This window comes from Myotis nattereri, assembly GCF_964212035.1.
Source record: "Myotis nattereri genome assembly, chromosome: 3".
NCBI classification, from domain to species: Eukaryota; Metazoa; Chordata; class Mammalia; order Chiroptera; family Vespertilionidae; genus Myotis; species Myotis nattereri.
Genome location: NC_138077.1, coordinates 51932076 through 51998284, shown reverse-complemented (window position 1 = coordinate 51998284; position 66209 = coordinate 51932076). Strand labels below are relative to the sequence as shown.

The 66209-nt window shown below is 49.3% G+C and overlaps 1 protein-coding gene across 4 annotated transcripts; it reads left to right on the top strand.

The window, feature by feature from the left end:
- The first annotated feature begins 5764 nt into the window (after positions 1–5764).
- On the top strand, positions 5765–36376 carry TMEM44 (transmembrane protein 44). Of its 4 annotated transcripts, XM_081086660.1 has the most exons (10): positions 5765–7035; positions 9353–9479; positions 11446–11539; positions 13189–13355; positions 13531–13617; positions 15728–15898; positions 17404–17595; positions 19153–19257; positions 24776–24934; positions 36010–36376. In XM_081086660.1, exons 1-10 carry the CDS (start codon positions 6857–6859, stop codon positions 36031–36033), a joined length of 1305 nt encoding a protein of 434 aa, XP_080942786.1. In that variant the 5' UTR covers positions 5765–6856; the 3' UTR covers positions 36034–36376. The 4 variants fall into 4 exon arrangements, with proteins under 4 accessions (XP_080942786.1, XP_080942787.1, XP_080942785.1 ...); XM_081086661.1 differs by lacking the exon at positions 24776–24934; XM_081086659.1 differs by lacking the exon at positions 36010–36376 and having other exon boundaries at positions 24776–25616.
- Positions 36377–66209: the final 29833 nt, after the last annotated feature.

The window sequence follows — 66209 nt, the reverse complement described above, 5'->3', positions numbered from 1 at the left end:
AGTAAAATTGCTGGGTCATTGGAATTGCTGTATATTTAACCTTTTGAGCAGCTGCCAGGCTGTTTTCCAAAGTGGCTGCACCACTTTACATTTCCACTAATGTATAAGGGTTCTAATTTCTTCACATCCTTATCAACACTCATTACTGCCTTTTGTTTTAGCCATCCTAGTTGATAGGAAGTGGTACCTCATTATGACTTTGATTTGCATTCCCTTCATGATGAATGATGCTGAGCATCTTTTTGTGTGCTTATTGGCCATTTGTACATTTATCTTCTTTGGAGACATGTCTACTCAGATCCTTTGCCCACTTTTTCAATTGGGTTATTTGTCTTTTTATTATTAAGTTACAAAATTTATTTACCAATATACATTCTATCAGATATATAATTTACAAATATTTCCTGCTAGTCAATGGGTTGTCTTTTATTTTCTTGATAATGCCCTTTGAAGCACATTTTGAATGTTGATGAAATCCAAATTTATCTGTTTTTAATTTGCTTGTTTGTGCTTTTGTTGTTATATTTTAAAAACTATTGCCACATCCAAGATTATGAAGATCTACTCTACATTTTCTTCTAAGGGTTTTATAGTTTTAGGTATTACATTTAGGTTTTTGGTCCGTTTTGAGTTAATTTTTTTTTATGGTGTAAGCTAGGGAATGGACCAGCTTCAATCTTTTACTGTGAATATCCAGTAGTACAATACTTTGTTGAAAAGAGTACTCTTTTCCGCCAGAGTGGTTCAATTGGTTGAGCATCCTCTAATATTCCGAAGGGTGGTTGGTTCAGTTCAGTTCCCCATACAGAGCACAAACCTGGTTTTCAGTTTCAGTGACTGGTTGGAGCAGCTGATCCAGTTTCTCATGTTGATATCTCTCTCTCTCTCTCTCTCTCTCTCTCTCTCTCTCTCTCTCTCTCTCTCCCCCTCCCTCCCTCCCTCTCTCTCTCTCTCTCTCCCCCTCTCTCTCTCTCTCCCCTTCCTGTATCCCTCCCTTCCTCTTTCTAAGCATGTCCTTGGGTGGAGGATTAAAAAAACAAAAGAAGGTTAGTCTTTCCCCATTGAATTGTTTTTGGCGTCCTTGTTGACAATTGACTGTAAATGTAAGGGCTTATTTCTGCACGCCTACCTTTGATATTTAACATCCATGAATGTGGAACAGTTGTGAAGAGTATCTTCCTAACAACTATTATTGGTAAGAGATGTCTGTGTAGATGTCCCACCCAACGACATATCCCTTAGCCTACTTCCAGTTCGCCTGCAACCCTGTGGACAGTTCCTGTGCAAACTGACAGCTTTCCAACACAAGCCCTGTTTCTGCTTTCCTGCACCACAGAAACTTGCTCAGCCTATGCATAGGACTGTCTACGAGGGCTGGGGATTTTATGCCCCCAGAGCAACCCCCAAATGGTGAGGAATGGGGGGCTGGTTAGTAAGTACCCTAGCTTCCCCGTCACTCAGTGCATACGTTCTAGATATTCCTTGCTAGATCCTAAGTGGAATTGAGCCCCACTTGCCCTCAGTTAAAATCACTTCATTAACCCATCCTTCGTTGCTTTTCTCCCTTCCCTGTCTCACTTTCTTCACTCCCTCACTTCTGCTTCATGGAATTGTCACCCAAATAAACTGAACCAAAGTCCTTTGCTTAGAGTCTGAGTAACCCAGACTAGGACACCCTGAGAGGAAAATTTCTATTTTCACCTTTGCTTCTGCCCAGATTATGTCTTTTAAGTATCTCTTGCAATGTTTTTTAAGTATTCCCACCCTTGCTGTAGAGCTTAGTACTTTTAGACTAGCAAAATGCAATCATTATCACTTTATTGTTTTGGCATTTTTCACCAGCATTTTATTACAAGGAAAGTACCTACCACCCATTTCGAGGGTATGTCTGCTATACATACATCTGTCATCTGTTTACATTTCAGGAAATTAGAAGGAAGTTGAGGTTTTTGTCAAGCCAATAGCAACATGTTTTTTGGTGGGGAAAGTGGAAAATTTGGCAGCAAGCCACAAACCTACTTCGTGCCACCTTGTTTTCATAGCCCTTCCCCTCTTCATCTTTGTGGAGAAGTAAGGAAATTATTCAAAACTTCCACCATTAATCAGAAAAAAATTCCACCCTTAATAATTTCCACCATTGCCCAGCCACTGTGGCTCAGTGGTTGAGCATCAACCTATGAACCAGGAGGTCACAGTTCAATTCCTGGTCAGGGCACATGCCCAGGTTGCGGGCTTGATCTCCAATCATGCAGGAGGCAGCTGATCAATGATTCTCTTTCTTTTTTTTCTTTTTTTTATATATTTTATTGATTTTTTTACAGAGAGGAAGGGAGAGGGATAGAGAGCTAGAAACATCAATGAGAGAGAAACATCGATCAGCCGCCTCCTGCACACTCCCCACTTGGGATGTGCCCGCAACCAAGGTACATGCCCTTGACCTGAATCAAACCTGGGACCCTTGAGTCCGCAGGCCGACACTCTATCCACTGAGCCAAACCGGTTAGGGCCAATGATTCTCTTTCATCATTGATGTTTCTGTCTTTCTCTCTCTCTGAAATCAACAAAAATATATTTAAAAAATAATTTCAAGAAGAAAAAAATAATTATTTCCACCATTTGTTGTCAGTTGTGCTCAATTGGTTAATTCCGATTTCACCTTTCCTATGGTTTTGAAATTTTTCAAAATAAAAAATTTGGGAGTGTGAAGTCTTAAGAGAAAAGAGAGAAATACCACAAGGGCTCAGTGCCATTCAGAACAGAGTTGTACCGGAATCAAATGGTGACCACATGAGCAGACACGTGGCTTCGCTTCACTCTGCCCTGGCTGGCTGGGAAGTGGGGCTGTCCAGCTCCCATGCTGGCACGTGGGAATTTGGTGGGATGTTGGTTTCTTTCTAAATTGGAAACTGCAGTGAGAACTTACATTTCTTTCAATAATTATTTTACTGTAAATATTCAATATTCTATTTAGTTAACTCCTTAAAAGGTGAGTTGCCTTGCATTCATTCAGATTTACCTCTTTTAAAATGTAGTGCTTTTGCCTGGCCAGCATGGCTCAGTGGTTGAGCATTGACCTATGAATCAGGAGGTCACAGTTTGATTCCGGGGGACATGCCTAGGTTGCAGGCTCAATCCCCAGTGTGGGGTGTGCAGGAGGCAGCTGATCAATGATTCTCTTCATTGATGTTTCTATCTCTCTCTCCCTCTCCCTCTCTAAAATCAATAAAAATATATTTTAAAAAATAAAAAGGGTTAAAATGTAGGGCTTTTCTTGATGTAATATCTATTAGTTCCGTTAGCCCTTACCTGTCTCTGAGCATCGTGAAGTAAGTGACTTTCAGCAACCAGATGTTATTAATGAGGACCTTGGGGGGAGAGAAAAAGCCTTCACAAGGTCATGCTGTGTGTTGATGACAGAGTTTTAACTAGAACCCGGGACCTGCTTTAATCACGACACTGGCATATCCACAATGGGATTGATTAAGATTTGGAAATGCCGTTATTTCAAAATGTTTTCTCTTATAATTGATTTCTCTACATGTATAGCAGGTAAATCAAACTGACAGGAGGTTTTTGTTTGTTTTTTTAAACATTTTACTGATTTTTCTACAGAGAGGAAGGGAGAGGGATAGAGAGTTAGAAACATCGATCAGCTGCCTCCTACACACCCCCCACTGGGGACGCACCCGAAAACCAAGGCACATGCCCCTGACCGGAATCGAACCTGGGACTCCTCAGTCCGCAGGCCGATGCTTTGGCCACTAAGCCAAACGGGTTAGGGCTGACAGGAGGTTTTTAATGTCATTGTTTGAGGAGTAGCCTGCTGGGAGCCGGTCCATGCTTGCTGTTTCAAGGGACCTGGCATATATGGCATACTGTTCTTAGTATGTTTTCTCACTTTCTTGGCACTATGTGTTTTAACCAAGGCCTCTGAGAAAGGTTGTTTCCCCAGGTAGGGATTTTCCCCTGAAGTTAGGGAGGGAATAAAACCTCTTAACTAAGTGCCAGGCGGGTAACTAATCACTTTAACTACGAACAATCATGCTTAAGCTACATAATCTTTACACCCTGGAATGGAGATAAGAAACGCCCTAACCTTTGGAATAGAGATTGATAGGATTGGAATCAACTGGTATAAATACAGATGTAACAACACAACTTAGAACACAGAACTAAGAAGACAGAACCAGGAGGCACAGAACCTACACAGAACGTTCTCTAGAGACAGAAGAACTTCGCTGGAGAAAACATGGCAAAAGATCCTGGACAGAAACTGGCCTCAGAACCTAGAGACAGAACCTAGCGAGAGAACATGGCAAAAGATCCTGGACTGAACCTGACTACAGAAATTGGCAAGAGAACCTGACTAGAACCTCGTGACTGAACCTGGCTTGAGAACCTGGACAGAACCTGGCTGGAGAACCTGGAGAACCTAGCAAGAGAACATGGACACAGAACCTGGCTGGAGATCCTAAGCAGAACCTCTCTGGAGATCCAGACCAGAACTTGGCTGGAGATCCTGGCTAGGCTGCTGATCAACTGAACGCTGTCTCCGTGTCATTCCTTCTTCGCCGACTCCATCTACGCCTTTGGGGACCCCTGGACCTGCTGGGGTTGGATCCCGGCAGTAGCCATGAGCCCTTCCTCTAAATCAGCGGTTCTCAATCTGTGGGTTGAGACCCCTTTGGCGATCGAACGACCCTTTCACAGGGGTCGCCTAAGACCATCCTGCATATCAGATATTTACATTACAATTCATAACAGTAGCAACATTACAGTTATGAAGTAGCAACGAAAATAATTTTATGGTTGGGTCACAACATGAGAAACTGTATTTAAAGGGCCAGAAGGTTGAGAACCACTGCTCTAAATAATGCATTATCCAAGAACATTGGCAGGAGGCAACGTATCCTCAGAGGAGAAAGATGTTGAGCTCTGGCCTCTGTCCCCCCAGGTGGCTGGGATTCATGGCCACGACTGGCTGTGAGCTCCTTGCAGGACGGCCCGGGCTGTGCAGCCCGCCTTTCTTCAGGACAATGCCTGTGGGTGTAGCGCCTCCGCCAACAGGAAATGCCTCTTTGGAGGGAGGACATGTGTTATAATCTGCTTATTAGTTTTTCTTTTCGGGGAAACTCAGGGCCTTGGCCAAAAAAACATTGACGTCTGGGCTGGGCGGGGCAGCTGCCTGGTAAAGGAACTGATTCACTTCCTGAGGCCCAGCCCAGTGAAGAGCCCTCTGGACGGTGCTGGGAGAATTTGAGAGGGTCCGAAGGGCAGGGAGGGAGTCGGTTAGACTATCCCACCCTAAGTGTTCCCTGCAGGGTGAAGTCCCGGTGTCCTTGTGCCGGTCTCAGCCTGCCTCTCTCTCATCTCCTGCCCTTGCTGCAGTACCTCCGCAGTTTGCTGGTGTGCAGAGGCCATGCTCTTCCCGCCTCCAGGAGGGCCTCTGCAGGACTGGTGCCATGGCCTCACTGCCAAAAGCAAACATTCTCCAAGCCCCGGCTCATGTATTTCTCGAAAGCCTTCCCCCCACACACAATGCTAGGCGTCACCAAAGCTGCGTAAACATGCTCCTCATAGAGTTCATAACAGAAGTGTATGGACTGTTTACAAATCAACTTAGTAAATAGCATCTTATTATGTGCCAGGCACTGAGCTAGGAGCTGGGGTACAGGTGTGAACTAAACAACTGGCTGCAAGAGCTCACAGCCTGGTAGAAAGACAGCGCTCATCAGGCTGGAGAGGTGCCCTCAGAGAGGAGTGTGGGCACAGGGCCTCGTGCCCACAGGGCCAGGACACCCAGTCAGCCTGCGGAGGGAAGGCTGCAGGTGGAGTAGCTTTGGGACAGAAAAATCACAAGTTTGGTTTTTTGAACAAGATGTGTTCAGTCAGACGTGCAAGAGGAAATGCCGAGTAGGCAGCTGCGCATGTGAGTCTAAAGTCTGGGGGCTCTGACCTGGAGATACTCATTTAGGAGGCAGAGGGACAGGGGTAGTATTTAAAGCCAGGAGACCAGATGCTGATAGAGTGAACCAAGAACTGGACTTTGTGTCTCCCACCATTAGCTGACCTTAATCTTCACAATTCTTTGACCCATTTTTTTTTTTTTTTAGTGGCTCTAAGGCTCTTCCTGGGGAAGACAATAACAATGATGATTTCCCCTGCTGATGTGCCAGGTGCTCTGTGTGAGGGTTTTTAATCACAGTAACTGAGGTCGGGACTCTCATCCTCCCCTTACAGGCATGAATGCCCCGTGAGAGAAAATAATGGGGATTTGCCGGGGAGGCGCTTGTCTCCTCTTTCCTGGCTCTCATCACACCTTTGTATTGTACCCTTTAACCATCAGGACCAGGCCCACTCACCTCGGCATCCCCGGCACCCAAAACCTTCGCCAGCGCGAGGGAATGTATTGTTTGGTCCAGAAGATGTGGTGGATTGACGGACAAAGTGCATTCCGCTCAGGCCGCGCGTTTGCGGGGTGGGTGACAGCGAAGGGGTCGGCACCACTGCGGCTGTCAGGGGGCGGCGGCCGCAGCCTTTGTGCGGAGGCTGCTCCCGGCTCCCGCCGCTGGGGGGCGGCCTCCCGCCCGTGGACCCCCGACAATAGCGCGAGGGGTGGGGAGCCGCGCGGTCCGGAAACTTTAACCTGGAGTCCGGGCCGCCGCTGCCGCCGCCGCCGCCGCCAGCGCCCGGGAGCGCAGAGCTGAGCGCGCCCATCTCGCCCGCGGTCGGGGCGCTCGGAGGGCTGCCGCGGGGGAACCTCACCCGGAGAAGGGGCGAGGGGCGGCCGGGGAGGCTGCGCACGGGTCCCGGCCACGCGGAAGACTCCGGCCCTGGCCGGCGGGCCGAGCCTGCCATGGGGGAGGTGCCCAGCCCCACGCCCGAACCAGCGCCCGAACCAGCGCCCGAACCCACGCCCGCGCCGGCCCTTTGGGACTGGGGCTACTTGGACCGCTGCTTCGCCCGCCACCGCGTCTGCATCTCCTTCAGCCTGTGGCTCTGCGCCTCCTCCTGCTGGATCGCCGCCCACACACTGTAATGGGGCAGGGCCGGCGGCGCCAGGGTGGGGGCGGTCGGGCTGCGGGAGGGAATAGGGTGCTACCTCCCCACCCCGCTGCTAACTCCCTCTCGCAAACCTAGAGGGAAGGGGGCAGACAGGGAGAAGGCAGGAGGCAGCCCCGTTCCAGGATCGAAACTAACATTTCTATGTAGACTGAAGTCGGATAGTCTTTTCCGGCTTCCACGCACTGGGAGGCTGGGTGGTGCAGTGGGCAGGGCCCTGGACTGGAAGCCGCCAGTCCTGGGTTCTGTTGTCAGCCTTTCCCCTTTGACTAGCGGTGTGAGCTGGGCAAGCTCTAAAACCTCTGGGCACTTTCCTTAGGTAAAGGGGATGATAACTCCTGAGACTGAAGGGAGGATTAAATGAGTTAGCACCGGCAAAGTGCTTAGTGAGTGCTCATGAAACATTGCTATTGCTCCAGTTCTGCCACCAACCCTTGGCAGAGGGCAAGGACCTTGGGCAAGTCTGATATGTCTGGCCTCAATTTCCCTCTCAGCTGGGAAATGGGGAAGGGATGGTCTGACTCTGGCCACAGAGTTTGCCCTGGTCTGCCCAGTACCCGGAGTGGCCGGGCCAGGGGGTCACTGTAACCTGGGTGAAGTCTGGGTAAAGATAGCCTCTAGGTCTTCAGCCACCCTCTCCCAAGCTCGGACGGCTGGTGTCATCCACACAGTCCCTGGCGGAGGAGAAAGGGCTGGCGCCCCCAGAAGGCTGGCACCGGCTCACCTTAGGCACTATGGATGTCCCCCTCGGGCGTTTGGTAGTGCTACAGATTCTCAGCCTCGCTACCCAGTCACTGGAGTAGGAATAAAAAGACACTAGAACATTCACTGTGGGCCTAGCGTTGCATTCATTAACCCGTTTAATCCCGCCTCCTTCCCAGGAGGTAGGCACTGTAATTACCCACTCAGATCAGGAAGCCTGAGGTTCTGAGAGGTTAACCAACTTGCCCAGCCAGACCAGAGGATGAAACTAGGAGGTGCCGGCGTGCACTCTCTTCCTTGTTCCTCACAGCCACCCTCGGAGGTCCGCGTGGTGGGCATTTTACCGACGTGGGCACCAAGGTTTGGAGAGAAGCCCAGCCAGGCAGCCTCTGCGTTCTCACCCTGCTTAGGTCTGGACACACTGTTTTTAGGGCTTCACCGTCCCTTCACCTTCTTTTGTCTTTAGAGATGGTTTCTCTTCCGAGCTGTTTGTCAGCCCGGCATCCCCAGCCCCTGGGAGCTGGGAAAGGGCTGGGCAGCAGCGGGTTCAGAGCGAAGCCTCCCGAGGCTGGGGGCCCACCGCTGACTCCCCTTTGACCATAAGCCTCCGTTGTCTCCTCTTTCAAATGGGAGGGTTGACATAAACTACTTCTAATCTTGGTCTAACTCAGACTTTCTAATTGAGAGCCTTCGTTCCTAAAACTCGAATCAGTTTCAGGAGCCCAGGGCCCAAGTTAAAGGCTGCTCTTCCTTCTCTGAGCTTCAGGCCTCCCCGAATAGCCTTCCACCCTCGTCCATTCTCCCAGGGGCTGATGCTCAGAACCAAATGGTCCCAAGGAAGTACCACCCTGTGAGTCCCAAGGATGAGGAAACGAAACGACTGTGGAGCTTCAGTTTCTCCAACAGAAAAGTAGCTGGGAAACATTAGCACCCACTGCTTCTGAGGTTTAGTCAGTGATGCTGACAGAGAGACCTCTGGCACCTTCCAGCATGTTCTGAGCTTGTATAGGGGGTAGCAGGTAGAGGCGGTAAGGGAGATAACCCAGCAAGTCGTGGAGGGCCTCAGGGAGAGGTCAGCCCTAAGTTCCATGGCATCTTCGGGAGTGCTGCTCTCCCTCTGTGTGAGGAACGTGTGCCCGAAACACAGTCAGCTCGGACATGGGCCGGCAGAAGGCTGGCCACTCCATTACATGGATAGATTAGAGGGATTTCTCTTTCATTTCAAAGAAAAAAGCTGCCTTTTTAAAATGTAGGCAATGAATTCTGCTCTGCAGTAAAACATAAAACCCCCCAGCTAGTTTGTCAGCACTGCAGGAAAGGTGGTCATGACCCTGAGTTGGCCAGATCTGTAGGCGGGAAGAAATTCCTCTTCATTCGAGAGGCAGGTCTGGCTCCCACCCCACGCTGGGAGCCTTTTGAGCCTTTCTTCTCTGATCTGTAAACTAAGTTCAGAAGCACCCGCTGAATACCTGGGGGAGAAAGTGTTTATATGGACACACAAGTCACAACTATCTTTTCCAGACACCTGCTGTGGGAGCCCAAACTTCCGGCGTCCATGGTCTGTCCACACCCCTGTCTGTCTCCGCAGGCTTCTCTATCTGAGATGTGCGAAGAAATGCAGACAGGACCAGTCAGCACTGTGTGCTGCGTGCTGCCTCCTGGCCAGCCTGTGTGACACGGTCGGGGCGATTCTGGCCAGACAGCTCACGATCCAGGTGCGTCAGGCCCATGGGTGACTTTGGCTTCTGTCTTGTTCCCTCACCTTGCAAGGCACAGTTTGCCTCAGGGCCTGTGTTCTTGCTGGTCTTTCTGCTCCCCTCCAATGCTTTGTCCAGACAGCCACATGGCTCACTGCTCACCCCCTTTAAGTCTTTGCTCAGAAGCTATCTTCTCAACAAGGCCTCCTCTGACCACCCATGTTCCTCTACCACAGACCCCTCATCCTACTCTATTTTTTTTCATGGCTTACCCCCAATACACCATCTACTTTACTTAGTATGCTTATTGCTTATTTTATTTAATTCCTACTAGAATGTTAGCTCCACAGGGGCAAGAATTTGTATTCACTACTGTAATCCCATCACTTAAAACAGCAGCTGGCACATAGTAGATGCTCAATAAATAGTGATTGTTGGTGCTATTGTTTTTTATTTTATTTTTTTAAACATATATATTTTATTGATTTCAGAGAGGAAGGGAGAGAGAGAAACATCCATGATGAGAGAGAATCATTGATCAGCTGCCTCCTGCACACCCCCTAACTGGGGATCGAGCATGCAACCTGGGCATGTGCCCTTAACTGGAATCGAACCCGGGACCCTTCAGTCCACAGGCGGATGCTCTATCCACTGAACCAAACTGGCTAGGGTGGTACTATTGTTTCTAGAGCCCAGGACCCAGCCCTAGCTCATGCGGGGTGGGGGGGTGGGGTCTGAATCCCTTCCCGGGTGGTTATGAGGGCTTTGGAGAAAGTGAGAAGCAGTTATAAGTTTTTGCAATTCTAGGCCCTCAAACAAACCTGTATAGGAAGAGCCTGTTCCAAAACATGTATCACAAGGAAACGCTGCGGGCCCCCCTGCAGGGCCACCTCATAGGGCTGATCCCGGCCTTGTGCCCACCGCGCTGGGCGTGAAGGAGGACGGCCTAGGGACAGGTTGGGAGACACGGAGGGGGAGAGTTCTGGAGCCTGCTTTGAGCAGGACTGTCAGAAACAGATCACTTTTTATTCTGGGTGCCCCTTCTCATTAGGTGGTGGGAAATAATGAGGTCTGGCCCAAGTCCAATAATCTCAGTTGACAATTATTAAACACTTAACACTGTACTCAGCACTTAGGGCTTTTCATGTATTAAGTCATTTCATTCCCAAATCATCCTCTGACATGAGTGCTCTTGTCTTGTTTTACACACGTGGAATCTGAGGCATAGCGAGGTTCATAACTTCTCTAAGGTAAGCCTCTAGTAAGTAGCAGTGCCAGGATTCAAACCCAGAAATGCATGCTCTTAGCGCTAACCATCCTGTCCTGGTAGCTAGTGCATTTACAGGTGAGTGCGTTTTACTTTCCTCTAGGCCAGTGGTTCTCAACCTTCTGGCCCTTTAAATACAGTTCCTCGTGTTGTGACCCAACCATAAAATTATTTTCGTTGCTACTTCATCACTGTAATGTTGCTACTGTTATGAATCGTAATGTAAGTATCTGATATGCAGGATGGTCTTAGGCGACCCCTTTGAAAGGGTCGTTCGACCGCCAAAAGGGTCACGACCCACAGGTTGAGAACCGCTGCTCTAGGCGCTGGCCTAAGCGCTGTCCGTGTACGGACTCGTGTAATCTGCTAAATAGTGAGGAAGGCACTGTCATTACCTCTGTCTTAGAGCTGAGGAAGCTGAGGCCCAGAGGCCAGGGGCTGGGCCAGAGCTACACAGCAGAGGTCACCCCGTGCGATCTCACCGTGGAGAGCGTGTGGAAGAGGAAGCGGAGGGCTGGGTTTGGGCTCCTGGCCCATCATTTAAGCACCCACCCCACCTCCTCATCAAGCAAAGGGAGGTGATCGCGACCTTTCTTGGGTTGGGAGGCGTCCCTGGAAGCACTCCTCAGTGGAGCACGTGGACGTGGAGGGAGACCCAGGGTGAGAAGCGCTGTTTGAATGTGTTTGAACATCCAGACTGTTTCCATCCCCTCCCAGGTTTTCACTGGTGCCTACCTAGCAGCTGTTGACCTGATGAACTTTGTGTTCATTCTCTTCCCAGTCTGCGGCTCCAAGTTCAAGTCTAACTCGGGTGAGTGTGTGGCCATCTGTTCCTGCCTTCATTCATGCTCTCATTCATCATCACCCTGGACCCCTGCCAGGCACAGACGAATGAACGAGCCAGAGGAGGGGGACAGGGCCCTAAGCATCCTTCGAGCTGCTAGTGGGGAGGTGCCTGCACACCTGGGGCACCAGAGGGGGAGGAGGGGCTGCAGGTGTGAGAGCAGGAGTGACGCTGGAACTGGGACTGCAGGGAAGGGCATTGCCGGTGAAGAGAACAGTGGGCAAAGGCCAGGAAGAGGATGGTGCATGGCTTTGGGGGTGAGCAGTGATCTCAGTGTGCGAGTCCGGGATGGCCAGAGAAGCCCCACGGCTTCCAGAAATGGATGCCAGGAACAGGCATGCGCCACCTCCGGCAGAGCAGGGGCTGTAAGTGACTGAGATGGGATGGGTAGTCGAGTGTGGAGGACTGGGCATTCCCGAGAAGAGAATGCTTGCATCAGTGGGGTCATAGAAGATGCCCTCAGCCCAGTCAGCATGGCTCAGTGGTTGAGTATTGAACTATGAACCCGGAGGTCACAGTTCGATTCCCGGTCAGGGCACATGCCTGAGTTGTGGACTCAATCCCCAGTGTGGGGCGTGCAGGAGGCGGCCAATCAATGATTCTCTCTCATCATTGATGTTTCTATCTCTCTCTGTCCCTCTCCGTTCTTCTCTGAAACCAATAAAAATATATTTTTTGAAAAGATGCCCTCAGCCGCACTGTGCTGCCCAGAGATCTGTTCTTGCTAGGATGGTTCAGAGGAGCATCTGTCTTATATGAAAAGGGGATTTTCAGAGACGATGCTCCTTGTCCCACTCAGTTTCAGAGTCCTGGCACCATGCGTTCACTTGATGCATTCACCAGGCTTGTGCCAGTTCTGCTCTGTGCCAGGCTCTGTGGAGATTGTGGAAACTGCCAGGGCACGGTGCCTGCCCTCAGGGGGTTCCAGTCTAGGAGTGGCGACCCTGTGCACTCAAATACATATATATAATACCGGAAATGTCACCCTGCCTTGAACATAAAAGTTACAGGAGGGCTGAGGAAGGAGAGAGTACCAGCCGTGTGTGTGTGTGTGTGTGTGGTGTGTGTGTGGTATGTGTGTGTCTGTGGTGTGTGTGGTGTGTGTGGTGTGTGTGTGTGTATGTGTGTGTGGTGTGTGTGTGTGTATGTGTATGTGTGTGTCTGTTGTGTGTGTATGTGTGTGTAGTGTGTGTGTGTGTGTGGTGTGTGTCTGTGTGTGTGTGGTGTGTGTGTGTGTCTGTTGTGTGTGTATGTGTATGTGTGTGTCTGTTGTGTGTGTATGTGTATGTGTGTGTTTGTGTGTGTGTATGTGTGTGTGTGTGTGGTGTGTGTATGTGTATGTGTGTATGTGTGTGTGTGGTGTGTGTGTGTGGTGTGTGTGTGTGTGTGTGTGTGGTGTGTGTGTGTGGTGTGTGTGTGTGGTGTGTGTGTGGTGTGTGTGTGTGTGTAGGGGGATGGGTGGTGGGGGCACCACCATAGGGCCTTGATGGGTTGAGAGATCTGGCCAGAACAACATGGGAATAGGAGCCGCCCTGGCATCAGGGCTGGGTCAACACCAGTTCTTCCCAGACTCCCAAGCTCCCGGGAACCATATGGGATTTTGGGGTCTGTTGCAGGTCATGGCTCCCAGGAGAGGAAGGGGAGGCGGCGGCTCAGGGCCAGTCTATTTGCCTTGACTCTGCCCCTGAGCCTGGGCCCCTGCTGGGCTCTCTGGGCTGCTGTCCCGAAGGCTTCAGGCCTTGTCCAAGGGCCACAGCGGAGGCTGCTGGGAAGCCGGCTGCAGGTGAGGCTGAGCCAGCTGGGGGCGCGTGGGGAGGGATGGTCCCTTCAAAAGTGCCTGGGGGTGGTGGTGGGCAGGGTTAGCCTTTATTGGGAGGAACCTACTAAAAGCATGAAAGGCAGGTCTGGGGTGCACGGTGGTCTCCTTGGGGTGCTGACTCTACCCCCTGTTCCCACAGGACAACACCGAAATGTTTGGCTACCTGCTGGGTGGCGTCGCTGCCTGTGGCTCCTGGGCTTCCCGGGTCCCCCCACTCTCCAGAATCGTGAGGCTGGGGTTGGGGCTGGGGTGGGGGCCACCGTGACAGGTGTTAGGGCATCTGGGAGCACTGCCAAAGCTTGGGGTCACCGGGGCAGAGGGGTGGTGCCACCCCATGTGTGTGTGGAGCTGGGGGTGGGAGGGTGGGCAGCTGGCCCAGGAGAAGTCCTGAGGCCTCTCGCTGGAAAGCCCACAGCATTCCCGTTTCTGACAGCAGATGAAAAGCGGGCTCTCAGGGAAAAGCCACCAGGGTTGGGCCAGCAAGCATCGCGTTAGGGAATGAGAAGGTTGTAGAGGGTAGAATCATGTAGCTACTGGGGTTCTGTGTATTCGAGAGCAACTTATTGGCAAGTATCTTCCAGGCACCTGGGGTGAGGGGAGACCTGTGTTGGCCAGTCCCGGGGGACGTAGATGTGACTTGAGACACTGCTTGCCCCCAGGAAGCTCTCCGTCTCATGGGAGACACAGAAACGCAAAGCAGGGCAATAATGCTCTAAGACATACAGCATCAAATGCTTAGAGGTTCGGAGGAGAGTGAGAAGGCTCCACCACCATCCAGAGGACTGAGGCTAAAATCTCACACATCCAGGCTGGTGGCTGCTGGGGAGGCCTCAGGTTTCTCCGAGGGAAGTGGGATTAAGGAGGCAGAGGCGAGGGAAGGAGGAGCGCGCATGGGAAAAGCCACCGGAGTAAGATACAGTGGACGTGTGCAAACCGCTCCTCCTGGGGGCCTTGCTGAGCGAATAATGGGCTGAACACCGGAAACATAACAGGCCTATCACTGTGTCTAAAAAAGAATCACTTGTCCAAGAGCATCATTTAATAGCAATTCCAGGAGGATAGGATTCGGGGATGGCAGGTGCTCAGTTGGTTATTTGTGGGAAGCTATTGCTTATGCTGTGACTGCCAGGAACCTCACCAGACCTGGGGTCTCATCAGCAAAGGTAGTATCTCCAGATCAAGGGAGGGGAGGGGAGGAAGCACCGCTCTCCCTTCAGCGACCCCTGGGACAGGTCTCCAGGTGGCATGGGGGCTGGGAAACTATGTCACATGATGATCTTAGAAGAAATGGGTGCGGTGCCCGACCAGTTATTAGTTCCTAGCGCGGCCATAACAAAGTATCACAAGGTTTTAACTGCAGAAATGTGTTGTCTTGAAGTCCTGGAGGCCAAACGGTGCTGGGGGTGTCCTCAGGGCCACCCTCCCTGTGAAGGTGCTGGGGAAGGGTCTGTCCCAGGCCCCTCTCCTAGCTTCCGGTGGCAGCATGCCGTGACCTCCCCTCTGTATCTGTCTGTGTCCATGTTCCCCTTTTTATGAGGACAGACTCATATTAGATTAGGGCTCACCCTGATGACCTCATCGGAACTTGATCATCTGCGAAGACCTTATCTCTAAATAAGGTCATATTCACAGGCTCTGGGGTTGGGACTCACATCTTTTGGGGACACACAATCCAACCCATAACACCACCCCGTCTAAAACAGCCCAGGCCTCTCCACCACTGTGTGCATCACTCTGTTAGTTTTCTTCAGAGCATTTGTCACATCCTGAAATTAGCGCCTGCAGTTACCTACCAAGTTGTTATCTTGGTTACAAGACAGAAAAACATCAGCACCGTGAGAGCAGCGGGCTTGCCTGTCTTATGCCCCAGTGTATTCCAGGTGCTTGGGGCCTGCAGGCGCCAGCAAACATGTGTTCATGAGTGACCTAATCTGGCCTGGAAAAGGGAAGCTCCTGGTTGTAGGAATCAGGAGGGCTGTCTTAGGGCAGGAAGAGCAGCCTTGTTCTCTGCAGTTTCGGAAAACAACACTGGGAAGAGGTTATGGGAGGGCCACCTCCCATTCACGGGGTAGACACTTTGCACAGTGCCTGGTAGGTTGAGAGCAATCATTATACTGTTATTTCGACCTTAGGAGGTAGTGGGCTTCCCATCACTAAAGGCATTCAAGCCTGATGGCCCCTTGGCAGGAAGATCAGTGCACCCTGGGGGACTTGTCATGGGCAGAGGGTTTGCCCTCCAGCCTGCTATGCCACCAGGGCCCTGGGTCTCAGCTCTAAGGCAGCCGGGGGCAGTGGCAGTGTTCCTTCCTGCCCAGCTCTCTCCTCTCTCTGCCTAGTGCCGGGGTAAGACGTTTCCCTGCATCCACCTGTGGACCCGGCTCCTGTCGGCCCTGGCTGGCCTCCTCTACGCCTCAGCCATTGTGGCCCATGACCGGAGGCCTGAGTACCTGCTGCGGGCCACACCCTGGTTCCTGACCTCCCTGAGCCGCGCTGCGCTGGACCTCGCTGTATCTACCCCAGGCCCAGAGGCATCTCCCTGTCTCTCCTCCCTGCCTCTGCCACACCCTCTTGCTGAACTCTCTCCCAGTGGCCAGGGAGGTGGTTTGAAGCCTGGGACAGGCAGACACAATGACAATGTGCAATTCTGTGTTTTGTTTCCTTTTTTAAAAAATAAGAATAATTATCTCTTGCTGGAGCTCTGTTAAACTGCAGAGGGGCTGTGCCAGTTCCTGGCCCTGGGATCGGAAGAGCAGGTTGCAGTCTCAGTTCTGCTCCCAACCTAGTCTGTCTCTGCCCTCAGGGAACCAGTTGTCCTGGGCTTCGCCTTGCCTTCCTCCCGGGCCGGGGGGATGGCTGTGCAAGCTGGCCAGCTGTGCAGTGGTGACCCTGCCCTGTGTGCTCTTGGGCTGGGGCAGCAGAGATAAAAGTTGACAAGGGGCTGCCCTTTGTCAGTGATTGTGAGCACCTACCTGGTTCCCCAGGGGTGTTGCCTGATGTGCTGACACACCGGTGACCTTGGCATGAGGGCCTCAAGGGCAAGCTAAATGCAGACAGTGGTGGTTGATAGAGTGTGTGTGTGTGTGTGTGTGTGTGTGTGAGAGAGAGAGAGAGAGAGAGAGAGAGAGAGAGAGAGAGAGAGAAACCTGTGGGTTTAGCATAAATAGTTCAGAAACTGACTTTCTCATGTACTGTGTTAATTTGCTAGGGGAGGTAGAAGAGGGTAAAAGGGGGATAAATGGTGATGGGAGGAGACTTGACCTGGGGTGGTGAGCACAATAGAATACACAGATGATGTATTATAGAATTCCCTGAGACCTATATAATTTTATTAACCAATGCCACCCCAATAAATTCCACTTAAAAAAACTTTCCTAGGGCTGCCATCACAAATGGCCACAAACCTGAAGCTTACACAACAGAAATGTATTCTTTCTGCTCTGGAGGCTGGAAGTCCCAAATCCAGGCAGGGCCGCACTCTCTCCAAAGGCGCTGGGGGAGAACCTGTCCGTTCGTCTTCCGCTCCTGCTGGCTCTGGTGCTCCTTGGCTCGTGGCAGCATAACTTACCTCTGCCTCCCTTTGTGTGCCTCTGAGTCCTCTCCTCTTATAGGGACTCCTGCCATGGGATTTAGGACCCACCCTAACCCACGGTGACCGCATCTTAACTAATTATATCAGCAAAGATCCTGGTTCCAAATAAGGTCACATTCTGGGATATGAATTTGGCGGAGACTATTCATGCCTCTGTGTGTATGGTCCTTGTAAGGCAAATCCTTCAAGGACGATGCTTTCCAAAATGCTTTTGTTTAACAGGTATTTCCCAAGTGCTTGGTAGAGGCAGGGTCTTACTAGGAGATGGGCCCTTTAAGGAGGAAAGTAGAGAGTCAGGCCTGGACTGTGCTCAAATGAGCTCCCCAACCTGGGGACAGAGAGTGCAGGGTGGGGCCCAGGGCGGAGAGGTGAAGGCAGTGGCCGCAACTCTCCGCTTCCTTGGACCTTAACTCCACTTCCCAGATCATTTTCCTTTCCTGGGTGATGAAAAGCAAGATGAGGCGGGCCTTGGGGTTTGCCTCTGAAGCCAGAGAGAGCCCCGACACCCAAGCCCTTCTGACCTGTGCAGAGAAAGAGGAAGACAATGAGGAGGCGAGGAATCAGGGGCTGGAAAACCGCTGGTCCCACCAGTGTTTGCTTGTGGAGGCGACCGAGGTGAGCATGGGATTCTGGGTCCCTCTGAGCCTGGCCGCTTGGTCACTTTAAAAACCACAGTTGATGCCCAATGCTGAGGGGCCCTGAATGAATAGGACTTTCCATTTCCCCAATTACAACACTTTTAAAAGTTTCTGAACACTCAATAAACTTCAGTATATGTTTCGCAGCGTAGATGAAAAATAGTCAAGTGTCCACTTCTGCTATTTAGTAATTTACTTATTCATATATATTTAAGTTTACATGCTACAATAATTAACATGTAATCTGACTGAGTTAATGAAATAGAAGATGGGGGGAGGGTATAGCCAAGGTGAAAGGGGTTTATATAGGTGCGTGGACCAAAGACCCAGGTTCCCATAAAGGTTCTAAGACAGGGGTGGGGAACGTCCGGCCCAAAGGCCCGTGTAAGGCCCGTGAAATCATTTGGTCTGGCCCTGCCAAGGCATTAGGGGTGAGTTAATTAAGTGTTTGACCAAATATAGGAGGCTAAATTTTAAGTTGATGATTTTGTGTGGCCCTCGAATGATGTTATAAATACCCAACTGACCCTTGGCAGAAAATGGGTTCCCCACCCCTGCTCTAATGGGGGGTTATTTTCATTCCACTCTAGCAACTGTTATGAAATTATATCCCAAAACTGCCAAAACCGGTTTGGCTCAGTGGATAGAGCATCAGCCTGCGGACTGAAAGGTCCCGGGTTCGATTCCGGTCAAGGGCATGTACCTTGGTTGCGGGCACATCCCCAGTGCGAGATGTGCAGGAGGCGGCTGATCGATGTTTCTCTCTCATCGATGTTTCTAACTCTCTCTCCCTTCCTCTCTGTAAAAAATCAATAAAATATATTTAAAAAAAAGAAAGAAAGAAATTATATCCCAAAACGGAGCTACAATGTGTAAAGAGCGCCCTGTGTGTCTGGTTGTTCCAAGGGGAGGAAGAAGAGACTTGGCAATCTTCTCAGCATTCCTCAACCACAGTGGCTCTCAAAGTGTGGTCCCTGGACCAGCATTACCGGGGAACTAACTTATTAGAAATGCAAATTCTCGGCTTCCACCCGGCTCTACCCAATGCTAAGCTGAGAGTGTGTTGATCAGCCCACCGGGCGCTTCTGGTGCACACTGCAGCGTGAGAACCACTGCTTTACAAAAGCATTTCTGTAGCACCTACTGCAGCGGCTCCCAGACTTTGCCATATTTTAGAATCACCTGCAAGGCTTTTAAACTTCCCAGGTCACATCCCGACCAATTAAACCAGAATATCTGGGAGAAGGGGTTGAGAGCTAAACATCAGTTGTTTTGTTTTTTAAGATGCCCAGGTGATTCCACTGTGCAGCAGAGTTTGGGAACCACTGACATACTGTGACCTCAGAGAGATAAGATGCATTTCATAGGGAGCAAAAAGTGAGATGTGCCATAAAAGAACAGGGGGCAAAAAACACTTTAGGGGGTGGGGCTTTGGGGGGCTTTTTTTTTTTTTAAAGAAAATGGGACCTTGTTTTTAGAAAATGTCTCCCAACTTAAGAATTCCCATGTCTGTCTCCTTGTTCCTACCTGAAAGAACTCAGATTGGGTGCCTCTCACTGCACTACCGCACTGCCAGCCACTCAGGACAATGACAGCCATCAGTCACTACATGGAGCTGACCATCGAGCCGGTGCAACAGGTGAGTGGCCATGGGCCACAGCCAGGTGTCCAGAGGGTGGGAAGTAGTCATGGAAGGCTTCCTGCAAGAGGCAACACTTTAGCTGCAGGATGGGCAGGATGAGGCAGGAGAGCATAAAACAGAGGAAGGGGAAAATAAGAGAAAGAGAAAAAAGGGGGTGGGGTGGGGGAGGGAAGAGGAAGGAGCTCTCCAAGGCCTAGTGTGGGGCAAATTGGGGGAATTCAGGAGATGACAGGGTGGGGATACCGTCACACTACAGAAGCTGAATGTCATCCTGAGGTGATGGGAGTCTATGAGGCTTCAGGACTAGAGACTTAGGGTCAGATGTGAACCTTAGAGCCTTCGCTTAGGCCGTGTTGGAGGGCAGACTAGGGGAGAGGAGGCTGGAATCAAGGTGGTCAGTGAGGGACAGCTGTAAGTCCAGGAAAGGTGGTGTGGCTTGAAGCACGGCTGGAGCAGGAGAGGCAGAGGTGGAGAGGAGAGAGTTGGCAGGTAGAGCACTGGGGGGAGTGAGGATATGGGGTGAGGGAGACTGAGGGCTCCAGATATCTCCCAGGGCTCTGGCCTGGATGGGCGGGTCCTCAAGGGGAAGAGGGTTAGAGAAAAGGGGGACAAGTCCACTGCATGTCCCACTACCCCACAAAGACAGTTTTTGTCCAGATTACTGGTGACCTCCAAGTTGCTAAATCCCGGAGTCATTTCTGTCCGAACTGAGATTGGCCACTAGCTCCTTGCAGCTTCTGGGCTCCTCACTGTCCTGGCTTTGCTGCCACCATCACAGATGTTATTTCCTTGTCACTTCTGCTGGCTCCTCCTGGCAAGCTTGACTTTATGGCTGCAGACCCTTCGCTCTCTCCGTCCTCTTCCAGTCCCGTAGTCCCGCAGCTCACACTCCGGCTCTTGCTGATTTCCCCGTGCATGTGTCCTTCCTTTTTCTCTCCCTCTGTTCCAGTTTTGGCTGCCGGCCATCCATTCAGAAACACCACATGGCATCTCACGCTTCCCGTGTCCAACTTCTTCCATGCCCAGACCTCTCCCCATCTTCCTGATCTCAGGCAAGGACACCACTGTCCGTGCATTTGATCCAACTGAAAATTCCCCTCCTCCCCTCCCTACATGCCCATGCCTGTCCAATTCATTTGCAAATCTATAAATACTACTTTTTAAATAGATCCACAGCCGTTTCCACTGCTATTTCTGTCCCGTCTTCTCCATCTGCAAGGGTCTCTTACAAATGTAAATTACATCTTTCCCTCCTTTGTCTAAAATACTCCTCTTCATTCCCATTTCACAAAGAGTGAAATCGAATCCCCTTACACAGACTTCCAAGACCCTGCCGGCCCAGCTCCCTCCCTCACCGCCTCCTATTTATTCTCTCCTCTTCACTCCTCTCTTGAGGCACAGCTTTCTCTTCTTTCCTCCCTGGATGCTCTTCCTTCTGACTTTTATGTTGTTCACGTGGCTGCCTTTTCTTGTTTTTGATCTTCAGTTAAAATGTCATTTTCTCCACAGGTCTTCCCCCAACAGCCACTGAAAAGTAGCCTCTGTCTCTGGCATGTCCCTTTAGTACCTTTTTAAAAATATATATTTTATTGATTTTTTACAGAGAGGAAGGGAGAGGGATAGAGAGTTAGAAACATCGATCAGCTGCCTCCTGCACACCCGCTACTGGGGATGTGCCCGCAACCAAGGTACATGCCCTTGACCGGAATCGAACCTGGGACCTTTCAGTCCGCAGGCCAACGCTCTATCCACTGAGCCAAACCGGTCAGGGATTTATTACCTTTTCTAATGTTCTGCAAAACACCTCCATGACCTTTCACTCTTGTGTGTTGTCTGTTTCCTTCGGGGATATGAATGTTGTGTCTCCTTCTGTCTTGTTCGCTTGCCAGTGGTCCTTAACCTTCTGGCCCTTTAAATACAGTTCCTTATGTTGTGACCCAACCATAACATTATTTTCGTTGCTACTTCATAACTGTAATGTTGCTACTGTTATGAATCGTAAATATCTGATATGCAGGATGGTCTTAGGCGACCCCTGTGAAAGGGTCGTTCGACCGCCAAAGGGGTTGCGACCCACAGGTTGAGAACCGCTGGCTTGACCCTGGTGTGTCGGTCACAGGCTCTCTCTGTAAAGGTGCACTTGGAACACAGTTCAGAGGTAGCTGCCCCACTGAGCTGCCCACGGGACACGCTGACAATCAGAGCGTGTGGGCCCGAGGCATAGGTTTAACCCCCTGTTGTTGTTCCTTGGAAAGTGGGTGCAGATAACCTGTGTTTGCTGCAAGTGAAGTGCAGGGGTATTTGGAGCATGCTTTCACAATTAAGAACCCACTTCCGTTGTTAAATCCTTCCTCCGGTGGGGGCGTGGGTGGGTGATGGACGGCCCGCGGGAAAGCACGGGGAACCCTAGGCATGTGGCCTAAGCTTTGCACAAGACGTTTTTAAATCATGGAACTGCTGAAAAATAATAGTGCAAAAATGCGTTTATTTTAACGCTTCCAGTGCCTGGGTCTTGGGCAGATTCCTGCGGGGACAGACTATGAAAGAGGAATGTGTTTCCTTGGTTCTCTTCCCAAAGCACATTTCATTTTTTGAGCAACTTGCGCCTGGCCTCTTCCTTCTGTGTCCACCAGAGGGCGAGAGGTGTCTTTGTGATCGCTCCTGGCAACGAGTGGGGAGCCCCAAGCCCATCTGGGCAGGAAGCCCCCTCACTGGGCTCTAGGGCCTCCACTCCCAAGCTGGTCTGTTTATTGAGGGCTAACTACATAGATTAATTACATAGATTAACTCTTTAAGTCCTCACAGCCAACCCCTGAGGTATTATCTTCCTTATACAGATAAGGAAAAGGGGGCACAGAGAGGTTAAGGAACTTGCTCAAGGTCACACAGTTGGTCAGTGGTAGAACCAAGATTCAGATTTGTCTCTACCCAAGTCTGTGCCCTTGACAACACTACATACCACCCTTTGGCATAATGGCTGATGCCGGGGTTCTTGTTCCAGCATCTAGAAGGGTTCAGCGATCTGGAGAAGGGCTGTGTGTTACTTAATAAAGAGTCCAGAGACGAAGCATAATTTTGAAAGGCATTATAGGCAGTCAGAGGAGCCTAGCTAAAGAAGCTAAAATCTCCTTGTCTCAGGACCCCTTGCTATTTATTAACACAAATTATCCTAAGGCAAGGTGAAGCTATACACTTCAAAGGGAAGGGTTTCATACAGAACCATTGTCAGATTGGGGGAATTTGCCTGCGGCTGTTCAGGTGTTTGGCCAGTAGGAGGCAATAACATGTAGATTCAGATGCCCTTCGCTGCCTGGCAGCAAGCAATCATCCCTTTTCAGGTTTGGGGAAATGCCTTTAGCCATCCCCAACAGGTGATAACATATGTGACTCAGCCCTTGTTGAGTCCCCAAGTTCCATCAGCCTTTTGATGAAACTCTGGCAATTATGGCGTGCTGGCATTGGCTTCTGGCAGGCTGACACCAAGTAACCACTGGGTAAGAGGTTGTTTTTAAAAAGTATCATTAGCACAAATTTTCATAATAACCTATGAGCTAGAACTATTATTTCTATTGTTGTTATTTAATAATTTTATTATTATTTTAAATGGAGGCACAGAGAGGTTTAAGTCACTTGCCCAAATCCCATGGTTAGACAATCAGAGAGGTTTTAAACTAAGCCTGTCTGATTCTGGGACCTGTGCGTTTATAAAGAGGACGTACTCTCAGTGCTGCCATATCATGCCAGCTGGGTTAGCAAATGCTCCTTCTTCACGAGAGGGTCCCAGTGGGAAGGTTGGAGCTAGGCGCCCTGAGGCCATGTGTCCTGATGCATGTCCTGTTTGGACAGCCACCTGGCAGTGGGCAGCAAGAGCCACTGGCTGCTTAGTTGTTGTCCCAGGTCCCTCCCGAGCACTGGGCCTAAGGAGAGATTTTCCAAGAGAAGCAGCTGGTTCAGGCTGAACTGAGGGGCCGAGGGCCATGGGTCATGGGGATCTAAGGCTGGAATATTTGAAACTGCATTGTTGACTCAGGTGTGGTCAGGCCCGGAGGTTTTTCTAGAATCTATGGTTGTTGCCTGGGAGGCTCTGTTTCTCCCACTTCCCCCACCCCACCCAGGGGCTGCCCAGAACACTGACTCTGCCTCCTTTATGGGCTTTCTCTGCCTGCCCAGGGACTCTCACGTGAAGCCACATTTATGCTGGAGTCATGCTCCGATCACGCTGGAGCCCTGTGTGATTTGGGATCCAGGCCAGTAGACCTTCCTCTTATGTGTCCATGACATTTACTTCTGAGCCTGTGACACCACTTCAAGGGAGGCAAGGCAGGGACTACCACTCCCTTTTATAGATTAGGAAACTGAGGCTCGGGGAAGACTAATTTCTTGCCAAGGTCACATGGTTGGTGAAAGATACGGCTCCAGAAGGCAGGTTGTTCCCCTTGCAGAATGCCTGCCCAGCTCTGAAACCCCAGCCCTCAGAGCTTCAAGCATGTCTGAGACCCCTTCCCCAGACCCCTGTCCCCACCCTGTGAGCCCTGTGGGGAGAAGTTCCTTTCTGAAAGATAGATAGATAGATAGATAGATAGATAGATAGATAGATAGATAGATAGATAGATACAGGCAAATGACCGATAGATAGAATATAGGTAGGAAGATGGATGATAGATGATTGATAGGATACAGATAGAAAGATGATAGAGAAAATAGAAAGTGATAAATGATAGAAAGATAGATGGTAGATTGATAGGAATTGACATAGATAATAGATATAAGATAGATAGATAGATAGATAGAAAGAAGATAGGGAATCTCCCTTAAACCTTTCTGCTGGTGGTGAGTGTGAGTCAGTAAGGCCTTCTATGGGGTGCATTTTTGGCAACAGATGTCCAAATTACAAAGGTACATACCCTCTGAGCCAGCAATTCCACTTCTAGGAATTTATCCTTTAAAAATAGCCTGAAAAAATGTGTAATTCTTTATTGTTGAAAGCATCAGATTTGTCCCCCTTTCCCGGCATTGTCCTCTCCCAGCCGCCCCCGCCCCGCTGCCCTAGCCTGAAATGTTTAATGTACAGTGTAACTCACTGCAGTCAGTGTTGATTGTACAAGCAAGAGACTGGAAATACCGTCAACATCCATCAGTAGGGGGCTGGTTAAATAGGCGGTGAACACCTACACAATGTACCGAAAACATTTCTGATACAGTACGTTCTGAGACATCCAGTGAAAAAAAGCCAAGATGCGTAAGAGAGTGCAGAGCATGCTGCGTTTGCGGCAGTAAGGAGCGCAGGGTGCGTGAATGCATTTGACTGTGTGTGAGACTATCTGAAGGGTGAGCGACCCCGAGTGCCGGCCGCCTCTGGGGAGAACCGGCCGCTGGGGCGTGAGGGTGGAGGTAGGCTTGCACGCTACACCCCTTCCTACCTCTGGAACACTAGAGCACGCGAGTGCTTTGACAATTAAAATACATACAAAGTGAACTAAGTGTCTCCGCCCGCCCTTCCCCACACGCCTTGCAGGCAGGCTGCAGCGCCGCCAGGCTGCCGGGCGACGGACAGACGAGCACGGGAGACGCGCCCCTGCAGGAGCCCCCCTCGTACCCTCCCATTCGGGTCATCCGGGCCCGCGTGTCTTCCAGCAGCTCCTCCGAGGTCCCCTCCATCAACTCCGACCTTGAGGTACCCGCTGCTGCCTGCCTGCCGGTGCATGGGCGCCCTCCTCCATGACCCTGCGGTGCCGCAGGTGCTGGCGCTGCAGCCTGCCAGTCCGCCCACGCTCGCCTCCGCCTGCTGAATAATGAATGAGTCCGCTGGCTGCTGCCCGCCAGCGCCCACCGCCAGCGCCCACCGCCAGCGCCGACAAGGGGTTTCCATGGTCACGTTCCCCGGCGAAACACTGCACGGTGCAGCGCGGCCTCGGAGAATCACTTGCACATGCAGTTACGCAAATAAATGCGTGAATAATATATAAGCTTTGAAAGCGTCTCAGTGTTTCCCAAACCCATGTGACCATGGAAGCGTCCCTCCCCCTATACCCCGCTTCCCCCAACACCGGCTGCCCCATAGTGCCCTCAGGGTCGTACTTGGGATCGCATAAGCTTGGCATTTTCATAAACTTTACCTCCTTTTGATTTGGGGATCCGTGAACAAAACATCCCATTTCGGATACCACAGACGGGTGTAGCCCTCGGGTCTGGGCTGTCCTGTCCCTCAGGCCCACAGCTCCGGGCCTGGGTCTGGAAAATGAGAACAAGGACGGTGTAGTTGCCATGTGCTGTCAGCAGGGGGAGGACTGCCCTTCATTCTGGGTTTGTGTTCTGTTTTGGTGTTAAAATGACCTTTTAGGAAATGATGATCAACTATGTGGTAGTCGGTGTTGAGTTTTTGTTTTGGTTTTAATGGTCTTGTTTGGTAAAATAACCCATTAGCCATCCTAAGTAGGCCCCTTTGTTGAACGCATAGTGGACCCTAAAGTCCGAAAGACTCAGAGCCATAGGCCCGCGGACCCTCCCAGGACTCTTCCCACGTACCTGTGCTCTACCTGGGCCCTCCAGGAGTGCCCTATCTAATCGACAGGACAAAACATTAGGATTTGCAAGTAATTCCTATGATGGCAGCACCAGAGAAGGGCTGAGATGGAGACAGATCAGGCTGGGGCGGGGGGGGGGGGGGGGGGGGCTCACCTGGAGTGAGAACTGGAGTATTTTCACCTTTCCCCAGTGTCCACTGGCTGGGCTGGTCGAGGCATCAGGCCAATGGCATTGGAGCCTCAGGCCATTTGCTTGGGGCTGTGTGCTTCCAGACATCTCCACAGGGGGTGGGACACTCCACAGAGACTGTGGATCCACTCCTTCATTTGCTCACTCACTCACTCACTCACTCACTCACTCACAAGGCAGCCCCGCTCCTGGCACAGCCATCCCGAGAGCATGCTGAGCAGATGCCGAGAAAGGGTGACTGCACCTGCCCGTGGATGGCAGGTGGGAGCAGGGCCCAGAGGGAGCGGTGCTTGCAGGAGTGGCCACCTCACTTTCCAGCGAAGCCCACACCTGTTTTATGAGAGCAGGGTTGGCTTTCTTCCCGCATTGAAATGGTTCCTCTGCCTTAAAGGCTTCCTTTTCTTTTTTTAGTCTCTGGGATGCAAGAAAAGATTAAGTCCAACGTTGTGACAAAAGTGCATTTAGTCCCTTTTTTCCTTCTCTGCTTCCTAGTAATGTCATAGGCCCACATGGGGAGCTTTGTAGGAATTCTGCAAGGACGTTGTTTCTGTCATTGGAACAAAGTCTGCCTGGAGCTTTTGCAGTTGTGTGGTGTGTGTGTGTGGTGTGTGGTGTGTGTGTGTGTGAGTGTGTGTGTGTGTGTGTGTGTGTGTGTGTGTGTGTGGTGTGTGGGGGGCGGGGTTGGGAAAGGGGGGGATGAAGCCACCCACCTGATTGCTCTGTCTGAAAGGGGTCAAGTCCCAGGCCTGTGTGTCTTGCTATCTGTGCCTTAAGCTCTTGACAACTGGGACTGCTTGTTCCCTCTCCAAACTCTGCTTCCAGCACCAGAGGCCAGGTCAGATTCCTGTGGACATTTGTCATTCTTTTTTAAATGTGTGTGGTTTTTTTAAAATTATTTTAGAGAGAGAGGAAGGGAGAAACAGAAAGAGAGAGAGAAAGACACATTTCTGTGAGAGAGAACATAGATCGGTTGCCTCCTGCACATACCCCAACAGGGGATCAAACCTGCAACCCAGGCCTGTGCCGTGACCAGGAATTGAGACAGTGACTGGCCAAGGCTGGGCATTGGTCATTCTTAAAGTCAAATCATTCCTTTAAAAATAAATAAACACAAAAACAGATACACATACACACGTACTATAAAAGTGCTCATGTTAGAGAAAACACATATAAGTAAGAAGAGGCCAGGACATTCCAACAGGTACCAAAAGCAAAAAGTGACGTTGAGGATGTGGTTTCTCCCCGGGAAGGTGGCATTGCCTGCCACGACAGAGTGAAAGTCAGTACATCCTGAAATGTGTGGGGCCGCCAGCTGGCTCCCCTGGGGGTGAGGAAAGATGCTCCACTGCCCCCACCCACCCCCTCAAGGAAAGGACTGTGCCGGACAAAGAGGAGTGATCAGGATTTGTGGGTGCGGGGTGGGGGGGGGGAGGGTGGGGCTCTCACTGCCCTTCCAGGCAGCCTTGCCCTGGACGTCTTGAGTCTTCACTTCTCCCTCTGTACATGGGAACCCCGAGACCTTCCCTGCCTGTATTACAGAGTGACTGTGAGGGCCAAATGGGGGTGCTGGCGGGGCTTTGCAAGACTCCCAAAGGTGCTATATGTCGTGCAGTGGAAACTGGGCTGGAAGTGGGCTTTGCTACTCACTCCACCCCTTTTAGCCGTGGAATGGGCAGCACCCGCTCATGTAGCTGGACCTGTTCTGAGAGTGGCGACAATGAGTTCAGGGCGATGGTGAGGCTCCACTAGGTCCGAACGTAAAGGAGCTTTGACACAGGAGACCAGCGGCCCCATAAATGCTCATCGGGAAACGCCAGCTTTGCACTGGGTGATCTTTAAGGTCCCACTTAGCAACGTGGTCCTAAGTGTCAAAGTGTGTGGTTGAGAGAGGCGGGAGGAGGTTAGCTACACTGAGTCAATCCTTAGCTGTAGAAAGACTTCATCAAGCAAACAAAAGCATCACGGACCTACCAAGCTTGTTACTGTCCTTGCTGGTACAGCGGCTCAGGCTGCTGGGTCTGCCCGAGCGCCGCCTGGAATACCTCTGCCGCCTCGGTCTCCTTCCACTTGGACCAATGCAGGTGCTCCACCTCCGTCTCTCCGTTCACTGCTGTCCTGCCCAGGAGCTTCCCAACACTCAGCCCACGGGCTCCCTGCTCTAAGGCTTCTGTGGCTCCTGACTGCTTATGTGTAAGTCTGACCCTTCAGCCTGACCTCCAGGACACTTGGTCCTCTGGCCCTGGGCCAGCTCTCCGGGTTTTACTCTCACATCTGGCCAGCTTTCTTTTCTCTGGGGTTCTTTGCTTATTTCAGTCCTCTCCTCCTGCCCTTCAAGGCACTGGCTAAATCCCACCTCCTCCAGGAAGCCTTCCCTGCACTCCAGAGTAGGGTTGCTAATTTAACTGGCGAAAAACACAGGACAGCCAATGAAATTTGAATCTTAGATGAACTGGCCTACACTAAAGCACTATTTGTTATCTGAAATTCAGATTTCACTGAGCATCCTGTGTTTCCTCTGGCAGTCCTGCTCCTGAATCAAACGTGATTGTTCGAATTTCTGGCCCCTCCCTACACCTCTTCTCCAGTTCTTCTGAGCAGCATTTGAGCAGCAAAATTTCTTCCAAAAATTTAGGAACATACAATGTGATAGATCAACTATATCTTAATAAAACCGGGGAAAATTCGTTTTAAGAAATCAGGAACAGGGGCCAAGGTTGCCCAGGCCTTTCCCACGGGAGGTCCTGGGATTCGGCCGGACCCGGTCTTTGCATCTCCTTGTGACTGAGGTTGGAGGTGCTGCTCCTAACCCCTGCTGCCCACCATTTTAATTCGCGTGGCTTCTCCGTCTTGGCCCTTTTGTTCCCACCTTCATACGTCCCTGAAGTGAAACTGTGCGTCATCTTTATAAAGGAAACCACCCGCGGTGGGTCAGAACTTCCCTCTCGCTGATCCAGGTCACGATGGGCCTTTCACACAGCACCTCCCGGCGTGTGAGGCATTTTCTCGTCTCACATCCCGTTTTCCCCACAGCAGCCTGTGAAGAAAGAGCAGTGTGGGAAGTCTGTGCCATTAGAGGAAAGACAGTGTGTGGGGTGAACACGGTGCTTGGTTCAGAGTGTCAAAGAACTCCTTAATTAACGAGCTGTAAATATTGTGCAGGTTTTTTTAAAATAGAAAGGATGAGATTTTGAGACATACGGTAGAATGTTTAAAAGTTTATAAGGGCCCTGGCTGGTTTGGCTCAGTGGATAGAGTGTCGGCCTGTGGACTGAAGGGTCCCAGGTTCAATTCCGGTCAAGGGCACATGCCCAGGTTGTGGGCTTGATCCCCAGGAGGGGGTGTACAGGAGGCGGCCCATCAATGATTCTCATCATTGATGTTTCTATCTCTCCCTTCTCTGAAAGGCAATAAAAATATACATTTAAAAGTCTGTAAGATACCAGATCAAAAGGAAATCTGCTTAAAAAGATTGAGAGAAAAAGATTGAGAGAACTGTAGCTGGTGCATCTCTGGCCAGTCTTAAAACTTTATAATCAGAAGAAACAAAAAACCCTTTATAATCTATCCTGAGTGCAGCAACATCTCACCTCTCCCATGTTGGGAAGTCATTGCTACACCTGACCAATCCAGCTCTCATAGTCTAAAATGTAAGCCTGGAAAATGATCATTTTCCAACGACTAAGACACACCTCAGGTCTTCAGGAACAAAGGAAAAGTTGCCACGTGTCCTGTGGACAGGGCTACAGCATGCCTCTTGGTTTCAGAAGCATGACAAAGAGCATTTTTTAGAAACGAGGTGAATTGAAGTACTATATAAGCTGTGGTTCACAAACGTGATGGTCCTCTTCAAGGATTTGTGGAACTATTAATTACATTTTAAGGTAGAACAGCCATTTGCACAATTTGGAGTGTGTGTGTATATCTAAGGGCTATTAAACACCTTCATAGAGACTCTTAAAAATAGAACTATGAGTGATCTTTCGTTGGTTTTTTTGAAAAAAATCTTACACAAAAATCAACATATTTTGCTCTTGAAACGTGGAAACGACAATAAAATGTTATTTATTTTTATTTTGGGGGCTCGGGGAGAGACCTCGGTTGCAAAGATTTGGGTTAATTGTACTCAGGCACATTATCATTGATTTAAATTTTAAAAGAAATCCTGCTATTTCCACTAGAGGGCGCTGTTCTTAAATTTTAGATTGCCTGTGATGCTGAAGATTTGGAAAGTTTAAAGGTTTCATTTCAACCCAGCTGGGGGCACTCTTAAGCTCCTTTATTTGTTTGCTTGTTTGTTTGCTCGGCTTTAAATAAACTTTTATTTTGGAATAATTTTGCATTTACAGAAAAGTTGCAAAGGTAGTACAGAGAGTCCCTGTATATTTTGACCAGTTTCCTCTAATGTTAACATCTTACAAAAACCATGCTACATTTACCAAAACTAAGAAATTGACATCAATACATTACTATTAACTATACTACAGGTTTTATTTAGATTTCACTAGTCTTCATCCATATTCTTATTCTGTTCAAGGATACAATCCAGCATATCACATTGCATTTAATAATTTTTTAAACAAACAAAACACACACTCACTATGGTAACCATAGATTATCATTTATATTTTGCATGAACAGTTGTATTTATTTGTAAGTTATTTAACTTTTTGAACCCCTATGTTGTCATCAACATTTCTGTTTTTCTGCAGTGTGTGTGTAACCATCATTCTAGTAGTTTCGTGTCTTCTCCAATTAATTTTTTTCTGTTTATATCCCCCATCAGGCTGTCATTAAAATATGAATGCTATGGAATTATTACTAATTTTGTTAGGTATAATAATGACATTGTGCTTGGAATTTTTTAAAATGTCCTTATCAATGAGATACATATCAAAGTATTTACAGATGAAATTAGTTACTTTAAAATACTTCAGCCAATAAAAAAAATGAGGAGCTAGAGCAAATAAAACAGGATGTGTCCATAGGTGTTTATGGGGTTATTTTTTAGTGTAAGACTAAAAAGTCTTATAATTAAGAAGTTGTTTAAAATGGAAATGTAAAATAATTGAGCGGTAGAAACTTGGTTTTAATGTGACAATAATGCCCAATCCTGTGGACTGCTCAGATGGGCAGCTGTTCCACTTAATGGACATTCCTGGATCAATATAACTGACATTTGTAGATTCATAGCCCTGTCAGAACACGTCTCCCAGGCACTGCATGCCGTGCCGGAGGACAAGAGCAGGCCGAGAAGCCGCCCTTCAACTGACTCAGACATATTTGAGGCTTGGGGTGGAACCAACGTGCAGTAAAGGCTGATGAAAAATGAATCTTGGCTGGTAGCAAATATCCCTTATTTTCAAGGTGGGGATTTTATTTGCATCTCTCTTTCTTAGTTTTGTGGTTTTGAGTTGACTCATCTCCACCATGTGGTTAATAAATGGACGATTTATTATCATTATTGCACCTGGTAATAATAACTTCTAATAATAGTAATTTAAAAATCTGTATGGGTTATAATTTTTCCAAGGACCTGCAGCCCTTCATAATTATCACAATTATCCTATTGATCATTTCACTCAATTGTAGCTGCTGGTAGCTGCTGCCTCCCTGCTTGCTGAAGTCAGCTCTCCCTTTGCCCTCAGAGCATCAGAGGGTCTGCCTCCTGGCTCGCTGAGCAGTCGGGGCAGGTGCCGAGGTCTGCTTTGCTCTGTAACGGGGCGGAATCTATCAAAGACTTTTCTGTGTCATTTTTATTCTGCAGCACAAGTATTGGGAGGCCCTAAGCTCGAAGCAGGTATGGACAGTTGTGTTCTCTCTCTATTCCAGGAGGGACTTCCTGTGGCTTGACCTCACTTCCTGTTTTTGTTAGCCCCCCACCCCTTGGGTGGCTGGGACCATGCCAGATTCCTTTAGGCCCTGCAGTGGTTCTCAACCTTCCTAATGCCGCGACCCTTTAATACAGTTCCTCATGTTGTGGTGATCCCCAATTTCATTGTTACAAATTGAACATAATTAAAGCATAGTGATTAATCACAAAAACAATATGTAATTATATATGTGTTTTCCGATGGTCTTAGGCGACCCCTGTGAAAGGGTCGTTTGCCCCCCAAAGGGGTTGTGACCCACAGGTTGAGAACTGCTGCTTTAGGCGGGTGGGGGGTGGGGGGAGGGAATAATGTGAAAATGACAGGCGAGTCTTATAGGATCAGGGATTTTCTGGTTTCTCTCAGCTCAGAGTTCTTTCTGCTTTGTCCAAACTGTCTAGTAGGGACTCAGAGAAGATGTGTGACCTGAAAAAGAAACATGGTTTGGAAAAGAGGTGTATGAACAAGCAGGATAACTTCAGGTTGCTAATGGTAGTGGTGCTGGGAGTGGCTGCGGCAGTTGAGATAAACATTGTCATCCGGAGACTTTGATCAGCTGGCTGCTGTCTCCACGCCACCTTGCCTCCAAGGGATGAAGGAGCATGTTTTTTGACAACTACCTGTGCCTGCTGTCTCCCAGGATTGTTTCTGATAAGACCGTGGGCCATCTTTTGCTCAACTTCTCTTTATGCCTGGATTCCAGCAATGTTTTTATTCCTTAAAACGAAGTTTTAAAATACATTCTTCTGGGGAATCAGAAGAAAGAGATTTAAGATGCTTTTGACGGCCTAACCCACTTCAAAGAGTTCACATGATCAAAGTGGCAGGCTGTCTCTGTTTGCCGGAAGCTGGATTGGTCAGGTGTAGCAAGAATTGGAGCAGTGGTTCTGAAACATCAGGGCCAAACCTTAGCTCTCAAGCCAGAGGCAGGGTACAGGTGGGCTACCAGCGACTGAGCACCCTGGGCCCTTCGGGTGAGTACACTCAGAACTGTCTTCTAGAACGTGAGCCTCAGCTGGAAAATAGAATTCATCAACAGGCACACTGTCCATCCTCGGGAAACAGGCTCTGACTTCCACCAAGGGGCAACTGGACTGCAGAGGCTGAAGGGCTGGGAAGCTCTTTTATGTGGGATCTTTTTTTTTTTTTAATATATTTTATTGATTTTTTACAGAGAGGAAGGGAGAGGGATAGAGAGTTAGAAACATCGATGAGAGAGAAACATCAATCAGCTGCCTCCTGCACACTCCCTACTGGGGATGTGCCCGCAACCAAGGTACATGCCCTTGACCAGAATCGAACCTGGGACCCTTGAGTCTGCAGGCCGACGCTCTATCCACTGAGCCAAACCGGTTAGGGCTATGTGGGATCTTTGATAAAGTCAGAGAGGAATTTGCTTAGACATGCCCCCTCAAATCTGCAGCCACAAGTGAATGAAAAGTAAGCGCTGGGAGCGGCTGGCACAGCCCCAAACAGGTACAGGGGGCTGATCTGTACCAACCAACTCAGCGTAGTCCCTGGCCTGCACGGTTAGTGGGGATGAGGTGGTCTTTTTAACATGATGCTGTTTTTAATCAAGTGGTAGCAGTCATAAGTCACTCATTGAATCAGGCTCTTTTTTCTTTCGTTCTAAAACAAAGCCATAATTTGTGTTTTATACCTGGCGTAGTGTGGACACCATCTGGCTCAGGGAACCTTGAAAACCTTATCCCGGACTTCCAGGAACTAGACTGAGCATTTTACGTGGAGTGCATGTCCATGCCTGACTGTATTTTCTTGCCCAAATAGATAATCTGGCGCGGGCTGATACAGCCTACTTGGCCTTCGCTTGTTATTTTCTGGGTGTTTTGATGATGATATCAAATATGACCTATGACTCAGAATCATCAGTCATAGGAACTCAGAAAGAAAAGAGGTCGTATTACCTAGTTACTGATCCAATATCCCAACTCTCATATGGAGAAACCAAGGCCCAGAGAAGAGGAAGCAAGTGAGTGGCAAAAGGAAGACTTGGGCCCAGCCCCCAGCTTGCCTTCGTGGCTGCAAACACTAAGGGTTCCCTTCTCTTGGTCCACATGCAAAGTTCCCTCTCTCTTCCTTCATATCAGAGCAATAGGAAGACAGCAAATAGCTTCACCGGTTCTGTGTGCCCACCTCTTTTTTTAACCTTCCCTACCCCTGCAAATTGCAATTTTCCATAATGGCCTGACAGCAATGAAATATTCACGGGCTTGTGACCATGAATTAGGTTTTAGTGTTTGTTTTTGACAAGCCTACTGATCTCAAGTTTAGAGGAAATACCATGGATGGTAAGGACAGCCAGTGCCCTGCTCTTAAGGAACTCATCATCTACCTGAGAGGACAAGGGAGATGCCCAGAGAGAGGGCAGGGCTGTCCATGCTCAGCTGCAAATGAGTGGCACAGGCAGTACTAACAGAGAAGGGGTGAGAGCTTAATGGGCATAAGCAGTTGGGGTAGGCTTCCTGGAATAGGAGGTACTCACCTGGACCATAAAGAATGGGTTGTGTTTGCTTGGTCTTGTCCAAGAATGAATTAGGCGTGGAGATGGGCATTCTTAGGATAAAGAGAATATGACTCAGCCCTAACCAGTTTGGCTCAGTACATAGCATCAGCCCTCAGACTGAAGGGTCCTGGGTTCAATTCCGGTCAAGGGCACATACCTCAGTTATAGGCTCAATCCTCAGTCCAGGTCGGGGCAAGTTCGGGACAACCAATTGATATGTCTCCCTCACATCGAGGTTTCTCTCTTTCTGTCTTTCCCCCTACCTTCCACTCTCTCAATGGAAAAATACTCTTGGGTGAAGATTAACAACAAGAAAAAAAGAGTATATTACTCAGTCTCATTAGAGAAGGACTTGGTGACAACAGGGAAAAAGAGGGTGGGGCTGGTCTGTTCAGGGTGGCTGTCCTTTAATTCCTTTATTTAAAACTAGAGGCCTGGTGAGGTCGAAACGGCCCCAGTGAGGTCGAAACGGCCCCGGTGAGGCTGAAATGGCCCCAGTGAGATTGAGATGGCCCCTGTGAGGTCGAGACGGCCCCTGTGAGGCTGAGACGGACCTGGTGAGGCTGGAATGGCCCCGGTGAGGCTGAGACGGCCTCGTTAAGGCTGAGACGGCCCCGGTGAGGCTGAGATGGCCCCAGTGAGGTTGAATTGGCCCTGGTGAGGTCGAGATGGCACCAATGAGGTCAAAACGGCCCCGGTGAGGATGAAATGGCCCTGGTGAGGCTGAGTCGGCCCCAGTGAGGTTGAGACGGCCCTGGTGAGCCTGCAACGGCCCCAGTGGGGTTGAAATGGCCCCTGTGAGGTTGAGGCGGCCCCTGTGAGGCTGAAACAGCCTCCGTGAGGCTGGGACAGCTCCTGTGAGGCTGAGATGGCCCCTGTGAGACTGAGACGACCCCTGGGAAGCTGAGAAAAATACCACATGAACTCACTCATTTATGGATAATAAGAAACATTATAGACTGATGAACAAAAATGGATACAGAGGCAGAGCAGCATTGAACAGAATGTCAAACTACAGTGGGAACTCTGGGGAGGGTTGGGGGGAGTAGGAGATCAACCGAAGGACTTATATGCATGCATATGAGAATAACTAATGGACACAAGACACTAGGGGGTGGGGGAAGCCGGGGGAATGTTAAGAAGGAGAAAAAAGGAGACATGTGTAATACTCTTTGTAATACTTTAAGAAAAAAAGAAAGATAGCAAGTATGAAAAAAAAAACCAAAAAAAAGCTAGAGGCCCGGTGCACAGGATTCGTGCACTGGTGGGGGCATGGCCTGTGGGGATCTGCCCGCTGTGGGAGGTCTACTCATCCCAGTCAGCTGAGCAGCGCTCCCACTGTGGGAGCACACTGACCACCAGGGAGCAGCTCCTGCATTGAGTGTCTGCCCCCTGGTGGTCAGTGTGCATCATAGCAACTGGTCGACCGGTCGTTCTGCCATTTGATTGCTGGGCTTTTATTATATAGGATTATGCTTGTCCTGGTAGATCCTGGAAACACAGGTCTGGTTACTGACCCTACTACTTGTTTGTCCTTGTGTATACCTGGGCCATAAGAACCAGGATTGGAGCTGTTGTTGGGGGACTGTAGGAACTAAGAAGGGTCTGTTCCACCAAGGAACCTTTTGTGTCTTTTCTCCACAGTGTGACCCTGAAGATAAACCTTGAACGGAATAAAGACAATGTGAAGATGCTTAGATCTCAGATGCAAAGGTGTCCTATGAGGCCAGTGGACTTGACTTCTGATGAGTAATACTTCTTGGAGCCACATCAACAGCTCAGACCCCAAAGTCAGCTATCAGGAACTGAGCAGAGGTCAACTAGCAATGACACCCATGGCAGGAGTTTAAGCTTCTGCTGAGTCTGCCCAAGAAAGTGTGGAACCAGGAGCTGCCACTGCCCTTGGCCGTTCTCTGCCATGGCTTGGAATGGAGCTAAGACTTTGGGTCCTATGCACAGACTTGACATGCCCACAGAATACTCTTGTGAAATATAAATCTTCATCCTCTTTTCCCTTTCCCTTTCTTATATGTTTTTATTGATTTTTTAGAGAAGAAGGTTGAGGGATGAAAACATCGATGAGAAACATCAGTTGGCTGCCTCTTGTATGCCCCCACCAGGGATCGAGCCCGAAACCGGGGCATGTGCCCTGACCAAGATTCGAACCAGTGACCTTTTGGCACAAGGGTCGATGCTCAACCACTGAGCAACACCAGCCAGGTTCCCTTTGAATAAACCAGACTCTGAATATCTGCTAGGTGCCAGGAATGAGTTCATCTAACAAATAGCTAATGTGTTTGGATCTCAGTAGAGCCCATTCTGCAAGACTTGACTAAGCCTAGATGAGAGGGGTGGGCCCACATGCTGGATTCCACCACAGGTACTGATGGGACCTGGCTCCTGCTTTCCGGTTACCCACTTGCGTTTTCTGCTGGAGGTTAAAGATACAATTGCTTGGCCAACCAAGTGTTTGCGAGAGCAAGCAAATAAATTGCTCCAGGTACCAGGGCTTGCTGCAGCCTGACAAGGTGTGTGCTAGGGCAGCGTTTGCAGGTGAGGGGGACTGCTTCAGGAGGTAACTAAAAGCATGGAGAGGGCAAGAGGCATGACAGGAGGTGTTAAATTCAAACGCAGCAGTCCCATTTTAGGATTGTTTTGATACTGTGATCATGGGTGAGGGGAAGAATCGAGGGAATGGAGCCAAGGTGAGAGGAACACTGGAGTGAACAAATCACGAATGCATTGAAGTATCTCACTGTGGAGCACAGAGATAAGTCTGAATCCCAGCACAGCCGCAGAAGTCTGCCACAAGGGGAAGTGGGGGAAATGCTGAGAAACCCAGCTCTGCTTTTAGCTGGCCCCGGGCTGCCTGTGTGACTCAGCTATTGTTGCCCAGCTTCTCCTAAGGGTAGTGCAAGTACTGGCAGCAGCAAGCTGCACCTCAGAAAAGCAGGTTGATTCCACAGATCTCTGCAGAGATCCTAACCCCCCCCCCCCGCCCCCACCTCTGAGCTAGAAGTGAACGTAAATCCACCCAATTTACCCCCACTATCCAACTGCTTTGGTCCCTGGTGGTCTCGTTGTGGAGTTTGCAAGAGTCAGTTTTGCATTGTCATCTTACACCACTGAAGCTGTACTTTGAGGGAAGATGAAGATTCAAATTGGTGGTGTGTGTGTGTGGGGGAGATATCTGAAAGATGAAACCTAACAGAGGATTGGAAGCAGGGAAGGGTGGAATCTAGCCAAGGAAGGAAGAATCTGATGTGGCCAGAATGGGTGATGCAGTGTGGGCTATAGGGAATGGGTAAAGAGGCCGGCAAGAAACCAGACTGTGAAGGCTGGGGAATTCTGTGGCTAACTGGTAGCCATGGGAGATACCAGAGTAGGAAGATACACAGTCAATGCTCAACCACTGAGCCACACTGGCCAGGCTCCCTCAGGTAGGCCACAGCTGATGGGTGAGTTTTTCATCCCCACGGCCACCACTTTTCAGACATGTACAGTTATGGATACAGTATGAACATGGGGAATGCTTTTAATCTGAGTAGAACAACAGGACAGGAGCTGTGTTCATCTTTAGAAAGACGGAGACATGGGGATAGGATGACATCTCTGAAGTTTGCCTTCAGCACACAGCCCCTCTCTCAAGGGGATGCTGGCTCATGCCCCCTGAGGCACCAGAAATTGGTTGGATCCTAATGGAAATGGCCTTTCACCCAAGAACATCAAATAATCGTGCTATGTAGCGCAACATCTCACTATACTTTTCATTCAATTTTGCTAGGAATTTAAAACTGCTTTAAAAAAAATTAAGTTTTCAAAAATGATATTGCTGACTTTCAGCAGCACAAACCACTTGAGATTCAGATCTGTTGACTCCCTAGATCCCTTTGTCCCAGCCTCTTTTTTCATAAACCGGTTCCTATCGTCATGGTCCAAGCTTGCCTCAAAGCTGAATCCTGCGTCTCTTCTTCCAGGGTGAACTCTTAAACTGGGAATGTGGGGAGTGGTTGGCCTCGTTGCTCAATGGGGATCTGCCTGTTATGCAAAGCTCTGCAACTCTGGAGCCTTTGCAAAAAGGTGCCAAACAAAATGCCTTTCTCCTAGTAGGAATGTCCCTGCCTCCACTGCAGCTGCACCCCTAGCTGTTAGGCCAGGAGGATAGTGGGGGTTACTTGCTCTGGAGACTCACTGAGCAGTGCAAGGGGTTCCCTACACTGGGGAGAGCATGGGGAACAAACGTGTTATCCTCTTCTGCCCACTCATCTGGAGGTGAGATGATGTAATACAGTGTTAGTTGTGCCACCTCCTATTATCTGCATGGCTTGGAGCCTGTTACCTAACCTTTGTGAACTCCTGAGGCAGACGAAGTGTACACCTGTACAGAAAGCCTGTGGTGAAGACTGAGTGAATTAAGAGCTATGAAATGCATAACAATACCTGACTCGAAGTAGGTACTGAAGCAGGACGTTTCCTTCCTCCCTACACTTCCTGGCCACATACGCCCTGAAAGGCAGTTAGTAGCCAATCAGGTTGGAAAGGACTTCAGTGATTTGAACCCCTTTGACAATAACCCCAATAAGTGACTACCCATACCCTGAATAAAGATTTCACCCATTTTATCTCCCAAAGAAATCTGTACCATAGGGGAGAGCTTGGATCACTAAGATTTTCTTCATATCCTTTCTGGATCCCGAAGAACCAATTCCCTTGTCTTCTGCCAGGACTTCATTATGACGACTAGATTCATGAACATCATCTGATGCCTCACTCACATCTTGTCTCTTACAGTCAGAGTAAGGAGAGGCGCGGTGCCAAGGAGGACGGCTGGGCTCCAGCTCCCAAGTCCGACTCAGTGTGATCCTTGACCAGTCCTTTCCCGTTCTGGGTCACCGTTCCCTCGACTGTAAAAGGGAAGGCCAGATTTCTTTCCTCTCCCCCTTTTATGAATACGCTAGTGAATTTTTGTTTCCCACAAAAGACTGACATCTTCATAAACTCTCAAGATCCCAGTCTTTGCTATAGCAGGAAGAAACCTCAGCATTTGACATTTACAAATTTTGTAGGTTCCTTGCAGTACTGAAAACCAAAAACTCTAACACCTTGTTTCTAAACTTGGGGGCTCTGGTCACTTCATGCACTTTCCTAATATAATTTCTCTTATATTGAAAATATTTTCCACAGTTCGAGGAAAAGAATCTGTGTAATCATTAAGGGGGGAAAAAAATCAACAGATGTTTTGGCAGGGTCTCAAGACTAATTTCACAACACTTCTACGAAAATAGTCTCCCCCCGCCCCTGCTCTGCTCCAGGCTTTGGCAAAGGAGGCTGCGCCTTGACGAAACCCAAGGTTTGGTGTCATGTTGAAGAAGTTTACACGTCTATCCTGTATTATTCCAAGGGTGACATCCGATGAAAGGGACATTCGCAGGGATGATGTTCCATGCAATGGCGCTAAATCAAATGACCTATAGAACATCGGAATGGCTTTTTCTTTACTAACTCTGAAAGCCAAACAAGGCGCCAGGCACCCAAGGAGGCGTCTTTGGGGCCCGGGCACTTCACTCAACAGCGCGTTACCTTAAACACCTTCAGTTTAACTGCAAGTTAACCTATCCCTTGGAGAACTCGGCACACCCGCCCGTGCCCGCTGGAAGTTTTCCACCAGCCGCCACTGGGCCCAGCACGTCCCTCCCAGGTCCTCAGGGCCTGCAGCGGTGGTTGCGGCGGGGTGCGCCTGCCCCCCTCTTCGGCCTCCATCGGGCTCACCCACGACTGTGAGGCGGGGCAGTACGTGATCTCCTCAAGCTGCGAGGGGGTGGCCCCCACTCTAGGCACCTTCAGAACTGAATCCTGGCTCCTGCTGCCTACCGCTTCTTTCTCAGAGAAGAGGCCAAACCCCGGCGTCCTGCGGTCCATTCAAACCTCCCTCGCGGACTTCCGGGAAAGGCACGGCCCCGCGCGTGCGCACTCCGCCGCCGAGTCGCGCGAGTCCCGCAGGCCGCCGCTGGGGGCGCTGCCGAGCGCAGATTCCGGCCTGGGCGGGGCCTCGGGAGAGCTGCAATACCATAGCATTGCCCCAGTAACCCTATGTGTTAATTTGAGCACTTAATGTACAACAGTGTTTTGGGCTGTTTTTCAAATTCACATATTGCTCTCGCTCTCAACTTCTAAAATACAACAAGCAAAAACATTTGAACTTGGAACAAATATTTACGTTATACAAAACAAAAACACTAAGACAACCAGTGAACAGCACGACCCACGCTATTTTCCTTTCTGAGTAAACAACTATTTCTTTGGAGATCTTTTCCCGTTTAAACTTTGTGGAGCCAAGGGTAAACTACATAAAGTCTTCCAGCAATGACTTGTTCAAATATGTCCACTAGGGCAAGGGTAGCGAATAAAAATTTACATCTACACACAAAGTCCACCTTCCACTTGCTAAAGTAAGCAGTTATTCATAATCCAAAGTCCCCTTCCATCTTCACCTCGAATATTTTCTCAAAATAGCTAACCTTAATTTGAGCTGCTTTCATTTGAATTTCTAATCCCTTAGAATGCTACCTGGTGGAAGGCACAGGACGCTAGGGCACAAATAATCTAATTGGAGGATCCAGCCCGAGATGGTCTAATGCTTGCAGGAGGAATCAAGTTTAAGTTTACTCAAGAAACAGATCCGTGGCCAGATACCCAGTTGGTTAGAGCATCATGCCGATATGCCAAGGTTATGGTTTTAATACCCACTCAGGACACATAAAAGAATCAATCAATGAATGCATAAATAAGTGGAACAACAAATTGATGTTTCTCTCTCGCTTCCTCTCTCTAAAAAAAAAAAAATCGTCAATTAAAAAAAACAAAACAAAAGAATGAAACAGGCTGATAAATACCCTTTCTGGTCCCAGGCACCACCAGGGGAAATGGGTGGAGTCTGAGAGCCATGGTTTCATTTCTTGGTTGTATAGGAGGATCTTCTATTCCTAGGATATAAAGTCAAACTATTGAGGAGAGAAACATCATGATTTGGCAACTTATTTTTAAGCTAGGGGCCCAGGGCACGAATTCGTGCACCTTGAAAGGAACTGTGGGCCACAAGGCTGTGATGGGCACAGGGGCAGGTCTCGGCACATCCTTCTCCCCCCTGCCTGGCCCCTCCCACCACAGCCCTCAGTCCCCTGTCTGCCAGCAGCCCCACTCCTGCCCGCTCCCATGCACTGACAGCGTCAGTCCCACTCACATCCGCTGACAGCGTAGAGTGATTGGGGCCGGTGCCAGCAGCAGGTGTGAGCAGCAGCTGCAGGGCCCAATCGCCACTCAGGAGCAGGGGGAGGTGGAGAAGCCCTGAGGGGCCATTGGGGCCTGCAGCCGCTGCTCACACTTGCTGATGGCGCCAAACGATCGGGGTCAGCCCTGGGCGCTGGCAGCAGGTGCGAGCGCCAGGTGGGACTGTGGCATGTGGGAGCGAAGAATTTTCAGTAACCACCAGAGGCTCACCCATTGACAGTGACCGCCCCGCCTTGGCCTGGCACCCCTGCTCACCTGCTTCACAATCCCGCTGCAGCTGATGCCTGCCATGTTCCACACTCTGCCGCCTGCTGCCAACGCCCGCCATGTTCCGCCTGCACCCCCTGGTGATCAGCACACATCATGGCGACTGGTTGTTCGGTTGTTACGCTGTTCCGTCTATTTGCATATTAGGGATATATATATATATATATATATATATATATATATATATATATATATATATATATATTCCAGAGGGGCAGAACGGGGAGGGGATATATGTTTGTGGGAAAAGAACAAACTTCCTCTACCCTCAAGGTTCTTCTGGCTGGTCTAATAATCAAATAGACATGAGACAGATTAGCAAGAGAAAATAACCAAATTTAATACATACATATGTATGGGAACCCACATACACGAGAGTCAGACCCCACATAAGGAGAGGTTCAGAGATAAAAAGGAAACATAGGTATAAGACATCTTGAGCTGGGGATGAGGTAAGGTGCCTCAAGGGACCACTGCAGGGTGGTAAGAATAGACACTTAGTAAATAGATATTTTACCAGCCCATAGATGGGTCAAAAAAAGTTATCTCTGATAATCTCATGGGCAAGGTCTCTAATTCAAATTCTTCTAGGTAGTTTGGGGGGTAGGGGTATGGGTGGGGGTAGAAGTTCCTCTTGAGCCTATGACTAAAGTTGCTGTTAGCTCAAAAACAATTGGCATAACACAGAGGCATATCTTGGGGTGACTTGTTCTGCCCCCCCCCCCCATTTTTCAGGAATATATGTATATGGAAAGAAAGAGATAAAAGCAAATGTGACAATATGGGAACGAGTGGTAAATCCAGGTGAATAGCATAGGCATGCTCGTTGTATTATTCTTTCAACTTTTCTGTAGGTTTGAAGTTTTTCAGAGAAAAATGTTGGGGGAGAAAGCACAGGAGTAAAGACTCTCGCTGTCAGCACCGCCACGAGATGGCCCCCCATCGCACTTGCCAGCGAGGACCCGGAATCCCAGGGCTTTGCGAAGGAAACAGCTGGGTTACGAGGGACTGCTGTTTAAACAGCTTCCCAGTGGAGCCGGATTCCGCTAATTGTGGGATTATGTCAGGCCACAAAGGGTGGACAGATTCCAGTTTGTCTGGTACTGAGAAAAAAATAGGACCTATATCTCAGACAACCCTGATAAGGTACCTCCATGGATATGAGTAATGGTCAGACCCAGGGGATGAACCCAGGCTAAGAAAGCTGGACAATAGAAAGCCTGGAGCACCATGACAAGGAAATTCTTCCCCTGAATTGCCTTTTCCTATTGAGATAAGATAGTACACAATAAAACGCCGGGCTCAGATGTGCTGCCACCAATCCCAGCGGAGCCTCGTGCCTGGCGCTGCCAGCATCTGGGTGGTCTCCAGAGGGCTTGCTCTGGTCTGCTTTGACCCACAAATGGGTCAAAGTCATTGCCCTCAGACCCAGAAGGCCTGGCGGCAAGTCTTGATCCTACCACTTCCCAGCTGTGAGACTGATCCCGTTATTCTTGTTCACTAAATAAAGTGTATTCCTCTCCTACCTGCCTTATTGATGGGCTGCAAACACTGAAAACAAACTATGAAAGGGCCCTTTCACCTCCTCAAGGCCATCGAGATATCTATTATTGCCGTTACTTCCTAGACACAAAGCAATTCATTTTGTAGCGACCCCATTTTGGGCTCTGTGTACATTTCTATTGGACAGTTGTATGAGTAAGCCCTCTGAACTTCTGAGGAGGCAAGCTTGAGATGACTTTGAGCTGATGCTTCACCTCCTGGCAAGCAGAGAGGCGGGGATGTTCCCCCTTTGTTGGACCTTACATGGGAAATAGATCCCCACTGGCACGTGGTGACTCACCCAGCTGTTCAGAGTGAGTCAGTATCCTAGCTGAGTGAGCGCCGAAGGCCTCTGTGGGGTGCAGCAAGGGAGTGGGAGTGAACCTCCAGGCAGCCCAGGATGGTGGCCTTGGCCTTGCAGGGCAGTAGGGCAGAGCAGAGTGGTCAGGGAACAACACCTCTGATCGGCCTTCAGGAGGAGAGGACTGAGCTAGTGGGTTTGTATTCCAGAGACAAAGGAGGACTTTCCTTTTGCCCATCCGAGCCGCAGTGGCTGCTGGGAGCTCTCTAATACCAGAGCTACTCCATCACCTCTCCTCTAAGATGTTTTAGGGAAGACGCCTCGTTGCCCAGAGAAGTGGATCAGAAATAGGCCAGGGCTCCTCCAACCTTAAGAATCTGAGCTACTTTTGTCTAGCAAGGAGTTTGCATTAACTCATTCTCTGCTTGCTAGCCACATAAACTTGGACATATTTATTAGCTGCGTGAGCCTTAGGCTTCCTGAGCTCTAAAATGAGATATTAACACCCACCCTACTTATTTCATAGGATTGTTCGGAGCATCAACAGAGATAAGAAATGATTCTTGGCAAAAACATTAATGTTCTCACCTCTCTCTCACTCCTCTGCCCGCAGCTCCAGGTGACCAGGTGAATGCCTGGACTGGCTGTCCCCGAGGTCAGAGCAAAGGTCACATGTGCTCAGGGTTAGCACTGTCAGGTTTCATGAGCCATCTCTGTCCATGGGTACCCCTTTGCCCTTTTTGTCTTCCCTTTCTCTCCACCTCTACTCCTCTCTTTTTCTTTTTCCTGAAGCTCATTCTTCTAGCACTTTCTGAGCAGTTACTATGTCCCAGACACCCTGCTGGGCCAGGGGTGTGTGTAGATAACACCCAGTCCTTTCGGTTTGTCTTGCTTGATATGGGGGGGGGGGGGGGACAGGGACACAGAGAAGGGATGAGGTGAGCAGTGCTCTCAGGGAGGTTCGTGCTGTGGGCTCTCAAGGGGGCAGCTCTTTGGCTGGGGCCAACCTGGAGGAGGGGAGGTCAGACAGTCGAAGTGCTCACGGACGAGGAGGTGTTTCAGCCTGTCTGTGAAGAGCAGATCATGGTTTTCCAAGTAGAGAAGGCAAGGAGAGGCTATGAACAACGGGCATAGAGCGAGCCCTGGGCCCGCAGGCTTTGCTTCTCTGCCCTAGTCCTCACCCAGGACCTCCCTCTGGTCCGCTCCCACGTGCAGCTTCTTTTTAAGCACGAGGATCTGAAAACTAGAGACAGTTTCTGGAAAGACTGCTGCCTGCTCACTGGGACTGTAAACGATCACTGTGAAATAAAGGCAGCAATTCACAACCCTGGCTGCGTGCCAGAATGGCGTGGTTTGTTTTTGGTTTTGTTCTCATTCAGGTTTCCTGGCCTCACCCTTCATGAATTCTGACTCAGACCCGGCTCCTGAAATTGGTACGATCTGCTTTCACCCATTTGGGGGGAGAAGTAGGGTCACACCATTGTTGGCTTTTCAGTTCCTCACTGAAGACTGCACACGTTTTATGAATCAAGCCCAGCACCCTCTGGTGAAGATTCCCATCTAGCTTTCGTTTTCTGAGAACCCTAACGGCTTTGAAGTTCCAAAAAATGAAGAAGCTGTGAGGGATTAAGTGGGATGAGTCTAGCCTCCATTCCCAGAGGGAGAGAAGGGACGATGAGCAGTCCATTATGCATCCTCCCTGTGCCTCACTCTCCTCATCTGTGACATGGGAATAAAAACAGTTCTCACTGATAAGATAGTGAAGACTAAGAGAGCACAGAGAACATAATAGGACGCACGTGCTCAGAGGATAATAGCGATTGTTACGGAGGCAGCAAGGCCTGCCTTATGGTTAGAAGTGTAGGCTCTGGACCAGACTGCCTCCATCACAGCCTGGCAGCTACTCTACAACCTCTATGCCTCATTTTCCTTCCCTGTGCAATAGGGGTGATAATAAATCCCTCACAAAACTGTTATTAGCCCTGGCCAGTGTGGCTCAGTTGGTTAAGCATTGTCCCATACACTCAAAAGATCACCAGTTCAATTTTCAGTCAGGGCACATACCCAGGTTGCAGTTCCATACCTAGTCGGGGTGTGTATGGGGGGCAACTGATTGATGTTTCTCTCTTTCTCTCCCCCTCTTCCTCCCTCTCTCTCTAAAATCAATAAAAACATATATTTTTTAAAAGGCCTTGGCCCCTATGCTCAGTGGTTAGAGCATCAGCCTGAACACCAGAGAGTGGCTAATTTGATTCCTGGTCAAGGGCACATACCTGGGTTGTAGGCTTAATCCCCGCCCCAGTTAGGGCACCTGTGAGAGGCAACCAATCGATATGTCTCTTACATCAATGTCTCTCTCTCTCTCTCTCTCTCTCTCTCTCTCTCTCTCTCTCTCTCCCCCCCCCCCCTCTTCCCTTCCACTCTCTCTAAAAATCAATGGAAAAAATATCCTCATCCAAGTATTAGAGAGCTCCCAGCAGCCACTGCAGCTTAGATGGACAAGCAGAGAGAGCTCACCAACTACTGAGTCACGGAATGGGATCCAGGGGAGGGTGTGAACAAAGTGGGCGGGGGGTGCCCACACAGTCATGCCCAAGCAGGGAGTTATGAAAGGCAAGGGTGGCACCTCAGGTGAGATCAGACGTGAGGGAGTTGTCATCAGAAGCTGGAAACAAAATACAGTTCTCAAAGTTAAATCTCAAATCTCTTGCCAAATAATATGTCTCCTATCTGGCTATTGGGGCATATTTTCCGATGGAATAAAATGTATGTCCAAAGCAGGAATTCCAATATGAGGATTAATTTAAAAAATTAAAAAGAGCCCTAACCGGTTTGGCTCAGTGGATAGAGCATCGGCCTGCGGACTGAAGGGTCCCAGGTTCGATTCTGGTCAAGGGCATGTACCTGGGTTGCGGGCACATCCCCAGTAGGGGGTGTGCAGGAGGCAGCTGATCGATGTTTCTCTCTCATCGGTGTTTCTAACTCTCTATCCCTCTCCCCTCCTCTCTGCAAAAAATCAATAAAATATATTTTAAAAAATTAAAAAGAAAAACTGTTATTAAATGAATCAGTACAAGGCGCTACCTCAATGCTGCGCCAATAGCACCGAAGAAGTATTGGCAGTTATCACTTCTGCTATGACCTCTCACTGCCTCATGGTGTCACTGTGGGACACTGGTCCTACCCTGTCCTCAGCTAGTGGGCACCAGCTGTTTCTAGCAGCGTTTCAGGCCCAGCTGTGGCTCTTAAGAGAAGGAACCGCTGCTACCTCTTTGCTAACTGCGGCCAAGTATACCCCGACTTAGTTTCCTCAGCACTTCACCTATGCAGCCTCCACCCAGGACACCAGCTGGGCCTGCAACACTGAGTCAGCCCCAGTTCCAGCTCTACTAGCGGGTGGAGCCAGAATCTCCATTCTCCCACCTTCTTTCCCATAGAGACCCACTGGAAAGTCCACAGCTTCTCTTAGACCATCTTGGAGCCTAAAGGGTCTGAGTACGTCTCTTTCCCAGTGAGGTTACTCTTTTATTTTATTTTATTTTTTATTTTTTATTTTTTTAAAATATATTTTATTGATTTTTTACAGAGAGGAAGGGCGAGAGATAGAGAGCCAGAAACATTGATGAGAGAGAAACATCGATCAGCTGCCTCCTACACATCTCCCACAGGGGATGTGCCCGCAACCCAGGTACATGCCCTTGACCGGAATCGAACCCAGGACCCTTCAGTCTGCAGGTCGACGCTCTATCCACTGAGCCAAACCGGTTTTGGCGAGGTTACTCTTTTAAAGGAAGTTCACAGGGCAAGTCCTGAGGGCCCCATACCCCACTTTTATTGATTTTTTACAGAGAGGAAGGGAGAGGGATAGAGAGTTAGAAACATCGATGAGAGAGAAACATGGATCAGCTGCCTCCAGCACACTCCCTACTGGGGATGTGCCCGCAACCAAGGTACATGCCCTTGACCGGACTCGAACCTGGGACCCTTGAGTCCGCAGGCTGACGCTCTATCCACTGAGCCAAACCGGTTAGGGCCCCATACTCCACTTTGTTCAGAAGGCTGTCTGTCCTCTGTGGCCCCAAGTGATTGTCCCTCCTCAGGGAGAGTTCCCAAGAGGCGACCAGGTGCCAACACACACCTATTTGGTGGAACCACTGTAGGCAATGCTAAGGCACTTTTTTGCTTCCTAGAGAAGAAGGGGGAAACCCACACACCTCATCTCTGCTTGGAAACCACATTAGGCATAATTTTTAAAAACACATGCATGATTCTCATATGCAGCCACGGTAGAGAATCACTGAAGTAAGAAGACAGAGACATACTGGTTACTTAAACTCACCTGGGAGGTGGGAGGCTATGCGCTTTCCCTGGAGGCTGCCATTCCGCAGAACATCGTGATTCTAGAAAATTGGGGTTAAATTTGTCTTTAGAGATTAGCTGACTCAGTGATTCCCAAATTCAGTGTGCGAGAGAACCCTGGGTGGCAGGCTTATTATACACATTCTCAGTCCTGCCGGTGCTGGTGGGCAAGCAGAGAGAGCTCACCACCTACTGAGTCACGGAATGGGATCCAGGGGAGGGTGTGAACAAAGTGGGCGGGGGGTGCCCACACAGTCATGCCCAAGCAGGGAGTTATGAAAGGCAAGGGTGGCACCTCAGGTGAGATCAGACGTGAGGGAGTTGTCATCAGAAGCTGGAAACAAAATACAGTTCTCAAAGTTAAACCTCAAATCTCTTGCCAAATAGTATGTCCCCTAGCTGGCTATTGGGGCATATTTTTCCGATGGAATAAAATGTATGTCCAAAGCAGGAATTCCAATATGAGAGCTCTCCGTGGGAGCGGAGGCGAACCCCCGGGAATACAAGCCAGGAAGACAATTGCTGCCAATGGTCCGCAAGGAAAGCCTTGGGCTCCGATGACCTCATGGCTCTTTTCTGTCGCCAGTGACTGGACACTCCCTTCCCCTTTGCCCACCTCCACCCACAGGCATATCAGAGAGATGACCACATGAGCAGAGGGGAAAAGTGTTCCCCGTCGATAACACAAATTCTCACGTGCTGCCGCCACCACCAGCCTCCTCTCCCCAAAGTCAGGTGATGTCAGGCTGAGCAAGCCTGAGGTCAGCGGGAGCTCTCTCTCCCAGGGATGCAGGGATTTTTGAAAGTTGCATAAGGGCAAACGCTTGATCATGCCTTGAATTCTTTGTGAAAAAAGAAACCTTTAGCTCTGGCAGCTCAAGTCACAATCACCCGTGGCTTGCTCATGTGGTTTCTTTGAGCAGTGTTCATTGTGAGAGGTAAAAGAATATTTCCAGCCCTAGCCAGTTTGGCTTAGTGGATAGAGTGACAGCCTGCGGACTGAAGGGTCCTGGGTTCGATTCCGGTCAAGGGCACATGCCAGGGTGGCTGGCTCGATCCCCAGTGGGAGGCATGCAGGAGGCAGCCAATCAATGATTCTCATCATTGTTGTTTCTACCTTCCCCTCTCCTTCTCCCTTCCTCTCTGAAATCAATAAAAATAAAATTTAAAAAAAGAATATTTTCATCTCTCCCCAGAGGAGTCAGCTCATCAGCCTGTTCAGCCATAAAGAAGGCAATTGCTGAATCAAACTAGGCTTAAATGCTCTCCACCAGAGCCCACACCTCAGAAGGACTCCCTCCCACCTCCCTGCATTCCATCAGTGAGTGACCTTCAGGTGTCTCCTTAGTCCCAAAGAGCTCAGTGATAAAGAACTCAGGCCGTGGAGCCAGACCTCCTGGATGTCACGAGTCCCAACATGCAAACAGATTGCCTTTACCCAGATTGTCATGCTCTCAACCCTCTGACCGCTCCCCAACCTTCCCAGCCTCCCACTTGGCTAAATATTTGGGAACTGAAACAATAGCCTTACTGAGGCAGTGGTGGGCAATTACTGGAAAGTCATGTGATTGTCCAAATTGAACCAATTTGTCAAAGACCATTTTCCTTTCACTCATCACCTCCCCCACACCCCACGATAAGATAGGGTCCCCAGAGCACAATAATCCTTTCCTGAGATACAATGAGAGACTCCTGAGAAAAGAAACAAACGTGAGGCTAATTTTGGCTTTTCTGGGACTGAAGAAAAGCAGGCAGGCCTGGTCCAGCTCGAGGAAGCCAGGGTGGGCCTCATTTCTTTGCTCCAGGGTATCTGCTTAGATCACCAGGGATTTGGAGAACAATGCAAGAGGGGAGGGGGTTCTGGGAACAGCGTTGGCCCTGGCTGCATTGGTGTGAGCCTTGTCCAGGCTCTGAGAATCTCTAAAATGACAGCCCATGGCTTGAGACTTAAACTTTTTTTTAAAACTGTGAACGCTTCACCATTCCTCCCCAACTAAATGATTATTTTATTTTTAAAAATATTTTTAAATTACAATTGACATACAATTTTAATTCTAGTTTCAGCTGTACAACCCGTTGATTAGATATTTGTGTAACTTACAAAATGATCACATCAATAAATCTAGTACCCAGCTGACACCATACATAGTTATTACAATATTATTGACTGTATTCCCTATGGCATACTTTACATCTACCAATTTGTACTTCCATATCCCTTCAAATCTTTCACCCAGTCCCCTAAGCCACCTTCTATCTGGCAACCATCAAAATGTTCTCTGTATCTATGAGTCTATTTCTGTTTTATTTTCCTTATTGATTCTGTCTTTTAGATTCCACATATAAGTGAAATCATATGGCTTCTGTCTTTCTCTGACTTATTTTGCTCAGCACAATACCCTCTAGGTCCCCCATGTTGTTACAGTGGGTAAGATTTCATTCTTTGTTATAGCTGAGTCATATTTCATTGTATATATGCAGCACTCCTTTTTAAAAATATATATTTTATTGATTTTTTTACAGAGAGGAAGGGAGAGGGATAGAGAGTTAGAAACATCGATGAGAAACATCAATCAGCCGTCTCCTGCACGCCCCCTACTGGGGATGTGCCTGCAACCAAGGTACATGCCCTTGACTGGAATCGAACCGGGGACCCTTCAGTCCGAAGGCCGAGGCTCTATCCATTGAACCAAACCGGTTAGGGCAGCACTCCTTTTTTAAAAAAATATATATTTTTTTATTAATTTCAGAGAGTAAGGAAGAAGGAGAGAGAGAGAAACATCAATGATGAGAGGGAAACATTGATCAGCTGCCTCCTGCACTCCCACACTGGGGATCAAGCCTGCAACCCAGGCATGTGCCCTGACCGGGAATTGAACTGTGACCTCCTGGTTCATTGGGCAATGCTCAACCACTGAGCCAAACCAGGCCAGCACCTCTTCTTTACCCATTCATCTATTGATGGACACTAAGGTTGCTTCCATATCTTGACTATTGTGTAAATAATGCTGCAATGAACATATAGATGCTACATGTCTTTTCAACTTAGTGTTTTGGATATATATATATATATATATATATATATATATATATATATATTATTGATTTTACAGAGAGGAAGGGAGAGAGATAGTTAGAAACATTGATGAGAGAGAAACATCGATCAGCTGCCTCCTGCACACCTCCTACTAGGGATGTGCCCGAAACATCGATCAGCTGCCTCCTGCACACCTCCTACTAGGGATGTGCCCGAAACCAAGGTACATACCCTTGACTGGAATCGAACCTGGGACCTTTCAGTCCGCAGGCCAACGCTCTATCCACTGAGCCAAAACGGTTACGGCAGTGTTTTGGATTTCTTCAGATAAATACCCAGAAGTGGAATTGCTGGGTTCTTCTTTGTCTCTTGTTATACTTGTTATAGCTTTTGTTTTAAAGTCTATTTTGTTTGGTATAAGTATCTCAGCTTCTTCTCTCTCTCTCATTTTTTTTTCATTTTTGTTGTTGCTATTTTTGTTATTGTTGTTGTTAATCCTCACCCGAGGATTATGTTCAGAAGAGGTAGAGAAGAGAAGGGGGAAAGAGAGAGAGAGAGAAAAACATCAAACCTGCAGTCCAGGTACATGCCTTTCACTGGAAATCAAGCCTGTGACTGATCACAGGCCAACACTCTAATCACTGAACTACCCCAGCCAGAGCTTGCTGTTGCTGTTTTTATTCTTGTTTTTCCCCAGCTTTTTTTCCCCACGAAATATCTTTTCCATCCCTTTATTTTCAGTTTGTGTGTGTCTTTCTATCTGAAGTGAATCTCTTATAGTCAGCATATGTAAGGATCTTATTTTGTTATCCATTTAGTCACTATGTGTCTTTTGATTGGACTATTTGCATTTAAGTAGTTGTTGATAGAACTGTATTTATTGCCATTTTATTATTCATATTTTTTATCTTTTCCTCCCTCCTTTTTTATAAAGAAGACCCTTTAACATTTCTTATAATACTAGTTTGGTGGTGATAAACTCCTTTAGCTTTTTCTTGTCTGAGATGGTCTTTATTTGTCTTTATATTAAAAACTAGAGGCCCGGTGCACAAAAATTTGTGCACTCACGGGGGGGGGGGGGAGTGGGGGTCCCTCATCCCGGCCTGTGCCCTCTCACAGTCTGGGACCCCTTGGGAGATAACGACCTGCTGGTTTAGGCCTGCTCCCGGGTGGCAGAGGGCAGGCTCAATCCCTAGGTGCAGCCCCTGGTCAGGCTCAGAGCAGGGCTGATTGGGGAGTTGGGGCGCAGCCCCCTGTCATGCACAGAGCAGGGCAGATCGGGAGGTTGCGATGCCACCCTCAGTCACGCTCAGGGTAGGGCCGATTGGGGGGTTGGGGCACCGCCCCCTGTCACACTCAAGGCAGGGTCGATAGGGAGGTTGCGGCGCCACCCCCTGTCACGCACAGAGCAGGGCCCATCAGGGGGGTTGGGGCTCCGTACCCTGTCACGCACAGAGCAGGGCCCATCAGGGGGTTGAGGAGCTCCCCCCTGTCACTCACAGAGTAGGGCCAATAGGGGAGTTGGGGCACCGCCCCCTGTCACACACAGAGCAGGGTGGATCAGGGGGTTGGGGCGCCGCCACTCTCACACTCAGGGCAGGGCCGATGGGGAGGTTATGGCTCTACCCTGTCACACACAGAGCAGGGCCCGGGGGTGGGTGGTGGGGGGGTTCGGGTGCCGCACCCTGTCACACACAGAGCCGCAGGGTGATCAGGGGGTTGGGGAGCTCCCCCGTATCAGGCACAGAGCAGGGCTGATCAGGAGGTTGGGGCGCCTTCCCCTGTCATGAACACAGCAGGGCGGATAGGGAGGTTGTGGCCCCGCCCCCTGTCACACACAGAGCCACAGGGCGATCAGGGGGTTTGGGCACTGCCCCCTGTCACACCGATCCTGGTGCCGGGAGGCATATTACCCTTTTACTATATAGGATAGAGGCCTGGTGCATGGGTGGGGCTGGCTGGATTGCCCTGAAGGGTGTCCTGGATCAGGGTGGGGGTCCCCAGTGGGGTGCCTAGCCAGCCTGGGTGAGGGGATGATGGCTGTTTGCAGCTGGTCACACACCCTTCAGGGTGGGGGTCCCCACTGGGGTGCCTGGCCAGCCTGGATGAGGGGATGATGGCTGTTTGCAGCTGGTCACACACCCTTCAGGGTGGGGGTCCCCACTGAGGTGCCTGGCCAGTCTGGGTGAGGGGCTGAGGGCTGTTTTCAGGCTGGCAGGTGACTGAAGCTCCCAACTGCTCCTTTTTTCCTTTATTCTGGGCATGCTTTAGCTCTGGCTCCAGCTCTGAGGCCTCTGCTGCTGAAAGCAGGTATCTGGTTTGTTTGGGTTCTATAATCGAAACAATATATAACTCCAGCTCTGAGATCCTGGCGGGCTGAAAGCAGGTTTCTGGGGTTTTGTTTAGCTTCTATATTTGTTACAATGTTTGAAACTGCAAGCTCAGAGGCCGGCAAGGCAGGTGGGGAACGTTGGAGTCCTCTGTCACTGAAGCAAGCAAGCCTCATGTTAGCTTCCAGCTGCTTGGCTGCCGGCTGCCATCTTGGCTGGCAGTTAATTTGCATATCGCCCTGATTAGCCAATGGGAAGGGTAGCGGTTGTATGATAATTACCATGTTTCACTTTTATTAGATAGGATGATAGCTTTGCTGGGTAGAATAATATTGGTTATAGGTCCTTGCTTATAATCACTTTGAATATTTCATGCACTGCCTTCTGGCCTGCAAAGTTTCTGTTGAGAAATCAGCTGACATTCTTAGGGGAGATCCCTTGCAGGTAACTAACTGCTTTTCTCTGGCTGCTTTTATGATTCATTATCTTTAACCTCTGACACTTTAATTATGATGTGTATTGGTGTAGACCTCTTTGGGACTCTCTGCTTCCTGGACTTGTATGTCTATTCACTAGCTAGGGAAGTTTTCAGTCATTATTTTTTCAAATAGGTTTTCAATTCCTAGCTCTCTTTCTTCTTGTTCTGGCACTCCTATGATGTGAATGTTGGTATGTCTCAGAGACTCCTTGTACTGGTCCTCATTTTTTAGATTCTTTTTTTCTTTTTGCAGTTCTGATTGGGTGTTTTCTGCTTCTTTATCTCCCAAATCACTGATTTGATCCTTTACTTCATATACTCTCCTGTTGATTCCCTGTAATGTATTTTTTTTTAAATTAAATCTTTATTGTTCAGATTATTACATTTGTTCCTCTTTTTTCCCCCCCATAACTCCCCTCCTCCCAGTTCCCGCCCCACCCTCCACCCTCACTCCCCACCCACTGTCCTCATCCATAGGTGCACGATTTTTGTCCAGTCTCTTCCCGCATCTCCCACACCCCTTTCCCCCCCAAGAATAGTCAGTCCATTCCCTTTCTATGTCCCTGATTCTATTATAATCACCAGTTCATTCTGTTCATCAGATTATTTATTCACTTGATTCTTAGATTCACTTGTTGATAGATGCATATTTGTTGTTCATAATTTGTATCTTTACCTTTTTCTTCCTCTTCCTCTTCTTAAAGGATACCTTTCAGCATTTCATATAATCCTGGTTTGGTGGTGATGAACTCCTTTAGCTTTTCCTTATCTGTGAAGCTCTTTATCTGACCTTCAATTCTGAATGATAGCTTTGCTGGATAAAGTAATCTTGGTTGTAGGTTCTTGGTATTCATCACTTTGAATGTTTCTTGCCGCTCCCTTCTGGCCTGCAAAGTTTCTGTTGAGAAATCAGCTGACAGTCGTATGGGTATTCCCTTGTAGGTAACTGAGTTTCTTTCTCTTGCTGTTTTTAAGATTCTCTCTTTATCTTTTGCTCTTGGCATTTTAATTATGATGTGTCTTGGTGTGGTCCTCCTTGGATTCCTTTTGTTTGGGGTTCTCCGAGCTTCTTGGACCTGTAAGTCCATTTCTTTCACCAGGTGGGGGAAGTTTTCTGTCATTATTTCTTCAAATAGGTTTTCAATATCTTGCTCTCTCTCATCTTCTGGCACCCCTATAATTCTGATGTTGGTACGCTTGAAGCTGTCCCAGAGGCTCCTTACACTATCCTCGCATTTTTGGATTCTTTTTTCATTTTGCTTTTCCGGTTGGGTGTTTTTTGCTTCCTCACATTTCAAATCATTGACTTGATTCTTGCGCTCCTCTGGTCTGCTGTCGGGAGTCTGTATAATATTCGTTATTTCAGTCCGTGTATGCTTAATTTCTAGTTGGTTACCCAATATAACATCGAGGGTCTCATTAGTTTTCTTGTAGATCTCATTAAGTTTATCAGCGGCTTCTAAACAGTTCTTGAGAGACCTTAAAAGTGTGGTTCTGAACTCTATATCTTCCATTGACAATTTTGTCCTGTTTCTTTGTCTCCGCATTTTGTTGTGCTTCCTTGGTGCACCCCCTAGTGGTCTTTGTGTGCAGTCTTATAGTTAAACCTTGATTGTTGTAGCTAATACCAGGGAGGGTTTGACCTCCAGGCCAAGTGGCTATGAGAATCAGCTGTGTCTGCAGTGAGAGAACTTCTGTCCTCTAGGGAGGTGCTAATCTAGCCTTTGCCTGAGGCTATCCGGCAAATGCCTCTGTGCAGGGCTTGGGTGGGGCGGTGCGCACAGGATCAACGGGGTGGGCTGGAGAGAGCAGTTATGGCGGCTCTCAGTCCTGTCCCCAGGGGCTCTGCCTCTCTGAGTCCCAGCACCCGCTGCAAAGCTCAGAGAGAAAGCTGCACTCGCTCTGCCTGAAGCCAGACAGTCCCGCTTCTCCCGTTTGAGTCTGGGTCCCTAAAGACTCGCCCGTATCTGGAGCTCGGAGTCTGCGACTCCCTCCCGATTGAAAACGCCAACCGCGCCCTCCACCGCCAGCCCGCTCCGCGCACTCCGCACCTCAGAATTTGACTTCAGCACTGCGCCTCCTCTGAGTGTCCGTATGCATTTCTCTTTCCTCCTAGTTGTAGGAATTCCACTCAGCCAGCGTTCCTGTGGTTCTGGGTGATGTCTGTTCCGTTTTTTAGTTTCACTTTTGAAGTAGTTGTTCAAGGCAGCAAACTCCGGCGTTAACCTATGCCGCCATCTTGGTTCTCTCCCCTGTAATTTATTTTTTAAAAAAATATATTTTATTGATTTTTTACAAAGAGGAAGGGAGAGGTATAGAGAGTTAGAAACATCGATGAGAGAGAAACATTGATCAGTTGCCTCCTGCACACTCCCTACTTGGGATGTGCCTGCAACCAAGGTACATGCCCTAGACCGGAATCGAACCTGGGCCCCCTTAGTCCGCAGGCCGATGCTCTATCCACTGAGCCAAACTGGTCAGGGCTATAATGTATTCTTTATTACAGTTTTGTATTCTTCATTACTGACTGGCTCATTATATTTTTTATGTCAAATTTTATGTTTCCCATCTCTTTGTTGAAGTTCTCATAAGTTAATCTACTCTTCCTCTAAAGTCATTGAGCATCCTTATTACCAGTGTTTTCAACTCTGCATCTGGTAGATTTTTGTCTCCATTTTGTGTAGTTCCTTTTCTGAGTTTTGTTCTGTTATTTCACTTGGGACATGTTTCTTTGTCTCCTCATTTTGACCACCTCCCTGTATTTGTTTCTATGTATCATGTAGAGTTGCTATGTCTCCCAGGCTTGGTAGAGTGGTCTTATGTAGTAGGTGCCCTGTAGGGTTCAGTGGCACAGTCTCCCTGGTGTGCCTTCCAGGTAGGCTGTGCACACCCTCCTGTTGTAGTAGAGTCTCAAGTGCTTTTGGCACATCAATGAGAGGGATTGATCCCTAGATCAGCTGTGGGAACTGGCTGTGACCACAGCAAAGGATCTGCTGTGCAGGGGCCAACCCTATAGAGCAAGACTTGCTTCATCCAGGCTCTGGTGCCTGCTGAGTCTACCCCTTGAGTGTGTCACTCATGCAGTTGGTTGGGTGGCACATCAGCATGGTCTGAAGCTGTACACAAGCTGGTCACTGGCTTTGGAGCCTCCTGGAGGTGCAGGCCAAGTCCAGCCACCATCTGTGCCCTGCCCAGGGGCTCCCAATATCAGCGACAAAGTGATCTGCAGATGGCTGCTACCTGTGTTGGCTTGGAGGTGCGTGGGAGAGGCCAAGCTGTGAACCAAGACTCGCCACTGCTACTCCCAGGCCTGAGGCCAGTTAGAAAGAGGCACAGGGCATGCCAAGGCGAGATGCTTCTTGTCTGTGATTTGTGAACCTTTGAGAGATTTTAGAAAAGTTCGCAAAAAAAACAAACAAAAAAAAAACACAAAAAAAACTTCGCAGCATATGCCAAGACAGGTCATTTTACAGAAAAGCCCCTGGAAACACCTTGGGTGGGGCAGGTCTTGGGGAATCTTCAGGGTATGGGCAAACTGTGTTAGTCAGGTTGATGGAGACTCAGATATAGTGCCTGCTTGCTGGCTCTGTGGCAGGGGTGAGGGCTCAGCAAAGGAACCATGGCCTCTGGGAGAAAGCTGCCCCTCCAGCCCTCATCCCATGTACATGGCCTTTTGAGCTGCTGCCCCAGTGCTGGAGCTCAGAGCAAGTGAGTCTGAGTAAGTTTGTGCACAGGCCCTTTTAAGAGGAATGCCTGGGACTCCAGCCGCCCTTTGTCTCCCTCGGCCTCAATCCCCACTGTTTTTCACAGCCAAAAGTTATGGGGACTCCTCTTTGTGGCACTGGAACCCTGGCCTGGGGACTATGGCTTTGGGCTGTTCCCCTGGCTCCTCCTGGGGGACCTCCACAGCCAAGATATCTCTCCCAGTTTTTAACCGCTACACATGGGTGTGGGACCAGCCCATTCTGTGTCTCCACTCCCCACCCCCTACCAGTCTTGACATTGCTTCTTCTTTACATCCTTAGTTATTGAACTTCTGCTCAGCTAAACTTCATGTGGCTCTGAATGATGGTTATTCTTTAGTTTAGTTTTAATTTTGATGTGGTTGTGGAAGGATGTGAGTACTGCACTTACCTACTCCGCCATCTTGACCAGAAGTCACCCAACTAAATTATTAATGAATTAAGATTCAGAGGACTCCTTACAGATCCAGCAGTGTTCTTCTTTGGGGCTCTGTGAAGACCCTAAATTCTTAGGCTTATATTGGTACTAGAGGCCCAGTGCACGAAAATTCATGCACTGGAGAGGAGGGGGGGGGCGTCCCTCAGCCTGGCCTGCCCCCTCTCACAATCTGGGAGCCCTCAGGGGTGGGAGGTAACCCGGCGATCAGGGGAAGGTGATGCCCCCATCACACCTCTGCTGCTGCTACTGCCAGCATGCAAGCCTCGGCTAGCCCTGGTTACCTGCACCTCGGGCAGCCCTGGGTGGCTTGGCAGCCAACATCCGAGGCTTGCCTGCACCTCAGGCTGGCCCTGGGTGGCTGGGGGGCTGAGTGTGGGTCCGGCTGCACCGCATGCCTGCCTCCCCCTGCCTTCCCCTCACATGGGGCTGAAAGGACTGGGAGACTCTGGCGGGGCTGAGGGGACTGGGCGCTGCCATCTTGTGGCTATGGGCACCGCCATCTTTGTGACGGTGTGATGGTTAATTTGCATATTCCTTCTTTATTAGATAGGATGCTTCTGTAATTTTTTTTTCTGGGGCAAGTGTCCTTGGCTTTCCTCTGATTTGCAAAGGGATCTGCCTTCCAAAAAAGATGGTGCTCCTCTAAGAAGTATTTCTCAAGGATTAGGGTTCACAAGCTTTGAAGTCCAGTCCTAGTTCTGATGCCAACTAACAGGGAGTTTGGGCCGGTGCCTGGCCCTGAGCCTCTTTCTGCTGAGAGCTGTAAATCATAAAGGGTTACCTGATTTTAGCCTTGAACGCACATTTGAATCACCTGGGGAGCTTTTAAAAAAATATCTAAACAGATTCTTACTCAATTGGTCTGGGTAAGGCAGGGAAACGGTATTTTTACAAGCTCCCTCGGGGGACATATTGTATAGTCAAGGGGAAGAGTCAGGATGGGGTAATCTCTGCGCTCTCCTGAAGAGCTGGGCTGGAGCTCAGGTGGCCATCAGCTCCACATTCCGCAGTGCACCCTGTGGCCGCTGCAACTTCTAGACCCAAGGCCAGGAGGGACCGGAGCAGACAGCAGCACAGAGAAACCACTGGTTAAGCCCCTTGTTTTAAAGTGTCAGGCCCACTGGGAGCGATGTGTTCCAGGCACTCAGCAAGGCAGAGCAAACAGGTGTCCAAGCCCCCGACCCTGACCCTGTGTTAATGCCACACAGCGCCGGAAGAAACCAGGGTAGTTACTGGAGAGCAAGGTAACACTTTTGCTCAACGTTTCCCTCACAAGCCAGGGGTGCTTCGGAGTTCAGTAAACATCTACTCATTCCTTCTGCACTTAATAACTGTGTGTTCGAGCCCCAGAGAAGCAGGTTCTTGTTATCCGCAGATGAAGAAAGTACAGGTGGAAAGGCTGCGACTTGCCCTGGTCACACAGCACAATAACAGCAGACGCTGTGTCATGGAAACAGAAGCCCTTGTTTTCCCGGAGGAAAATTCCTTCCTTTCCATCATGACTTAGCTGCTTAGAAGCAACAGGTTTCAGCTGCAGTGAGCTCCACTGAAACAGAGGCACACCTCTCTGACGTGCTCCAGTCCTCTCAACGTCCCAGGAAGAAGAGACAGCCCACTCTAGGCAACACTTCTCTAGTGCAGGAGCTCTGCGGCTGTGCTTTCAACACCTCAATATCTCTCCGATGTTTACCTAGTCCGTTTGAGATAGGCTGGTAAGCCAGGACACGTAGGATAAGGAAACTGAGACAGATAGCTGGACAAATTGGCTGAGCAATTTATAGCCAGGTGACCTTACAGAAGGTCAGCTCCCTAGAGATAACATTTAGGCCTCAGCTCCAGGCCCAGGAAAGCAGCAAAACCAGGTGGGCAACACCAGGACCAGCTGCAATGATTAACGGCCTCCTGCCCTAGCACTAACCAATCTGTAGAGACCAGGACCCTGAAAGAACACACCTGGAAAACTGATGAATATTCTGCTGAAATCCTCCTCGGAAACCTCCCTTAAGATTCCTGCCTGCAAGAGAGAGATAAGAGCCTCAAGACAAAGGACCCAGGCTGCCCGCTCCCTCTGGGGAGCAGCCTATGCATTCTCTTTCCCTCTTCTCTCTCTACTTCACCCACAGGCATGCGTCTCCTAAACTCTGAGTCCCCACAAGACTTGTAACCAGGGGAGCCTGGGCAGTGGCAGCTCGTCCAAGGCTAATCCCCTGAACCTGTCCCCAGGGCCCCCTCTTCCTTGACTTCCCAGAGAGCTAAGGCAGCCTTTCTTGTTTTACTGTCCCCAGCTTTAATAAATGTTCTCTCAAAATCACCTCGTCGTACTGTGAAAGCTTTTCTACACAAAGAACCCACACACTACTGGCTGGTCCTAGGCAGACCCACTTAGACCCTGTCCAGTAAAACTTTCTCCTCTCGTCCCACTGGTTTTCCCTGCTCTTTTGTTCAGGCGTGAGCTAGCTCAGCTGTCCCTCGCTGTACCATTCCATCCGGAAAGGCAAAATAGCAGGAAAGCTCCCACCAGGGGGTGGAGGAGGTGATGAGAAGGAAAACTGTTAGGCTTGCAGTTGTCCTGTGGGTCAGTGGAACAGCTGCAGACGTGCATGAGACCATAAGGTGCCAAAGTGGAAAGTCCTGCTGGCTCCTCCTGTGCGTTGCACATCACCACACATACATATTTATGGCTTTCTGTTTACAAAGAGCGAGAAGACTGTTTTCATCCAAATCCACTATGTCACGTCAGTTTCACTTTGCTCAGCAGAGAATCCTTTCTGAAACCCTGCTATTGTTTCCCTACCCCTGCCCACTCAACTCTAAAGTCATTAGCAGCCACAGGCATTGTGTACCCAGAAACTGTGCAACCCATAGACGTGTAGCAAGCAAAGAGTTTGTCCAGCCCAGCAAAGGGGCTTTGTGTGGCTTTGCCTTGAAGGTCTCTGCTGATATTTCCCTTTCAGGAAGCTATAAACTCCCCACCCAGGAAGGTTATTTGGGCTGATGAAAAATCTGATAGACTAAGAACACCATGTGTAGACAGACCCCTTGGTTGGAATAGCCAAGACAGTGAGCCACCTCTGTCAGGCTCAGGCCTCTGCCAGTTGCCTGCTCTTTAGCATTCTGTCAGTCCTGCTCCAATCTGGCTTCAGCTGACCTCTGTCACACCAGGTAAGGCAGCCAGCCTCCAAGGGGGCTTCCTCATCTAATTCCAGGGCCCTAAGTTGTAATTTCCCTATACCTTCTTGATCTACCCTTCCTTTGACTTCCCTAATACCAATCTCCCTTCGTTCCTCTTTGGTCTGCCTACTTCTTTCTCTATTTTGCTGGCAAATCTTCCTCCTTAACCCCTTTTCACTCTGACAGTCTCTCAAGAATCAGCTTTTTTTTTTCTTTCTTACCAAGGAGAAATGGGCTGTCTTTGGAGGGAGTGAACTTCCTGTCCCTGTAGTTGTTAGCAGACAGCAGGGCTGGTGTGGGAGAGATTCCAGCAGTGGTCTCTGAGGCAGTGCTCAACAATATAAATCTGCAATAATTGAATGACTTAGACACCAAAATAAGTTTAAGAATATTTGGAACAAGGACTACTATAATCCCATAATTCAAACTCATCATAGTCAAAGCTGGACAAGGTCTTTGAAATCATCTACAAATATTACCACTCTAAAATTTCAACCCTCCCTACAGAGATGACTCCCATTCTTTTCTCATGACGAGATCAGTCTTCCAAGAACTAGTCCCAAATTCCCTCCAGGAACCTACACATCCGCCCCTGGATGCCTCTCAAACTCAGACTGGCTAAATCAGATGCCCTCTTTTCTCCTCCAAATGTACTCATTCTCTGACTTCCTTATTTCAGTTAAGCACACTATCCTTTCTTTGGGTCTCCGAGAAAAAAACCTTGGAATCATTCTTGTCTCTTTCCCCTGTTCCAAATCTATATTTTATTAAATGCCAAGACTTGTCTATTCTTTCTTCTGAATGTCCCTCTCATTCTTCCCCTCTGTATTAGTCAGGATTCTGCAGAGAAACAGAACCAAGTAGGAATGGTGGCAGGGATGGAGGCTATGCATGGGCTAAGCAACATGGATTTCCACTCTACAGTGCTGATCTGGCTATGGCCACTGCTGAGTGCTCAATCTGCCAGCAGCAGAGACCAACACTGAGCTCCCTATGTGATGCTGGGGTGATCCGCTGGTTACCTGTGGCAAATAGATTACCTTGGACCATTTCCATCATGGAAGGGTGAGAACTTTGCTCTTGCTGGAATAGCCACTTAGTCAGAATATGGTTTTGCCTTCTTGGCACACAATGATTCTGCCAAAACTACCAAATGTGGATGTACAGAATACTTTATACACCATCACAGCATCCCATGAAGCACTGCCTCTGATCAAGGAACTCACTTTATAGCCAATGGAGTGCAGCAATGACCATATGTTGATGGAATTCACTGGTCTTACCATGTTTCTCATCATCCTGAATCAGCTGGCTTGACAGAATGGTGGAATGGCCTTTTGAAGACTCAATGATAGCACCAGCTACTTGGCAATATCTCATAACTGCCCCAGCCCAGTATCCTCTAAGATGCTGTGTATTCTCGAAATCAGAATCCAATATGTGGCACTGTTTCTCCCATAGCCAGGATTCATGGGTTCAGGAACTAATGGGTAGAAATGATTCAATAGCAAAAGCTCTGCTTTCTTTTCTTGTGACCCTAGGCTCTGCTGGTCTAAAGGTCTTAGTTCCAAAGAGAGGAATGCTTCCATCAAACACACAATGATCCCATTGATCTGGACGTTAACACTGCCACCCAGATACTTCGGAGTCCACAGGCCTCTTTATTAACAGACAAAGAAGGGGCACTGTCTTGGGTAAAGGATGTGAACATTTCTAAAGAAAGTTGATACATTAAGGCACACTTTCTATTTGTTTTTCTAAAAAGAAATAGAAAAAAAGAAACAAGCATAAATGTATATATTATATTTAAATGAGTCATTCCCAAAGTTCTAAGATAGGTATTTGAGGGATGTGATGGTCTTTTTTTTTTTTTTATGTGTCAAATTGTCTAGACTACAAATTAAACACTGTGAAAGTATTTATAGATATGATGAAAGTCCTTAATGGGTTGACTCTAAGCAAGGGAGATTATCCTAGTAATCAGTTGTCTCAATCAGCCAAAAGGTCTAAGAGCAGAGTTGGCGGCTTCCCTGGAGAAGAAATCTACAGAGAGTTCCAGCCTACCTCTCCTGAAGGTCTGCCCTGTGGCTCTCAGACTTTCCTAGCCAGCCCCCACAATCGCATTAGTCAATTCCTTGCAATGACTCTCTTAATATATTAATATATTAATATATATCTCCTACTTTCTCTTCTCTAGTTGAATCCTGACTAATTAGAAACTCCTCTCTACAAAGACCCTCCAATTTCTCACCTTTCCATCCAATAGAGGAACCCAGGAATTAGGCAGGAGTATGTAGGCATAATTTTTTTCAAGTTAAGGGAAGAGAAAATTGTAACAAAAACTTAGGGCTGAGAAGGCAGAGGGATTTATGTTTCTCTACAAAAGGAAAGATTAAAATTATTTTGACAAAAGGAGTATGAAGTACTTATGTAGACCCATTACAGGTTAACTAGTCCCTTTTTCTGTCTGTTTTGAAAATTGAGATATATATATATAAAGCCTAAGTGACCTTTACAACCGAACATCCGGAATGACTGAAAGTGACCAGAAGGATCTGTCGCTATGATGCGCACTAACCAACACGATGCAGACGCTCAACGCAGGAGCTGCTCCCAGCCCGCAGGCTTTGATCACTGGTGGGGCCTGCCGGCCAACCTCCTGGTCTCTCCCCTAGGCTGGCAGGCCCTGATCAGGCTATTGGGCCCAGGCTCCCAGGCTGGGATGGGGAACCAGAAGTGGGTGGCAGTGGACACGGCCCCTTTCCCAGGGGGGCCGAGGGTTGGCTCCCTCCTCAGGGCCAGCAGCCAACCTCCCGGGTTCCTCCCCTGGATAGCAGGCCCCAATCTGCCCATCGCCCGCCCTCGTGGTGGCAGTTGGCTCCTCCCCCCAGCCGGTAGGCCCCGATTGCCCGATCAGGGCTGGGCCCCGGGGCTGGGACGGGGAACTGGGAGTGGGTGGTGGTGGACGTGGGTGGCGAGGGAAGGAGAAGGGGGGGAATTGGAGAGTAGGGGAGATCAAGAACCGTGCAGTGGTGGTGCGTGGGCGGCAAAGGAAGGAGGAGGCGAGGAGGTGGGAACTGCACGGTGGAGGCACGCAGGCAGCGAGGGAAGGAAGAGGTGGGGAGGCAGGGAGCCTGATCAGCCTTGATTGCTGGCCAGGTCTAGGAACCCACCTGTGCTCAAATTTCATGCACCAGGCCTCTAGTCCTATCTAATAAAAGAGAAACATGGCAATTAGCCATACCTCTGCTACCCTTCCCATTGGCTAATCAGGGCGAAATGCAAATTAACTGCCAGCCAAGATGGCAGCCAGCAGCCAGGCAGCTTGATGCGAACATGAGGCTTGCTTGCTTCGGTGAAGGAGGACTCCAATGTTCCCCGCCTGCCGCTGCCAGTCTCTGAGCTTGCAGTTTGAAACATTGTTACAAATATAGAAGCTAAACAAAACTCCAGAAATCGGCTTTCAGCCAGCTGGGATCTCAGAGCTGGAGCTGAAACAGTGTTTCGGTTATAGAACCAAAACAAACCAGATACCTGCTTTCAGCAGCCGAGGCCTAAGAGCTGGAGCCAAGCCTCAGAGCTAAAGCTGGCCCAGAATTAAAAAAAAAGAAAAAAAGGAGCGGTTGGGAGCTTCAGTCACCTGCCAGCCTGAAAACAGCCCTCAGCCCCTCACCCAGACTGGCCAGGCACCCCAGTGGGGACCCTCACCCTAATCCAGGACACCCTTCAGGGCAAACCAGCCGGCCCCCACCCGTGCACCAGGCCTCTATCCTATATAGTAAAAGGGTAATATGCCTCCCAGCACAGGGATCAGTGTAACAAGGGGCAGCGCCCAAAGCCCCTGATCGCCCTGCTGCTCTGTGTGTGACGGGGGCAGGGCCACAACCTCCCTATTTGCCCTGCTCTGTTCATGACAGGGGAAGGCACCCGAACCCCCTGATCAGCCCTGCTCTGTGCCTGATAGGGGGAGCTCCCCAACCCCTGATCGGCCCTGCTCTGTGTGTGACAGGATGCGACGCCCCAACCCCCCACCCCCCTACGGGCCCTCCTCTGTATGTGACAGGGTAGAGCCATAACCTCCCCATTGTCCCTGCCCTGAGTGTGACAGTGGCGGTGCCCCAACCCCCTGATCGGCCCTGCTCTGTGGGTGATAGAGGGCGGCACCCCAACCGGCCCCCATGGGCCCTGCTCTGTGTGTGATGGAGTAGAGCCATAACCTCCCCATTGGCCCTGCCCTGAGTGTGACAGGGGGCGGTGCCCCAACCCTCCAATCGGCCCTACCCTGAGTGTGACTGAAGGTGGCATCGCAACCTCCCGATCCGCCCTGCTCTGTGCATGACAGGGGGCGGTGCCCCAACTCCCCAATTGGCCCTGCTCTGAGCCCGACCAGGGGCTGCACCTAGGGATTGGGCCTGCCCTCTGCCACCAGGGAGCAGGCCTAAGCCAGCAGCTCGTTATCTCCTGAGGGGTCCCAGACTGCGAGAGGGCACAGGCCGGGCTGAGGGACCCCTCCTCCCCCCCTGAGTGCACAAATTTTTGTGCACCGGGCCTCTAGTCCTATCTAATAAAAGAGAAACATGGTAATTAGCGTACGACCGCTACCCTTCCCATTGGCTAATCAGCAAGATATGCAAATTAACTGCCAGCCAAGATGGCGGCTCGCAGCCAGGCAGCTTGAAGCTAACATGAGGCTTGCTTGCTTCAGTGACGGAGGAAACCAACGTTCCCCGGCTGCCTTGCTGGCCTCTGAGCTTGCAGTTTGAAACATTGTTACAAATATAGAAGCTAAACAAAACCCCAGAAACCTGCTTTCAGCCTGCCGGGATCTCAGAGCTGGAGTTGATACAGAGTTTTGATTATAGAACCCAAAAAAACCAGATACCTGCTTTC

What these genes read in the sequence shown, in the direction of transcription:
- TMEM44 (XM_081086659.1), top strand. Translation starts at nt 6,857, where the DNA reads ATGGGGGAGGTGCCCAGCCCCACGCCCGAACCAGCGCCCGAACCAGCG. An exon ending in CCAGACAGCTCACGATCCAG is followed by an intron (nt 9,480 to 11,445) that starts GTGCGTCAGGCC and finishes ATCCCCTCCCAG; the next exon opens with GTTTTCACTGGTGCCTACCT. An exon ending in TCCCCCCACTCTCCAGAATC is followed by an intron (nt 13,618 to 15,727) that starts GTGAGGCTGGGG and finishes CTCTCTGCCTAG; the next exon opens with TGCCGGGGTAAGACGTTTCC.